Here is a 72,089-nt window from a genome sequence, read left to right on the forward strand (position 1 = left end):
TGCTCCTAAAAGCTCTATAAGGTCCTATTCGTTTTTATCAAGCACATGAGGATTGAGGAGGATTGAATCCCCTATAGGTCAAAATCTCTCTCAATCCACTCCAACTCCCCTCAATCTCCATGGATTAGGGGTGAAACGAACAAAGGCTAAATGGTTTTGATAACTGAGATTATTATTAATTAATAGACTAACCTTTACTCCAAGTATTATAAATGAGGTAGGTTTAAATTGAGCATGGTGACAATCATGAGGATGGTGATGATCATAAAGGATGAACCAGTGCTCAACATGAAAGGAGCAAAGCAAATTACAAGAGTTCAAAAACAAAATGCAAGGGTTTAAGACAAAGGTATAAACCAAGACATTTTGTTTTATTGATCAAGATGCAATAGAGTCCATGAAGTTACACCTTAAGAGACACCGTTGACAAAGGCTAACTCATAGTCTCTAGTGTTAAGAGCACATTAGAGTTAACACACGTGTAAAAGGTGTAAGAAATGTGACCAAAGGATGCCTACAATAGGCGTCATTAGACCCTAACTATTAGAGGAGTCAGACTAGAATAATATCAGTCTAATGGTTAACCCTAACTGCATGATTAGAGTGATAATTGAACCTATGCTTTGGTTCGACAGAAATTATCGAACCAGTCTGACGCTCACTAGTGCTCTTTGGTCGTTTTTAGGAGAGCATGAGACCCGAGTGGTTATGTCCGATGGTTGAAGTAACGGGCACATCAGACTGTCCAAACACTATGTTCTCTAGAACAGTCCCACTGTCATGTATCCTATGTGAATAGGAACAAGGTCGTCGGATCATAGAACTAGTCTCACAGCTAGTGCTTGCTCTACGATCACTTTATGAAGGGCGTCAAGCCTTGAGTTGTTGGTTCAATGATCATTAGACCGAGGGGCATCAAACCATATGTTGAGATAGAAGTTGAGGCGACAAGAGTAACATTTAAACGACTAGTACATGTGGCACAATTTAGTGGTGTTGGACTGTAAGCATTTGTCTGATGACCTGTTAAATGCATAGCAACAGTTTGAATGGCTAGATGCCCCTTGGAACCTTATAAATAGAGGTTGTGCGGGTTTGGGATGAGCATCTTGGTTTTCCAACTTGATATACATCCTACTGAGCCCAATAAAACATCTCCCTCCCATATATAGTGATAGTGATTCATCAAAAGTGAGATTGGGAGTGAGACATCTTAAAACTGGTTTAAAACATAAACCAAAGCTGCATGTCTTAAACTAGATAAAATGACTCAAATTATAGTGAAATTTCAAACCGGTTAAAATCTCTACTACTATTAAGAACGGAAAGTGGACACGTGGTGGTACCACATCTTCACCCCGCGTCCCACTGTGTCGGCGTCGTGCCCTGTTGACCCATGCTCAGCATGCTCTCAGCTACTGCCCTATAGACCCCAGCGCCTGTGCAGCCACCAACAGACCATACGTATCTTAGGGTTTAGAAATAAACAGAAGCTAACCAACAGACTACACATACCTTAGTATTTAGAAATAAATAATAATTATACTTAATAAATATCTTAATACATATTTATATAATATATTTAGTGTCCCTAGTAAAAGCACCGTAACTGGCAGTGATTTATTAAAAGAACTGAAATCTGTGTGGAATCTCTTCAAACGGTTACCCACGCGTTGTCCCACGGTTTCCCTCCTTCTCCTCCACAGGTTGGGTCAGAGCCTACCGCGTAAACGGCCTGAAAACGAGCTAGCCGGGCTTGAGCCCTGAGCCACCAAGTATATAATTGTACATCACGATTCACAAAACCCGCAGCAGGGCAGGGGCAGGCTGCTAGTTACAGCCTAGACACGGCGCGGCGAGTGCAGGTTGGCAGCTAGCGACGACGACCTCGCCGGCCGACGACATGGGTAAAGGCGGGCCGCGGCCGGCCGAGGCCAAGAAATCGGCGCCGGCGCTGCGGTCGCTTGCGTCGGTGTTCATGCACGCGGACGTCGCGGACGTGGTGCTCATGGTGCTGGGCCTGGTGGGCGCCATGGGCGACGGCATGTCCACGCCCGTGATGCTCTTTATCACCAGCCGCATCTTCAACGACCTCGGCAGCGGACCGGGCCTCCTCCAGGAGTTCAGCTCCAAGATCAACGAGGTAGATAGAATACATTCCGTCTCGATCTCTCGCACCTCCGTTCATCCGTCCTAGCCAGTAGCCAGTGTCAACGACGCCATAGCTGACGTCGTTACCTACCTCTCCTTCTCGACTGTACCAGAACGCGCGGAACCTCGTCTTCTTGGCGCTCGGCAACTGGCTCATGGCGTTCCTAGGTGAGCCGGCGCTGCACACGCACGCACCCATGCCAATGCCGCCGGCGGTGGCGCGCGGCGGTTTGATTGGTTTGCGCGCACACGCACCGCGTGCTGACTGACAATCGTTGTGTCGTCGTCGCTGTCGCTGGCATACACGCAGAGGGGTACTGCTGGGCGCGCACGGCGGAGCGGCAGGCGTCGCGGATGCGGGAGCGGTACCTGCGGGCGGTGCTCCGGCAGGACGTGGAGTACTTCGACCTCAAGGTGGGGTCGACGTCGGAGGTGATCACCAGCGTCTCCAACGACAGCCTGGTGGTGCAGGACGTGCTGAGCGAGAAGGTGCCCAACTTCGTGATGAACTGCTCCATGTTCCTGGGCAGCTACGCCGTCGGGTTCGCGCTGCTGTGGCACCTCACGCTGGTGGCGCTGCCGTCCGTGCTGCTGCTCATCATCCCGGGCTTCATGTACGGCCGCATCCTCATCGGCCTCGCGCGCCGGATCAGGGAGCAGTACACGCGGCCGGGCGCCATCGCCGAGCAGGCCGTCTCGTCCGTGCGCACCGTGTACTCGTTCGTGGCCGAGCGCAGCACCATGGCGCAGTTCTCCGCCGCGCTCCAGGAGTCGGCGAGGCTCGGCGTCAAGCAGGGGCTCGCCAAGGGCGTCGCCATCGGCAGCAACGGCATCACCTTCGCCATCTGGGCGTTCAACGTCTGGTACGGCAGCCGCCTCGTCATGTACCACGGCTACCAGGGCGGCACCGTCTTCGCCGTCTCCGCTGCCATTGTCGTCGGTGGCTTGTAAGTGACGTGTGACCGTCATTTCATCAGTATGATGTGATCTGCCTCTGCTGCATGTTTACTTATATCTATAGATGACGACGACGCCATTAACGAATAACCACGCAGAGCTCTGGGGTCCGGTCTGTCCAACGTCAAGTACTTCTCCGAGGCGAGCTCGGCGGCGGAGAGGGTCCAGGAGGTGATCCTGCGGGTGCCCAAGATCGACTCGGAGAGCAGTGCCGGCGACGAGCTGGCCAACGTCGCCGGCGAGGTGGAATTCAAGAACGTGGAGTTCTGCTACCCGTCGCGGCCGGAGACCCCAATTTTCGTGAGCTTCAACCTGCGCGTGCCGGCGGGGCGCACGGTGGCGCTGGTGGGCGGCAGCGGGTCGGGGAAGTCGACGGTGATCGCGCTGCTGGAGCGCTTCTACGACCCGTCGGCCGGGGAGGTGACCCTGGACGGCGTGGACATCCGGCGGCTGCGGCTCAAGTGGCTGCGCGCGCAGATGGGGCTCGTGAGCCAGGAGCCGGCGCTGTTCGCGACGTCCATCAGGGAGAACATCCTGTTCGGCAAGGAGGACGCCACGGGGGAGGAGATCGTCGCGGCGGCGAAGGCGGCCAACGCCCATAACTTCATCTCCCAGTTGCCGCAGGGCTACGACACTCAGGCAAGCTATTTACCACACCAGCCCACCACTTTTGCAGCTGGCGTATGCATGCAGTCGTTTCGTTGGCTACACTTTTCTGCCTGCTTTTGCGTGCACACTAGTACTAACAATGCCTAAATGTCCCGTGGAATTTATGCTCTAATTTTTTTCCTGGTTTTCTATGGAGCACTGAGGTGTTTAGGCCCACCGTCCACCTCATACAGTACTCACTGCTCCACAAATATTTGTTGTTATAGTATTTAATTATGCCGGTCAAACTTAAATTTAACTAGCTTATTTAGAGAGTATATTATCAACATATATTATCGACATTTGTATCTTCGAACAATGTTACTATAAATATAGATTCAAAGATCTATCTAATGATACTAATTATGTACTATAAAATTTAAAAAAGTCCTATATAAATATGATCAAAGTTAAAAATGGTCGACTTCTAGAAAAGTAAGAACAACCAACATTTGTAGATCGAGGGAGTAAATGCTACAGAGTATTCCAAATTTTAGTGAAAAGAGTCATCATGATATTCTAGGTTCCCAATTCAGAAAGGTTGTATATGTCCGACTGGATGTAGAGACCAGAGGTAAAAAATATCATTCTCTAAAAAACAATATTCCTTTCCTTTTTTTAAAAAAAGTTATTGATCAATTTGTGAAAGTAAAGCTGACATGGGAAACAACTCAAGAGTCAGAAAGGCAAACCACTTACTCAACAACACTCGAAAAATAGAAAGGGCAGCCCAAGGCTAAACTGCTTCAAGAACTAAACTGAAACAAACATGCCCTAACAAACAGATTTTCACTACATAATTCAACAATGGTTAGGTGGCCACTGGCCAGTCCACGTGGCTTTGGGATCCAATAAGCTCGTCACTAACTCCTCCACTATTTTAGTTTCCTGTCTGCTGTGCATCATTTTCATGCTGATCCAAAGGAACTTCTAGTTGTTCAAAGGAATAGAAAAATTTTAAACAAAGATAGGGTAGGAGTGCAGGTTGGCTTTGGAAGCAACAGCTTTTGTTTCTAGTGTCGCATTCCCCATTATCTGGAGGCAACACTACTCCAGCAGTTTATTCTAGTGCTGGCTAGCTAGACTAGAGCTGCTGGCAGGCATGCTAGGCGCCGCACCGCTGGCTCAGGACATGGGTCACTGGGTCCTGCCTGCTGTGCCTTCAAAGAAATCTGAGTGCTCTCTGCACTGAGCTCTGCCCACTGAAACTGTTGAACTGTCACAGTGAAAAAAAAAATCAGTTGAACAAAGTGAATATCTAAGTAGAGCTGGAAATGGGTTAGACCGTACATGGTTGTATCAGTAACTATTTAGGCACCGAGATCAAATTAAGTTTACTCATAGCCTGGCCTGTCTGGATGAATAGGAAGACTCGAATAGGAGGAGCACTCACCTGGAGCATGTCAAAGTAGGTAGCGAACAGCCCATCTCCAGCTTGGCAGCTTTTCAGTGAAGAGTTAAAAAAAAGAGTACTAGTATATGACTGTTTAAATAGAAGAGGGTTTAGGGCATGTCTAGAAGCACCCAGTTTTTAAAAAACTGGTTTATAAAAACTGGATTGTTTCCAAACAAACCAATTTATGCTCTAGTTTATAGAAACTGGATTCCTAATTTCTTAAAAACCAAAAAGCTGGTCTCCTCTAGCTAAAACCAGTTTTTTTCCGTTTAATTACATCATACCCTTGTTGATTTTATAGAATTTACATCTATTGCCACTGTTTTTTAAAATAGAATATGAGTAGGTTAGTCATTTTATATCAAAAAAACCAGAAATTGGTTCCTTAGAAACTGGGGTTCCAATCACCCTCACCCAGTTTTTTGATAAACTAATTTCTAAAAATTGGAGATAGAAATTGGTGTTTTAGAATTTGGTGTGCTTCCAAACAGACCCTTATGCAAAAGCGAGTGGATAAACAGCACTATACTCATATAGTGAAGAAACCAAAGTACCAAACCACCCACTCCACTCAAGGAACTGGAGGCTGAAATAAGCTCAAAATTTGGCACCTAACGAATTAGGAAAAATAGAAAATGCAACATATAGGGGTGCCATTACATCATCTACATTGAATAAAGAACATAACATAAAGAAAAAAAGTAAAAGATGGAAATACAGGTGGCCACAGAGATACCTGAAACCTAGAAAACTGCTTGTAGTGGGCAGTCATAGTCCTCATTGCGGTTCGAGCATAATTCCTCAAGAGTGCCGGTTGCTTTGGCCAGAAGATCTCTCATTGCCGGTTCAGCATACATCCACATCTCTGCTAGAAATTCCATCCTGTCCACTAGAGAATAGTAGCTGAACCCTGTACTGCTAGCTGCCGTGCCAGTATTTCTAAGGCTGCTAAGCACACCACTTCAATTACAAACCCTTTTCAAATGTTGAGGGATCAGAGCACACACTTTACAGGATTGCTTATGTTAGGACCTAGGAGTCATAGAAGATTGAGTGGCGGCCCCAAACTGGGAAAGTGAGAATGGTTAGCCGTTAGCCCACCACTCCGTGGTCGATGGACGCATCAGAAGACAAATGGCCAGAACCTCTTTGCAATTCTAGTAACCTGGAAAAGGGTTGCCAGCCAACAGTTTTTGGTGTGCCAACTTTCCTAGTGAACAGGATTTCACTGAGGTCCTGTCACACAATAATAACTTTGACAGCAATACGTGAGGCAGAGATTGGCAGAAGAAAGTGCCCGTGCTAGTATCTTTGTAGTGGCACAAGTGCTTTCCGCCATGAGAATTTAATATGTAAAAAGAAAAGCCAAAATGATTCAGGAAAGGAGATTCTTTCCCAGATTGTTGCCACTATCACAAACTGTGATTTGAAAGATAATGATTACAAAAGTGGGGGGGGGGCAAGCATTTTTCGGGCTGCCTAGCTATCCCAACATGGGACTTCTGCCATCCCCCAGCAAATAATGGAAGATCCCTCAAATGATATCAGACTCGGTGGCAAGCATGTAAACCTGAAATGTTTCTTTCATGTCCAGACACCCACCACAAGCAAATTCTACTGTGTGCAAACCACAGGTGTGGGGCACTGAAAACTAGCTCACGTTAGACTTTGATGTGGGCAGAACTCTAACAAGATGACCTGATAGGTACCCAGAATATCCTATCAGTTGGGTATTTCACCACTGTATTATTGTGAGTTTGACAACAAGAAAGGGACACTTTGCCACAGAACTTTCATTTTTTTCCATTGTTCATAATCATGCACTCACGAAAATACCACAGGAAAGTGTCCTAGATAATGAGAAACAGCTCTATTTTAGCAGCGCACCTACAGTTAAGCTGTGCCAACATTTGGTGCTGTAAACCATGGACAATTCTCAATGAACATGGTTACTTTCCTATAAATAATGCACAAGTAGCATCAGTGTATCTAGAATTAGAGTGGCCAGTGTGACTTAAACTGTAATATTTTTAGGGTAACTATGATGACATTTCATATTAACATCCATAGGAAAAGGACAATAACTTATTTCACTGGTCGCTGAGTTCAGTCCTCAGTTTGGTATTTATTTGGTTAAGGGGAATAAATACATGTCATGAAAACATAGAATGGTCAACTCAATTAATATAGAAGGTTAACTACACATTGAGACGACAAATAAATGGGATTTTCAACCTGAAAATACAAAGTGTATCCTTGTAATTGTGATATTAATGTTACTTACCAGATAACTAGACATCTATTTCAATTATAAATATGGATAGATATCAAAGAAAAATCTTGAAAAAAAATGCACTTACCTTCAATTCACCTTATCACATCAGTTTGCTTCAGAAATGATAATTATCTGCACTCAGCTACAATTATGTTGGCCTTGAACAACTTGTATGAGCTATGAGTCAAAGGACTGAGAGTGGCCTTAGTGACGATAGACTGACAACAGAAACAACAGGGCGAGTTAGCTCCAAGAGTAAAATAATGTATCTGCAAATGACTCAAACATCCGATGTGAATAAACATTGTCTTGTATTTTTCGAGAACAATATTTTCTACAGTAATCTTGCTACCTCACTTCAGAACAAATTATCTGGTTCAAATGAAAGAGAGTTATTGCATGTCACTACTGTAGACCGAGAACCGAAGCACTTTAGAAATACTGCAGTACAATATGAGCACCAAAGTATACTGAGAAATCACCGGCAACAGTTTTGATCTGATAGGCCTATTCCCATCAGTGGTGAACTTTGTTTGCCACTGAGAGAGCTTCAATCAGTTACAAAAGCAAACTTGTTGGGTGTAACAAAATATGACATTACACGAAAGCGTGAGATTTGAGTCTGAGAGGACAAAACATTGATACAAATGTAGCAGTGTAATGGCCGCAATAATATCACCAACTATATGTATATACACAAGAATTTTCAACATGTTCACAAAGAAAAGTAAGGAAATCTCAGATCTACCCGTATCCACCGTCTCATCACTAAAGATGGACATCTAACCATCCTATAGAAACAAAGATTTTTCCTTCCAATGATAGATTATTTTCCAAGTTTTCTAAACAACTTATGGAAGGTAAATTTTTTAAGAGAAGACCAGGATAACCTTTTTAAACAGTAGACTATTAAGCTAGAGCATTCAAAAGAAGATAGCTGTAGAATTCAAAAGGAAGTTTTACTCCCACATCATCACAAGAAGCTAGAAAGATATTACTGTAAAAAAACAACCGAAGCTAGAAGGGTGCCATCAAGCAGAATGTGATCGGATAGACTGTACATACATGTTGATTTTCATAGTTAATCTTCGACAAATTCTGAAATGAAAAGGGAGGGTCATAAAAACAACAGTTGATACAATGAATTTATGCTTAGCACTCTACCAAAGCAAACTTTGATTATGATTTTGTCGATATAATTGACAGATAAGAAGAGTGTAAACATGTTGACATTGTGTAAATCAACAAACATGGACTAGAATGCTTCCTTATGTGAAATATAAGTTGTCTCCACTCTGACACCCACCATGTCCCAAAAAATAGGTGGGTGAGCGTGGTGTCCAAATGTCTGGAGGACAGAAGCAGAGGATTGCTATTGCCAGAGCTATCCTTAAGTCACCCAAGATTCTCCTGCTTGATGAAGCCACAAGTGCATTGGACACAGAGTCAGAGCGTGTTGTGCAAGAGGCACTTGACCTGGCTTCTGTTGGCAGGACAACCATTGTCATTGCACATCGGCTCTCCACAATCCGGAATGCTGACATGATTGCTGTGATGCAATACGGTGAGGTCAAGGAGCTGGGATCCCACGATGACCTCATTGACAATGAGAATGGGCTCTACACATCTCTTGTCCGCCTTCAGCAGACCAGAGATTCAAGGGAGGCCAATCAGGTTGGTGGAACTGTAAGTACATCTGCTGTGGGGCAATCTAGCAGCCACAGCATGAGCAGGAGGTTCTCTGCAGCTAGCAGGTCAAGCTCAGGACGGTCAATGGGTGACGCAGAAAATGATAATATTGCCGAGAAGCCAAAGCCTCCCATCCCATCATTCAGGAGGTTACTGATGCTTAATGCACCAGAATGGAAGCAGGCTCTGATGGGAAGTTTCAGTGCAATTGTGTTTGGAGGCATACAACCTGCATATGCATATGCCATGGGCAGCATGATCTCAATCTACTTCTTGGCAGACCATGATGAGATCAAGGACAAAACAAGGACCTACGCACTCATCTTTGTTGCTCTTGCAGTGCTCTCATTCTTGATCAATATTGGGCAACATTACAACTTCGGTGCCATGGGGGAATACCTCACAAAGAGAGTGAGAGAACAGATGCTTGCAAAAATCCTCACTTTTGAGATTGGGTGGTTTGACCGTGATGAGAACTCCAGTGGTGCCATATGCTCACAACTTGCCAAGGATGCCAACGTGGTAATTATACGAACCAAAGATAAGCTTATGCAATATTATTAAAAGAAATAGTACCTGACAATACATATACATTTTTCGGCAGGTGAGGTCTCTTGTGGGTGATCGAATGGCTCTAGTGATCCAGACAGTTTCTGCAGTTCTCATAGCCTGCACTATGGGTCTGGTGATCGCTTGGCGTTTGGCCCTTGTCATGATAGCAGTGCAACCCCTTATCATTGTTTGCTTTTATGCTCGCCGTGTCTTACTGAAGAGCATGTCCAAGAAATCAATACAGGCACAATCTGAAAGTAGCAAGCTAGCAGCTGAGGCTGTCTCCAATCTCCGCACCATCACTGCTTTCTCATCTCAGGACCGTATCCTACGCCTCTTTGACCAAGCACAAGATGGGCCACGCAAGGAAAGCATCCGACAGTCATGGTTTGCAGGACTGGGCCTTGGCACCTCCATGAGCCTCATGACATGCACATGGGCCCTAGATTTCTGGTATGGTGGCAAGCTCATGGCTGAGCGTCACATAACTGCAAAGGCACTCTTCCAGACCTTCATGATACTAGTAAGCACAGGGCGTGTGATTGCAGATGCAGGTAGCATGACAACAGACCTTGCTAAGGGTGCTGATGCAGTAGCTTCAGTATTCGCTGTTCTTGACAGGGAAACCGAAATTGACCCTGATAACCCTGAGGGGTACAAACCAGAGAAGCTAAAAGGTGAGGTTGACATCAAAGGAGTTGACTTTGCATACCCATCAAGGCCAGATGTGATTATATTCAAAGGTTTCTCCTTGAGCATCCAACCAGGCAAGTCAACAGCCCTTGTTGGGCAAAGTGGTTCTGGTAAGTCGACTATCATAGGTCTTATAGAGAGGTTCTACGACCCACTTAGGGGGGTAGTGAAGATCGATGGCAAAGACATCAAAACATACAATCTCAGAGCCCTGCGTCGACATATTGGATTAGTCAGCCAAGAACCAACACTATTTGCAGGTACAATAAGAGAAAATATTGTGTATGGTACAGAAACAGCAACCGAAGCAGAAATTGAGAATGCTGCAAGGTCTGCGAATGCACATGACTTCATTAGCAACCTCAAGGATGGATATGACACATGGTGTGGTGAGAGGGGTGTGCAGCTCTCAGGAGGCCAAAAACAACGCATTGCAATTGCCCGTGCCATCCTGAAGAACCCTGCAATCCTGCTACTGGATGAAGCTACAAGTGCACTGGACAGCCAGTCAGAGAAGGTGGTACAAGAGGCATTGGACCGAGTGATGGTTGGCAGGACAAGCATTGTGGTGGCACACAGGCTCAGCACAATCCAGAACTGTGACCAGATCACTGTGCTTGAAAAAGGAATTGTTGTGGAGAAGGGCACACATGCATCCCTTATGGCTAAGGGTCCCTCTGGAACATACTTTGGATTGGTCAGTTTGCAACAAGGAGGCAACCAGCACTGAGTTTTTTTGCATGAGAACACAGCAGTACTTACAAATTTGTTGCTCCAATCAAATGATGTATTACTTTGGATCAATCTGCAAAAGATATCTAGCCTATTCCAACTAGCTTGGGACTGTAAGCTTTGTTGTTGTTGATGATGAAAACGCGAGATGGCCCAGCAGGCGATTGAAATTTCTGTGACAGTGGGGTGTTTTTCTTCCCTTTGTTCTATTAGCACTGTAGCACACATAAGTCTGACGAGCATATAGTTTCTTGATATAACTGTTGGACATGTATTGTAGTTGTGCAACGGCCAGGAAATCTCTGATAATATGTACATTAGGTATTATTTCATCTTATTCTCTACTGACTTTTGTACTCGAAATTATTACATTAGCTTTTATTTTATCTAATTCTTTTGCGAATTATGTGTTTGAAATTTTTATGCCTATTGACAATGCCTGGTGCAGCGGTAGAGTCTAACGTCTGTAACCGGAAGGTCCTGGATTTGAGCTCCAGCCTCTGCATATTATGCGGGTAAGGCTTGACGCTTAAAAATACTTTGCGCTTAAAGATACCCTTTCTCAGACCCTGCACGGTACGGGAAGTCTACGGCACTGGGTACGTCCTTTGATTGACAATGAAGATTAGTATATTCCTAAATCCATGGTGGCAGAACAGATACAAACAAGAAAACACACACACAAAACAATTAATTGAGCACAAGCTATCTTTTTAAGTATCATCTTATAGGTTTCAGGTGCACATCCTAATTAAAACCATTTAGGATGACCTAAAGTTAAACTGAGGTTTGTCAGGCTAGCAATAGCGCATATGTATGCTACGTTGCGATCAAGCAGGCAGAGTAGTAGAAGGGGTTTCTCTGAAGCAAGCAGGCGGCGGCCGAGCTCAACAATGTCGACGGGCGATGCAAAAGAGACAGCGCTAGCAAAACTGCAAAGAGAGTCCGAAGCTCCCTGTGCCGTCCCGTCCTGTCCTTGAGGAGGCCAGCTGCTGATGCTCAACGCGCCAGAGTGGAAGCAGGGGCTGGTTGGGAGCTTCAGCGCGATCGTCTCCGGAGACCTTAGAGGGTGTTTTGGTTCGAGTAATAACGTCCGTCAGGTCAGGTCAATAGGTAACCGATACATGATAGGTAAAAAAAATTTGATATCTATGTGTATTTTATTGGGTTATTTATTATACTCAGCGGTTATGGTGGGTATGATTATATTCTCTCTTGCTCCATACCCACTATCTACCTGATAGAAAAGCCAATAACATATGATATGTGGGTCTGAATTAATGGAGTGTTTGGTTTGAGGAATGATGTAGTCCATCATCTTCTCGCTCCTCATTTTTTTTGTTTGGTTTGTGGAATGAAGTGAGTTAATCCATCACCACCTCATTCCTCATAGTTAGTTGTTTAGTACTAATATGTGGAATGGAGTCATCCTACCAAATATAAGGAATGGACCCATGATGCACCACTTCATTTTGGATAAAGTGATTCATCAAACCAAACACCTCATAAATGACTTATTCTGTCTCATGTATGAGCTTGTATGATGTTGTCATTTAATGTTGAATGCTATTAATCTTGTAATAAAATTATATTGGGTTCGATGAATTTGTCATGCTGATACAAAGATAATATGTTATTTTAGCATCTTTCAATATTAATGAGGTATGTTGGTTTCACCAATTTATATTCGGTACTTACTTTTGCAATTTAAATCATCTTGTCTATTGTAATGTTAGTGGGTATAGGTATCATATTATAGGTCTCCTCTGTTCTTTAGAAGCCAATAGTGTAAGTAGAGATAGAGAGAGATATTCACAAACCCCAAAACACAATTCGATGCACGTTTCGTTGGAATCCATATCTCATGCAGTTGGGCCGCCGTGGAGGACGCCGGCGCCATTTTGGCATTTGGGAGGACGCCGAGGAGGGTCGCTCCCAAGTCCCAACGCAAGGAAGGAAGGAAGGAGGATCTGCGTGAGACACGTGGCCGAGCCAACAGTGTGCCAGACAGAGCTGAGTCTTGGCTGTACACAGCCAAGCTTTTTGCGCCTGTTTTCTTTTCTTCTTCTTTCTGTTTCTAACACTTAGACAAGTATATTAGTACATAAAACCAATGTACTAAGGCTTAGAAACATACCTTTACTCATGATTTGCACTTTGTTCATCCATGGGCATAAATTCACATTTAAGCACTTGTGTTTGCACTCAATCACCAAAATACTTAGAAATGGCCCAAGGGCACATTTCCCTTTCAGGAGGGCGGAGGATGGGAGGAGGGGATGGTGCGGACGGGGCTGAGCGACACGGTGAGGGGAACGAAACGGTTGTTGGCAGGACACAGGGGTGGCAGAACACATGAGTGGCAGAACATGTCAGAGGTAGGCTACTATTGCAGCCTTAATAAATAGTATAGATAATGGGTAGTAGGTATGGGTATAGCTTTGTGTGCCCATTGGATACCATACACATTGCCATTTATAGTGTTGGTTCTTTAGAAGCCAGTAGTGTTAGTAGAGATAAAGAGAGAAGATATTCACAAACCCCAAAAACACAATTCGATGCACGTTTCGTTGGAAACTTGGAATCCGTATCTCATGCAGTTGGACCGCCGTGGAGGACGCCGGCGCCATTTTGGCATTTTGGGAGGAGCCGAGGAGGGTCGCTCCCAAGTCCCAACGCAAGGAAGGAAGGAAGGAGGGTGTGCGCGCGCGTCCGTCGACCGTCGTGTCATCATGGCCACGCGCTCGCGGGCGTGTGCGTGTCGCATCATCGTCCATCATGCGCGCGCGGGGTGGTGCTGGTGCAGGCGTTTATGGCGATCTATCGACCTACCCGCCTACTGTACGTGGCTGCGTGCATCACTCGTTCTGTACCGTGCACGTAATTGCTACGGAGCATTAGCGTGGACCCAGACCCAGCTAGCCAAACTTTAATCTTGACGGTGATTGGTGGCTGGTGGCTATGGGCTACCGGCTATGGCCAGGCAAGCTGCAGAACCAGCACGGGTGGCGACGCAACCCGATCGTGCCAGTGCAACTGCGAGTTGGCGTAGCCCAATTAATAAGTAGCTTGCATCGAAAAGCCAGGAAACGCGACGAGCTGTCAGCGGAGGAGCGACGAGCCTGTTTGGTTCAGCTTTATTCTGACCAGCTTTTCTGAAAATCTGGCTGTGAGAAGAATCTGGCTGTGGGGAAAATCTAAGTATAATTACGATTACGTGTGGAGAAAGATAAAGTTGTTCATAGGGCTCAGGATCTAGAAAGTGACTGATTCCTACTGTTACAATGACTCAACCGATTATGTGTTTATGTTGATTTTGGATGGTTTTTGCCCCAACGAATTTTATAGAAGCTGACTGAAAAGCTAAGTGTTTGGCAGTCCGCAGCAGCTTTTGGTGGCCAGAAGCTGCCAGAAGCCGAAACAAACATGCCCGACGTCTGCGCCCTATGGCTCTCTGTCATGTATGCCCCGTAGGGGTGGGCACATTTTTACCAAAAACCGAACCGTACCGAACCGAACCGAAATTTAGGTAGTTCGGTTCGGTTTCGGTTTTTGCATCTCAAAAGTTCGGTTTTCGGTATCGTAATCGGTTTTCACCGTATACCAAACCGAAATACCAAAAAACCGAATTACCTAACTGAAAGTCGCCTAGAGGGGGGGGGTGAATAGGGCGAAACTGAAATTTACAAATATAAACACAACTACAAGCCGGAGTTAGTGTTAGTAATAAAGAAACGAGTCCGCAAGAGAGGGCGCAAAACAAATCCCAAGCGAATAAGCAAGTGAGACACGGAGATTTGTTTTACCGAGGTTCGGTTCTTGCAAACCTACTCCCCGTTGAGGAGGCCACAAAGGCCGGGTCTCTTTCAACCCTTCCCTCTCTCAAACGATCCACGGATCGAGTGAGCTTTCTCTTCTCAATCACTTGGAACACAAAGTTCCCACAAGGACCACCACAAGTTTGGTGTCTCTTGCCTCAATTTACAAGTGAGTTTGATCGCAATGAAAGAATCAAGAAGAAAGAAAGCAATCCAAGTGCAAGAGCTCGAAAGAACACAAGCAAATCACTCTCTCTAATCACTATGGCGTTGTGTGAATTTGGAGAGGATTTGATCTCTTTGGTGTGTCTAGAATTGAATGCTAGAGCTCTTGTAGTGGTTGGGAAGTGGAAAACTTGGATGCAATGAATGGTGGGGTGGTTGGGGTATTTATAGCCCCAACCACCAAACTTGACCGTTGGCTGGGCTGACAGTTCGATGGCGCACCGGACAGTCCGGTGCCCCTGCCACGTCATCACTGCCGTTGGATTCTAGCCGTTGGAGCTCCTGACTTGTGGGCCCGCCTGGGTGTTCGGTGCACACCGGACATCTACTGTTCCTTGTCCGGTGTGCCGGAATGGGCGCGCCTGACATCTGCGCGCGCAGAGCGCGCATTGAATGCGCGGCAGAGAGCCGTTGGCGCGGAGGTAGCCGTTGCTCCGGAGTCGCACCGGACAGTCCGGTGCACACCGGACAGTCCGGTGAATTATAGCGGACTAGTCGTTGGCGTTTCCCGAAGCTGGCGAGTTCCTGAGGCCGACCTCCCTTGGCGCACCGGACACTGTCCGGTGTACACCGGACAGTCCGGTGAATTATAGCGGAGTTGCCTCTGGCAATTCCCGAAGGTGGCGAGTTCGAGTTGGAGTCCTCTGATGCACCGAACACTGTTCGGTGGTGCACCGGACACTGTCCGGTGTACACCGGACAGTCCGGTGCTCCCAGTCCAGAGGGCCTTCGGTTGCCACTTTGCTCCTTTGTTGAATCCAAAACTTGATCTTTTTATTGGCTGAGTGTGAACCTTTTACACCTGTATAATCTATACACTTGGGCAAACTAGTTAGTCCAATTGTTTGTGCTGGGCAATTCAACCACCAAAATTAATTAGGGACTAGGTATAAGCCTAATTCCCTTTCAATCTCCCCTTTTTTGGTGATTGATGCCAACACAAACCAAAGCAAATATAGAAGTGGATAATTGAACTAGTTTGCATAATGTAAGTGCAAAGGTTGCTTGAAATTGAGCCAATGTAAATACTTACAAGATATGCATGGATTGTTTGATTCTTATATAACATTTTGGACCACGTTTGCACCACATGTTTTGTTTTTGCAAATTCTTTTGTAAATCTATTTCAAAGTTCTTTTGCAAATAGTCAAAGGCAAATGAATAATATTTTGCAAAGCACTTTCAAGATTTGAAATTTTCTCCCCCTATTTCAAATGCTTTTCCTTTGACTGAACAAAACTCCCCCTAAATGAAATGCTCCTCTTAGTGTTCAAGAGGGTTTTAATATATCATTTTTGAAATACTACTTTCTCCCCTTTTGAACACAATAGGATATCAATTGAGAAATATTCAATACTTAAGTGTTTGAAAGTTTTTTTGAAATTGGTGGTGGTGCGGTCCTTTTGCTTTGGGCTCATTTCTCCCCCTTTTTGGCATGAATCGCCAAAAACGGAATCATTAGAGCCCTCGAAGTGCTCTCTCCCTCTTTGGTCATAAATAAATGAGTTAAGATTATACCAAAGAAGAAGTCCTTGTGCTTGGTGCTCATGTTTTCTCCCCCTAGAACGGAGAGTGGCTTGGAGTGACGGCGAAGGATGAGTTACGTAGTGGAAGCCTTTGTCTTCGCCGAAGACTCCAATTCCCTTTCAATACACCTATGACTTGGTTTGAAATAGACTTGAAAACACATTAGTTATAGTATATGAAAGAGATATGATCAAAGGTATATAAATGAGCTATGAGTGCAAGCTAACAAAAGAAGTTCCTAGAATCAAGAATATTTAGCTAATGCCTAAGTTTGTTAAACGATTGTTCATCAAGCGGCTTGGTAAAGATATCGGCTAATTGATCTTTAGTATTAATGTAAGAAATCTCGATATCTCCCTTTTGTTGGTGATCCCTAAGAAAATGATACCGAATGGCTATGTGCTTAGTGCGGCTATGCTCGACGGGATTGTCGGCCATTTTGATTGCACTCTCATTATCACATAGCAAAGGGACTTTGGTTAATTTGTAACCGTAGTCCCGCAGGGTTTGCCTCATCCAAAGCAATTGCGCGCAACAATGGCCTGCGGCAATATACTCGGCTTCGGCGGTGGAAAGAGCGACCGAATTTTGCTTCTTTGAAGCCCAAGACACCAAGGATCTTCCCAAGAACTGGCAAGTCCCCGATGTGCTCTTTCTATTGATTTTGCACCCTGCCCAATCGGCATCGGAATAACCAATTAAATCAAAAGTGGATCCCCTAGGATACCAAAGCCCAAACTTAGGAGTATAAGCTAAATATCTCAAGATTCGTTTCACGGCCGTAAGGTGAGCTTCCTTAGGGTCGGCTTGGAATCTTGCACACATGCATACGGAAAGCATAATATCCGGTCGAGATGCACATAAATAGAGTAAAGAACCTATCATTGACCGGTATACCTTTTGATCCACGGACTTACCTCCCGTGTCGAGGTCGAGATGCCCATTAGTTCCCATGGGTGTCTTGATGGGCTTGGCATCCTTCATTCCAAACTTGGTTAAGATGTCTTGAGTGTATTTCGTTTGGCTAATGAAGGTGCCTTCTTGGAGTTGCTTTACTTAAAATCCTAAGAAATACTTCAACTCCCCCATCATAGACATCTCGAACTTTTGTGTCATGATCCTACTAAACTCTTCACAAGTAGACTCGTTAGTAGAACCAAATATAATATCATCAACATAAATTTGGCATACAAACAAGTCATTTTCAAGAGTTTTGGTAAAGAGTGTAGGATCGGCTTTACCGACTTTGAAGCCATTAGCAATAAGGAAATCTCTAAGGCATTCATACCATGCTCTTGGGGCTTGCTTGAGCCCATAAAGCGCCTTAGAGAGCTTATAGACATGGTTAGGATACTCACTGTCTTCAAAGCCGGGAGGTTGCTCAACATAGACCTCTTCCTTGATTGGTCCATTGAGGAAGGCACTTTTCACGTCCATTTGATAAAGCTTAAAGCCATGGTAAGTAGCATAGGCCAATAATATTCGAATTGACTCAAGCCTAGCTACGGGTGCATAGGTTTCACCGAAATCCAAACCTTCGACTTGGGAGTATCCCTTGGCCACAAGTCGAGCTTTGTTCCTTGTCACCACACCATGCTCATCTTGCTTGTTGCGGAAAACCCACTTGGTCCCTACAACATTTTGGTTAGGACGTGGAACTAAATGCCATACCTCATTCCTAGTGAAATTGTTGAGCTCCTCTTGCATCGCCACCACCCAATCCGAATCTTAAAGTGCTTCCTCTATCCTGTGTGGCTCAATAGAGGAAACAAACGAGTAATGTTCACAAAAATGTGCAACACGAGATCTAGTAGTTACCCCCTTTTGAATGTCGCCGAGAATGGTGTCGACGGGGTGATCTCGTTGGATTGCTTGGTGGACTCTTGGGTGTGGCGGCCTTTGTTCCTCTTCCTCCTTGTCTTCCTCATTTGCATCTCCCCCTTGATCATTGCCATTATCTTGAGGTGGCTCATTTGCTTGATCTTCTACTTCATCAACTTAAGCTTCATCCTCATTTTGAGTTGGTGGAGATGCTTGCGTGGAGGAGGAAGGTTGATCTTGTGCATTTGGAGGTTCTTCGGATTCCTTAGGACACACATCCCCAATGGACATGTTCCTTAGCGCGATGCATGGAGCCTCTTCTTCACCTATCTCATCAAGATCAACTTGCTCTTCTTGAGAGCCGTTAGTATCATCAAACACAACGTCACAAGAAACTTCAACTAGTCCCGAGGACTTGTTAAAGACTCTATATGCCCTTGTGTTTGAGTCATAACCAAGTAAAAAGCCTTCTACAGTCTTAGGAGCAAATTTAGATTTTCTACCTCTTTTAACAAGAATAAAGCATTTGCTACCAAAGACTCTAAAATATGAAATGTTGGGCTTTTTACCGGTTAGGAGTTCATATGATGTCTTCTTGAGAATTCGGTGTAGATATAACCGGTTGATGGCGTAGCAAGCGGTGTTGACCGCCTCGGCCCAAAACCGATCCGAAGTCTTGTATTCATCAAGCATGGTCCTTGCCATGTCCAATAGAGTTCTATTCTTCCTCTCCACTACACCATTTTGTTGAGGTGTGTAGGGAGAAGAGAACTCATGCTTGATACCCTCCTCCTCAAGGAAGCCTTCAATTTGAGAGTTCTTGAACTCCGTCCCGTTGTCGCTTCTTATTTTCTTGATCCTTAAGCCGAACTCATTTTGAGCCCGTCTCAAGAATCCTTTTAAGGTCTCTTGGGTTTTAGATTTTTCCTGTAAAAAGAATACCCAAGTGAAGCGAGAATAATCATCCACAATAACTAGACAGTACTTACTCCCGCCGATGCTTATGTAAGCGATCGGGCCGAATAGGTCCATGTGTAGGAGCTCCAGTGGCCTGTCGGTCGTCATTATGTTCTTATGCGGATGATGAGTGCCAACTTGCTTCCCTGCTTGGCATGCGCTACAAATCCTGTCTTTCTCAAAATGAACATTGGTTAGTCCTAAAATGTGTTTTCCCTTTAGAAGCTTATGAAGATTCTTCATCCCAACGTGGGCTAGTCGGCGGTGCCAGAGCCAACCCATGTTAGTCTTAGCAATTAAGCAAGTGTCGAGTTCAGCTCTATCAAAATCTACCAAGTATAGCTGACCCTCTAACACACCCTTAAAAGCTATTGAATCATCACTTCTTCTAAAGACAGTGACACCTACATCAGTAAATAGACAGTTGTAGCCCATTTGACATAATTGGGAAACAGAAAGCAAGTTGTAGTCTAAGGAATCAACAAGAAAAACATTGGAAATGGAATGGTCAGGAGATATAGCTATTTTACCCAAACCTTTGACCAAACCTTGATTTCCATCCCCGAATGTGATCGCTCTTTGGGGATCTTGGTTTTTCTCATATGAGAACATCTTTTTCTCCCCAGTCATGTGGTTTGTGCACCCGCTGTCGAGTATCCAACTTGAGCCCCCGGATGCATAAACCTACAAAACAAGTTTAGTTCTTGACTTTAGGTACCCAAATGGTTTTGGGTCCTTTGGAATTAGACACAAGAACTTTGGGTACCCAAACACAAGTCTTGGAGCCTTTGTGCTTGCCCCCAACATATTTTGCAACTACCTTGCCAGATTTGTTAGTCAACACATAAGATGCATCAAAAGTCTTAAATGAAATGCTATGTTCATTTGATGCAATAGGAATTTTCTTCTTAGGCAACTTAGCACGAGTTGGTTGCCTAGAGCTAGATGTCTCACTCTTATACATAAAAGCATGGTTAGAACCAGAGTGAGACTTCCTAGAATGAATTTTCCTAATTTTGTCCTCGGGATAACCGGCAGGGTATAAAATGTAACCCTCGTTATCCTGAGGCATGGGAGCCTTGCCCTTAACAAAGTTGGACAATCTTTTAGGAGGGGCACTAATTTTGACATTGTCTCCTTTTTGGAAGCCAATGCCATCCTTGATGCCCGGGCGTCTCCCATTATAAAGCATGCTACGAGCAAATTTAAATTTCTCATTTTCTAAGTTGTGCTCGGCAATTTTAGCATCTAGTTTTGCTATATGATCATTTTGTTGTTTAACTAAAGCCATATGATCATGAATAGCATTAACATCAATATCTCTACATCTAGTGCAAATAGATACATGCTCAACGATAGATGTAGAGGGTTTGCAAGAGTTAAGTTCAACAATCTTAGCATGTAGAATATCATTTTTATCTCTAAGATCGGAAATTGTAACTTTGCAAACATCAAAATCTTTAGCCTTAGCAAGCAAGTTTTCATTTTCCTTTCTAAGGCTAGCAAGAGAAATGTTTAATTCTTCAATCCTAGCAAGCAAATCATCATTATTATCTCTAGGATTGGGAATTGAAACATTACAAACATGTGAATCAACCTTAGCATTTAAACTAGCATTTTCATGTCTAAGGTTGTCAATCATCTCATGGCAAGTGCTTAGCTCACTAGATAGTTTTTGACATTTTTCTATTTCTAGAGCGTAAGCATTTTTAACTTTAACATGTTTCTTGTTTTCTTTAATTAGACAATCTTCTTGGGAATCCAAAAGGTCATCCTTCTCATGAATGGCACTAATTAATTCATTTAGTTTTTCTTTTTGTTCCATGTTAAGGTTGGCAAAAAGGGTACGTAAGTTATCTTCCTCATCACTAGCATTATCATCACTAGAGCTTTCATACTTAGTGGAGGATCTTGATTTTACCTTCTTTTTGCCGTCCTTTGCCACGAGGCACTTGTGGCCGACGTTGGGGAAGAGAAGCCCTTTGGTGACGGCGATGTTGGCGGCGTCCTCGTCGTCGGAGGAGTCACTTGAGCTTTCGTCGGAATCCCACTCCCGACAAACATGGGCATCGCCGCCCTTCTTCTTGTAGTATCTCTTCTTCTTCTTTCTTCTCCCCTTCTTGTCGTCGCCTCGGTCACTGTCACTTGATATAGGACATTTAGCAATAAAATGACCGGGCTTACCACATTTGTAGCAAACCTTCTTGGAGCGGGACTTGTAGTCTTTCCCCCTCCTTTGTTTGAGGATTTGGCGGAAGCTCTTGATGACGAGCGCCATTTCCTCATTGTCGAGCTTGGAGGCGTCTATTGGTTGCCGACTTGGTGTAGCCTCCTCTTTCTTTTCTTCCGTCGCCTTGAATGCGACGGGTTGAGCTTCGGATGTGGATGGATCATCAAGCTCGTTGATCTTCCTCGAGCCTTCGATCATGCACTCAAAACTTACAAAATTCCCGATGACTTCCTCGGGGGTCATTTTAGTATATCTTGGATTACCACGAATTAATTGAACTTGAGTGGGGTTAAGGAAAATGAGAGATCTTAGAATAACCTTAACCATCTCGTGGTCGTCCCACTTTACGCTCCCGAGGTTGCGCACTTGGTTCACCAAGGTCTTGAGCCGGTTGTACATGTGTTGTGGCTCCTCCCCTTTGCGAAGCCGGAACCGACCGAGCTCCCCCTCGATCGTTTCCCGCTTGGTGATCTTGGTGAGCTCGTCTCCCTCGTGCGCTGTTTTGAGCACATCCCAAACCTCCTTGGCACTCTTCAACCCTTGTACTTTGTTGTACTCCTCTCTACTTAGAGAGGCGAGGAGTATCGTTGTCGCTTGAGAGTTGAAGTGCTCGATTTGGGCCACCTCATCCTCATCATAATCTTTGTCCCCTACGGATGGTACCTGTGCACCAAACTCAACAACATCCCATATACTTTTGTGGAGTGAGGTTAGATGAAATCGCATTAAATCACTCCACCTAGCATAATCTTCACCATCAAAAGTTGGTGGTTTGCCTAATGGGACGGAAAGTAAAGGTGCATGTTTAGAAATGCGAGGGTAGTGTAGAGGGATCTTACTAAACTTCTTACGCTCTTGGCGTTTAGAAGTTACGGAGGGCGCGTCGGAGCCGGAGGTAGATGTTGATGAAGTGTCGGTCTCGTAGTAGACCACTTTCCTCATCCTCTTTTGCTTGTCCTTACTCCGATGCGGCTTGTGGGAAGAAGATTTTTCCTTCTTCTCTTTGTGGTGAGAAGAAGATTTCTTCTCCTTCCCTTTGTTGGAGGAGATCTTCTTCTTCTCCTTCCTCTTGGTGCGGGACTCTTCCGATGAAGTGCTCCCTTGGCTTGTAGTGGGCTTTTCGCCGGTCTCCATCTCCTTCTTGGCGTGATCTCCCGACATCACTTCGAGCGGTTAGGCTCTAATGAAGCACCGGGCTCCGATACCAATTGAAAGTCGCCTAGAGGGGGGGGGGTGAATAGGGCGAAACTGAAATTTACAAATATAAACACAACTACAAGCCGGGGTTAGTGTTAGTAATAAAGAAACGAGTCCGCAAGAGAGGGCGCAAAACAAATCCCAAGCGAATAAGCAAGTGAGACACAGAGATTTGTTTTACCGAGGTTCGGTTCTTGCAAACCTACTCCCCGTTGAGGAGGCCACAAAGGCCGGGTCTCTTTCAACCCTTCCCTCTCTCAAACGATCCACGGATCGAGTGAGCTTTCTCTTCTCAATCACTTGGAACACAAAGTTCCCACAAGGACCACCACAAGTTTGGTGTCTCTTGCCTCAATTTACAAGTGAGTTTGATCGCAATGAAAGAATCAAGAAGAAAGAAAGCAATCCAAGCGCAAGAGCTCGAAAGAACACAAGCAAATCACTCTCTCTAATCACTATGGCGTTGTGTGAATTTGGAGAGGATTTGATCTCTTTGGTGTGTCTAGAATTGAATGCTAGAGCTCTTGTAGTGGTTGGGAAGTGGAAAACTTGGATGCAATGAATGGTGGGGTGGTTGGGGTATTTATAGCCCCAACCACCAAACTTGACCGTTGGCTGGGCTGACAGTTCGATGGCGCACCGGACAGTCCGGTGCACACCGGACAGTCCGGTGCCCCTGCCACGTCATCACTGCCGTTGGATTCTAGCCGTTGGAGCTCCTGACTTGTGGGCCCGCCTGGGTGTCCGGTGCACACCGGACATCTACTGTTCCTTGTCCGGTGTGCCGGAATGGGCGCGCCTGACATCTGCGCGCGCAGAGCGCGCATTGAATGCGCGGCAGAGAGCCGTTGGCGCGGAGGTAGCCGTTGCTCCGGAGTCGCACCGGACAGTCCGGTGCACACCGGACAGTCCGGTGAATTATAGCGGACTAGCCGTTGGCGTTTCCCGAAGCTGGCGAGTTCCTGAGGCCGACCTCCCTTGGCGCACCGGACACTGTCCGGTGTACACCGGACAGTCCGGTGAATTATAGCGGAGTTGCCTCTGGCAATTCCCGAAGGTGGCGAGTTCGAGTTGGAGTCCTCTGGTGCACCGAACACTGTTCGGTGGTGCACCGGACACTGTCCGGTGTACACCGGACAGTCCGGTGCTCCCAGTCCAGAGGGCCTTCGGTTGCCACTTTGCTCCTTTGTTGAATCCAAAACTTGATCTTTTTATTGGCTGAGTGTGAACCTTTTACACCTGTATAATCTATACACTTGGGCAAACTAGTTAGTCCAATTGTTTGTGTTGGACAATTCAACCACCAAAATTAATTAGGGACTAGGTATAAGCCTAATTCCCTTTCACTAACTTTATCAATTCTAAAATTTGGCTATTCGATTATGTGAACTAAATGTGTGAAACAATTAAATTGTTATTCACTTATTTATATGTGATGTATGATGTATCTCTAAATATTTGTATGTATATAATTTTGACTTTTTAAAATTATGTGTAATCTATCATATAAATTTTTTGTATGTGTTGTCTTGAGTATAAGTTTGGTATTTGGTTTTTACCGAAAAACCGAAGTAAAAAACCAAAACCGAACTTCTCGGTTTTTCATTTTCAAAAAAACCGAACGGGTTTTAATGTCTAGGAAACCGAAGTTTTTTAAAACCGAAAAACCGAACCGAAGTTTCAAAAAAACCGAATGCCCAACCCTAATGCCCTGCCTGTGTCCTCGTCTCCTCGACCACAGGCCCGCACCCAGGGCGGAGCCAGTATTACGATATAAGGGGTGTCGACCAATTCATTAATAATATATGATAAAAAATATTATATACTGTTATCAAGTTTAAGCACTCGACATAGAATAAGAATTCTAGATCTTTATAAATTATCTTAGTGCATGAGTCCGTTTTCTAACTAATTTATATATTGAACTAAAGTTGTGACACAAGAACAATACTAAAATAATAAAAACGACATAATAATGAATATCTGATCGATGAGATTCAACTTTTATATAATGACTATAATATTCATGAGGCGGCTAACAAATTTTGAGAGAATTAAAAAAAACCAACTAGCCTCGAGGATGCATAAAAATTCGTCAACCTACGCAGATACATGTCAAATTTCTCGTGTACACTCCAACTATCAGGTGACAATTTTAGTTGAAATTTATAGATTTTATTATCCACGAGATCTAATATAGTATGTATATAAGTTACTAGCGCTCATTATGCTGCTTCGTGTGATCATCTTCTTTGGACATTGGTTGTGGGGCTGTGGCAGAGGCAAGTCAAGTGGCCAGCGACAATCGACAACTGACTAGCCAGACGATATGATGAATCATAAAGGGGTGAGGTTCAAATATCAGCGTCTGCAAGCGAATTAGGTTTGACGTTTCATGTATCGCTTGGTCATTCAACGAATATTTTATCTTATATTTCTTTGTCTCTTTTAGACTTTGGTTGGCATACTACAATAGAGTTATGGATCATGTATTACCAACCACTATATTAAACTTTTGGTTAATTGTGCTGCACAAATTTTAGTGTATATATATTTAGACACACAAAATTTAGACTATATTTATATATTTTCTTGTCTCTATGTCGCAGCCTTGGGAGGGGCCATGGCCCCTACCGGCCCCCCCTTGGCTCCGCCCCTGCCCGCACCCGCAGCTCACATCTTCCTCTTGCTCTCGCAGCTCACATCTCGCAGTCGCAGGTAGCGTCACGAGCGGCCGGTGAACACGATTACACGATGACATTGGCAGTTGCCACACGGAACACGACAGCGCCGCGCCAGTCGCCAACCACACCACACCACACCAGTACACCACCCACACGTAGCCTGTATGGAGTGGGTCCGCGCTTGCATCCCTCCATCGAACATAAATATATTGTCTCCCCAGTTTCCGAAACCATCACAGTTGGCGCCAGGTAGGGGACCACGAGCATGCCAAAGTGATTTTTTTCACTCCGATGGCCAATTCATTAGCACCTGTTGGGGTCAAAACCTTCGCCCCCAGAGCAGCATCAAGTTCGACTCTTTCAACTTCTTCGCCACCGCCACCAGCGAGCTTTGCCTTGCCAAACCCAAGGCAACCGATGCTGAGCGCATAGGACCCACACGCTCCACAAAGAGCGAGGTGGAGAGGCGGCATATATAATTCACAGATATATAGTTCACGGATTAATACCCATGAGACAAAACTTAACACATGCCCATAAACGTTCGTGGGTATGAATCTGTATCCATACCCGTACCCGCCGGGTATCCGCTATCCGGGGATACCCGTTACCCGCCCACCCACTACAATTTTAGCATTCAATAACAAACAACAATTTTATCACATTTCAAATAACTATCATTCCAGCAACATCAAATGATAATTTCAGCACCAAACAATATGTCATAGATAAAAATTGAAAAATGAGAATTTATGATAATATATTAAATCTGGATGGCCCACATGTCAGATATTCATTGGGTAACTGTTGGGGACTTGTTCTCAAATGCTAAGAGTTAAGAACAAGGCAACACAGAAAATGTTAAACGTTAAAGTCCTTCGTCCTTCAAAGCATTACTTCCCTCGGGATATAATGAGTCTTGGACGAAGGTTATGAAGGACATACTTTCATCAGTGCAACAAATAATGAAGAAGGATTCATACAAAGTATGAATAATAATATAAACACTTAAATATTATTATTAACTCATTTCTATTTTTACTATTATGGAAAAATAGAAATGATAACAAGTTATAAATGTACCTTCGGCTTGAAAGAAGGCAAAAGTACAAGCGTGACGCAGAAGCGAATGCCAAGTCAGTGTGAACAGTACGAGAGTACTGTTCATCTATTTATAGGCACGAGACGCAGCCCATGTAAAATTACATTCATACCCTTTACATTTGCTAATAACTCTATAGTAATTCTCCGAGGTTTAAATTGCCTTTTCATCTTTAAGTCGGTTCCCTTTTCTGCTGTCATGCCGAAGCTTTCCTGCGCACAGCTTCGTGATCACCTTGTCCTCAGTGGCGTAGCTAGAATTTTTTCGTGAGGTATGCCATTAGAATTTTTTATAAATAATTTAATATAATATATAATAATTTGGTATATAGTTCAAAATATAAAGATAAAAATAGCATATAACACTATGGCCCTGTTTGGCACAGCTTATTTTCAGCTTCTTCACAAATTTAAGCAGAAGTTCTGCCAAACAGCTAGCTTCTCCAGCAGCTTATTAGTTCAGTTGCTTCTCAGAATACACTAAAAGCAGCCAACAAGCAGAAGCTGCTTTTCACCAGTTTATCAGATAAGCTGCTTTTTCAACAAGCAGCAGCTGTGCCAAACAGGGCCTATAGATTTAACATTTAAGTCTATAAATGTATATATTAGAATGTAAATATAATATATATCAGTATTTTTTTATATGGATTTTGGTGGGCTGGTGATCCGGTGGGCCGGCTTAGGATATGCCGTGGCCCACCCGGACCACCCGCTGTCTACGCCACTGCTTGTCCTTCGTCATAATCACCTTTCGTCTCGCTCAGGCATCGTCCTGACTAGGGGTGGATAACAAGCCAGCTCGGCTCGGCTCGTCCGAGTTCGAGCTGGCTCGTTAAGCTAACGAGCCAGCTCGGCTCGGCTCGTTAAGGTAACGAGCCACAGAGTCAGCTCGGCTCGGCTCGTTTACGAGCTCGAGCTGGCTCGTTTAGCTCGCGAGCCAGAGCAGAAAAAAATAAAATGTATATAATAATTATTTTTAGTTAATTTCAAACTAATTTAACAATAGAAAATAGTAATTATACTCATAGTTTCACAAACCATGTCAATATAACACCAAATTAGCACAATTCATCACTCATTAATTCACAATTCACATGAATGTTCATCAGTTTAACCCATAATTATATTTGCATAGACCAAATTAACACATAGGCATAGTTCATTAATCATTAGTTTAATTCATAGGCTATAGACACCTCACATATATATAACATGTTCATCAATTATTCTATAAATGATATGTATATAGTTTCGTTTTACTAGAATATGGTAGCTCATTTAGCTCGCGAGCTAGCTCGTTAACGAACCGAGCTGGCTCGTTAACGAACCGAGCTAGGATGTCAGCTCAGCTCGTGACAAAATTCAAACGAGCCGATCCGAGCCGAGCCGAGCTGACCACGAAACGAGCGAGCCAGCGAGCCACGAGTATTTTGTCCAGCCCTAGTCCTGACCATGCTCTGTATGCTCATGATCCGAATCCAAAAGTACCTGTTCACATATTTCACTTGGAAAACATTGTCAAATCATGTTTTTGATGACCTTCGGAGGACGAAGGCCCCTAACAGTAACAGGTATGGATATTGGATATCCATACCCGCGAAAAAATTATCCATGTATATCTTATTATATCTATAACCATACACGCGGATACCAAATTCCACCATACACATATCCAATAGATAATTATTTACGGTTATTTACCCATATCCGTACTCATTGCATCCCTATCCATACGAACAAACCTTAAAGGATTTTTTTTTTGCTAAAACCAAAGCTAAGAGATAGTTTGGAACCTCATTTTCATAAGGGATTTCCATTTTCCAAGGAAAATTAATTCATTTTCACTTGGAAAAACGGTGTTCCCAAAATAGCTCTAAGAGAGATTTTTTTTTGCTATTATAAATTTCAAAGCAGCATCTCTCTCCTCCTTTCAATGCTATGGTCTACGGACTACGGAGGTAGAAAAGTGTACACAACTATCCACATGTCACTGGTTTTGGTCACGAAGGTAACGATTCATTTTCTTCTCTCTTTTCCCTCGTCTGCGCGCCCGTTTGTTCATGCAGGTGCCATCCGTGATCCGTTTCACACAGCTGTCGAACCAAAGGACTTTTGAATTCCACACAATGCATAACCCACAACTGTTTTCGTAGCACATAACTTGTAACAACCTTTTTTCAGAAGCCATAGTTCAGCAGAATACACTCTAAAACCTTAAAGAATCCAATGTGTCGTAAGGAAAAATGGAAAATGATGCAATGCACCGACCGAATAATATGAAATAGAGGCATATAACCTTTAAAAAAATCCGTGTTTAGATGCAGTGCATGGACTTTTCTCTCTCCACATTTTACCGTATTGTAGCGGCTGCGTCCGCAGCAGAACATATGCCCTACAGGCTACAATTTGTTCTCACTAGCCTTTAAATAGAATAGTACAATATACATACGTTACAATAATATAACAGTCATATTTGATGGTACAATATAAATGGTGTCATACAGTCATAGCAAGCAGTGTGATAGACCTTAGAAAATTAAATTTAAAACGCTATCTAACCAACGTAAAACCGGCGCCGCCAACCGAAAAGGAAAGCTGCATAAAAGAAAGAAAAGAAAAGCTGTAGAAAACAAATACAGTAAAGTAGTAAAAAGATATGTCTAGAGCCGAAAGAAATTAGCAGCTTGTTTGACTACTATTTCTGCTATAATTTATATAAACAAATTATATAAAAGAGAAGAAGGGTCAAGGTAGAAAAGGAAAAGAAAAGAAAAGGATTGAGAAGAAAAAGACAAGCCGGGCAAGGATGGTGGTGTCCGGTGTGGTGGGAGGCGAGCCGCGAGTTGGTGGGGAAGGGGTGGGCGGTGGCAGCGCAAACAAGCAACTCCTTCCCACCTTCCCTTCCCCTCCCCTTCTCATCCTTTCTCCGATTGCCTCCAATTACGATTCTCCGATCCCCATTCCTGCCCCACACCCTCGCGTTCGGCTAATCCGGCGGCATGCGGCGCGGCGGCGTGGCTGCGGCGGCGGCGGACGGTGATGTGGAGTCGCGTTTCCGCGGGGTGCGGAAGAGGCCGTGGGGCCGGTACGCCGCGGAGATCCGCGACCCGGCGAAGAAGGCGCGCGTCTGGCTCGGCACATTCGACTCCGCCGAGGACGCCGCCCGCGCCTACGACGCCGCAGCGCGGATGCTGCGCGGACCCAAGGCCAGGACCAACTTCCCGCACCCCGCCGCCCACCACCACCACCTCCTCCACATGCCCGCCGCCGCCGCAGCACCATACACGACTCCCACTGCCACAGGCGTCTCGACGCCGCCGGTCCCTAGGCCGGCTTGCAGCAGCCTTAGCTCCACCGTGGAATCCTTCAGCGGCGCGCGCCCGCGGCCCGTGCTCCCGCCGCGGCCCCCGCCGCCACCGATCACCGACGTCGACTGCCGCAGCGACTGCGGTTCCTCGGCCTCGGTCGTGGACGATGACTGCACGGATGCGGCCGCCTCTCCGTCATGCCCGTCCCCGCTCCCGTTCGACCTTAACCTGCCCCCCAGCGGCGGCGGCTGCGGAGCCGGCGTCGGGTCTTACGCTGATGAGGAGGGCGAGCTCAGGCTCACGGCATTGCGGCTGTGACGTCGAGCTCAATCGAGCCGTTGCCTAGAGAAAGATGAAAAGGAGAAAAATATTTGGTTCTTCTCTTCTCTCGTTGCCGACACGAACTCTCCCTCCACTACGATGTTGTTGTTTACCTGATATGATGATGATTACTATTTGCCTGAATCCTGGCCAACTTATCTGCCTGCTTGTTTTCGGGCGATTGGGGTTTATCGCCAAATCTTGCAGCAGCTGTTGTACTGTAATATAGCAACATTTACTTCCTTCCTCTTGTGAGGGAAGAGACAGACAAAGTAACTTATTTCAACCTTTAGCTACAGTTTCCCTTCTTGTTTTTACTTTTTACTCTTCATGTATAACTTGTTTGGGATCGATGAACTGGAAAAAAATCCTTTAAATGTTGAGATCAAAGTTGTGTTAACTGTTAAGTAAATGAAGTTCAACCACATTTCAGCTTCTATATTTCTTCATTCTCAAATACCATGAACAAATTTACCCTGCTTTTCTTTGAAGACCATAACCTTTACTATTCTAAATTCCTGGTGCATGTGCTACTGACTTGTCGTTTTCAACGATCCACAATTTCAGTTTGTATTACTACTAATGCATTGTAGCAGTTCCCCATAATAGTGTATAATCCATGTTTTTTTCTGTTTAGGTTGATGTTTCTATTTGTGTCATTGAAAGTAAATTTAGTGGCTAACTTTTGATTTCTTAGTCTATAAACAACATTAGCTACAGATAGTGGGTCTTCTGGAAACTGGAACTGGAACATTTTGCATCAACGATTTGGAGTATGGTTACACATTAAGCATTAGCTGAAAACATAAGAAGTCACGCTGAAAGTAGAAGACTCTACTTGGTGCTGTAACTTCAACCTTAATGCTTCATGGCACATGTGACACTTTCATATGAAACGTCAAGACGATAAGTTATTTGCAGGATCAACTACTGCAACTATCAAAGCAATGCTAATAGCATCAAGTGGGGTGGCATAGCATAAAAAGTGGAAGGTATTTGGATACACTTTACTATTGTTGGCAGTTTTTTTCTGTTATTTATATTCACTAACGAATTTAACAAATGTTCTTACATTTCAGGTTAGATTTGTTTTGTCATTTGTACATTGGAGAATGGTGCCGCAATAGTAGTCATATTCTGTCTCTTATGGTTTGGTTGCAGGAACAAATGTTGTGACCCGTCTAGATATTGTTTGGTTACCTTGTCATGCAATAGTATATTTGCTTGGAGTATCATTTTAATTGCAAAGACTGAAGCTCTGTTTGGAAGTGATCTTTATATGCTTGCCTCATCTACAAAAAAATATGGCTTAAATTTTTCTTGATACACAAACATTTGTAGTCTTCAGCTGGTAGTAATATTATCTTGATCTGATCTTCACTTATACTGGGATAAGACAAAACCACACAGTCTTCTTTCTACTGCCACTGTTCCAAAATTATAAGCACTTCAACTATGTCCTAAGTCAAACTTCTCTAACTTTGATAACTTCTTTTTGGAAAAAAGCACCAACACATCTACAAAATTAAATTAGTACCATTAAATTCTCCATGTCTTGATAATGCATTTATTTGAACTTGTAGATGTTATAATATATTTTCTAAAAGAATGGTCAAGGTTAGAGAAGTTTAACTCTATACAAAGCAAAAGTGGCCTATACTTTGGATAATATTATTGACCCTGTGGGTAGGGATGGAACCGGATCCGTTACAGACAGATACTAGTGATCTTGCATTATGTCTGATATCCCATATTCTACCCCATATTTTTGTCGGATCTCAGAAGCAGACATGGATCATTCAGATATTGCTGCCTATCTCATACATATATACATATATATTAAAAAAAATCTGATTTTGAGTATTCAGATCTGGATACGGTCAGATATTAAATGTTTGGATTCAGATACAGACTATCTATGTAGAGTTTTGACCCTTCCGGGACAGACAAATATCAGGAAATATGTCCTGTTTTCGTCCCTACCTGTGGGTATGTTTGTTTATGTAAAATTTGACATTTAGGCGTCTCCTAGAAGGCATGTCCTGGCTATCACTATGGCAAACAAAACTGTCCTTATTGCTGATCAAGTAATCCTGGCAGTATTCATCGACTGGACCTTAGCATGATGAACTCAACCAATAAAAAAGAGCAAGCATAAACCTACATCGCATTCAGTCAAATCATTTTCCACTTCGACCAACTGTACCAAGGGTATACATTGTTACTTGTTAGCTGTCAGTAGGGATGACAATGGGTACTAGAAACTCGATACTCGATGGTAAAAACCTATTAGGCATGGGTATGACGAATTTTAATATCCATGGGTATTTTATTGGGTCATTTGCTATACCTATCGGATATGGTGAGTATAGGTATGTTCTCTCTTGTCCCATAATCGTTATCTAATACGAAATCCGCTAACAGACATATGGGTTTGGATTAATGAGCTTGTTCTCTCTCATGCATGAACTTATATGGTGTTGCCATTTAATGCTAAATGTTATTGATTTTATGATAAAATTGTGTTGGGTTTGAAGAATTTATCATGCTAACACAATTACACAAAGATAATGTGTTATTTTAGCATCTTTCAATATTGATGGGGTATGTGGTTTCAACATTTTGTATTCAGTATTCGTACTTACTTTTGCGATTCAAATGATTATGTCTATTATAATGTTAGTGGGTATGGATACTCGCTACTTGTGGTGGGTATGGATATGACGTAATTTTGTACTTATGATATATAGTGGGTATGAATATAAGATATTTTTTTTCTAATGGATATGAGTATAGCTTTGTGTCCCCATTGGATGCCTTACTGAGAGCACCTAGAGGGGGGGGTGAATAGGTGATCCTGTAAAAACTTAAACTTATAGCCACAAAACTTGATTAGGCGTTAGCACAGTTTATGCCAAGTGGCTAGAGAGGAGTCAAAACACAATAACCACAAGAATCCAATCACAGAAATGACACAGTGGTTATCCCGTGGTTCGGCCAAGTACAAAACTTGCCTACTCCACGTTGTGGCGTCCCAACGGACGAGAGTTGCACTCAACTCCTCTAAGTGATCCAATGATCAACTTGAATACCACGGTGTTCTTGCTTTTCTTTTCTCAATCCCGTTTGCGAGGAATCTCCACAACTTGGAGCCTCTCGCCCTTACAAAAGATGTTCACAGAGAATCACAGAGCAAGGGAGGGATTAGCAACTCACACACGACACAAAGATCACAGCGAATACGCACACACAAGACCCAGACTTGAGCTCAAAAGACTAGCACACTAGAACGGAGCTCAAATCACTAGAGTGTCGAACAAGTGCGCGAGATTGATGTGTGAGTGATCAAGAGTGCTCAAGGAATGCTTGGGTTCGTCCTCCATGCGCCAAGGGGTCCCTTTTATAGCCCCAAGGCAGCTAGGAGCCGTTGGGAACAAATCTGGAAGGCCATCTTTGCCTTCTGTCTCGTGGCGCACCGGACAGTCCGGTGCACACCGGACACTGTCCGGTGCCCGATTTGTTTCCTTAAACAGCGCATCCGACCGTTGCTGTCAGAGTCAGATCTGTGCACCGTTGGCGCACCGGACATGTCCGGTGCACACCGGACAGTCCGGTGCCCCTTCCTGACCGTTGGCTCGGCCACGTGTCGCGCGCCGATCGCGCGGCCGACCGTTGGCCCGGCCGACCGTTGGCTCACCGGACAGTCCGGTGCACACCGGACAGTCCGGTGAATTTTAGCCGAAGTCGCCGGAGAAAAACCCGAGAGCGGCTGGTTTGCTCTGTGGTGGTCTGGCGCACCGGACACTGTCCGGTGCACACCGGACAGTCCGGTGCCCCAGTCCGAAGCAGCCTTTGGCTGTACACAGCCACTCTCCACTTCTTTTCTTTTCTTCTTTCTCCTGTTTCTAACACTTAGACAAGATGTCAGTACACAAAACTAATGTACTAAGGCTTAGAAACATACCTTTACTTGTGATTTGCACTTTGTTCATCCATGGGCATATTTTCACATTTAAGCACTTGTGTTTGCACTCAATCACCAAAATACTTAGAAATGGCCCAAGGGCACATTTCCCTTTCAATCTCCCCCTTTTTGGTGATTTATGCCAACACAACATAAAGCAACTAGAACAAGTGCAAAATCACTTCAAATAAAAACTGACTTTGAGTTTTATTCAATTTTGGCATATATGGATCATCTTTTGCCACCACTTGGTTTGTTTTTGCAAATCAAGCTCAAATCTCTATCTCTAAGTCAAACACACATGTTGAAGCATAACGAGAGTCATTCCAAAAGAGATTGATCAAAGATTTCAAAAACTCCCCCTATTTCCCATAATCAACACTTCTCCCCACAAGAAGCCAACTTTTGACAATAGAGACAATAAGAGACAATAAAAGCTTTTGACAAAACAAAAACTCTATTCTACTATTTTCAAAATCTCTCAAGTGGTAGCTGATCCATTTATCACTTTGGCCTTTATTTTCTCCCCCTTTGGCATCAAGCACCAAAACGGGATCAATCTTGGCCTTTTAACCCCATTGCCTCACAAAAATCTTCAATTAAGATCAAATGGCAATAAGAGTTCATGAGATGAACTTGGAATTAGTTACCCTCTCATCGGAGTGCAGTGGAAGTCTTTTATGGTCCAAGTCCACCTTTTCCCTTTCAATTCTCCTTCGAGTCTAAGTCAAACAAACTCAAGCACATGGTTAGTCTCAAAGGGTCAAGTTGTAACACATCTCCCCCTAAACATGTGCATCACTTTGCAACGGACTTGTGAGGTCCAGGGAGTGTTTGTACAACTTGAGCACCATAATAAGCAACAAAATGCAAAAAGGAACATGATCAAAAGCATAAGTACATGTATGCTACAATTTAATCCAGGTTCCGCGAATCTATGACATTTAGCTCACTACGCAACTTGCAAAAGGTCTTCTCATCTAGAGGCTTAGTGAAGATATCAGCTAGCTGGTTCTCGGTGCTAACATGAAACACTTCGATATCTCCCTTTTGCTGGTGGTCTCTCAAAAAGTGATGCCGGATGTCTATGTGCTTTGTGCGGCTGTGCTCAACAGGATTCTCCGCCATGCGGATAGCACTCTCATTGTCACATAGGAGTGGGACTTTGCTCAGATTGTAGCCAAAGTCCCGGAGGGTTTGCCTCATCCAAAGTAGTTGCGCGCAACACTGACCTGCGGCAACGTACTCGGCCTCAGCGGTGGATAGGGCAACGGATGTTTGTTTCTTAGAGTTCCATGACACCAGGGACCTTCCTAAGAATTGGCACGTCCCCGATGTACTCTTCCTATCGACCTTACATCCAGCATAGTCGGAGTCTGAGTATCCAACTAAGTCAAAGGTAGACCCCTTTGGATACCAGAGCCCAAAGCAAGGCGTAGCAACCAAATATCTAAGAATTCGCTTCACCGCCACTAAGTGACACTCCTTAGGATCGGATTGAAATCTAGCACACATGCATACGCTAAGCATAATATCCGGTCTACTAGCACATAAATAAAGCAAAGAACCTATCATTGACCGGTATGCTTTTTGATCAACGGACTTACCTCCTTTGTTGAGGTCGGTGTGTCCGTCAGTCCCCATCGGAGTCTTTGCGGGCTTGGCGTCCTTCATCCCAAACCGCTTTAGCAGATCTTGCGTGTACTTCGTTTGGGAGATGAAGGTGCCGTCCTTGAGTTGCTTCACTTGGAACCCAAGGAAGTAGTTCAACTCGCCCATCATCGACATTTCGAATTTCTGCGTCATCACCCTGCTAAACTCTTCACAAGACTTTTGGTTAGTAGAACCAAATATTATGTCATCGACATAAATTTGGCACACAAACAAATCACCATCACATGTCTTTGTAAAAAGAGTTGGATCGGCTTTCCCAACCTTGAAAGCATTAGCAATTAAAAAGTCTCTAAGGCATTCATACCATGCTCTTGGGGCTTGCTTAAGTCCATAGAGCGCCTTAGAGAGCTTACACACATGGTCGGGGTACCGTTCATCCTCGAAGCCAGGGGGTTGCTCCACGTACACCTCCTCCTTGATTGGCCCGTTGAGGAAAGCGCTCTTCACATCCATTTGGTACAACCTGAAAGAATGGTGAGCGGCATATGCTAGCAAGATACGAATTGACTCTAGCCTAGCCACAGGAGCAAAAGTCTCCTCAAAGTCCAAACCTGCGACTTGGGCATAACCTTTTGCCACAAGTCGAGCCTTGTTCCTCGTCACCACCCCGTGCTCGTCCTGTTTGTTGCGGAACACCCACTTGGTTCCCACAACATTTTGCTTCGGACGAGGCACCAGTGTCCAAACTTCATTGCGCTTGAAGTTGTTGAGCTCCTCCTGCATGGCCAATACCCAATCCGGATCTAGCAAGGCCTCCTCTACCCTGAAAGGCTCAATAGAAGAGACAAAGGAGTAATGCTCACAAAAATTAACTAATCGAGATCGAGTAGTTACTCCCTTGCTAATGTCACCCAGAATTTGATCGACGGGATGATCCCTTTGAATTATCGCTCGAACTTGGGTTGGAGGTGCCGGTTGCGCTTCTTCCTCCATCACTTGATCATCTTGTGCTCCCCCTTGATCACACGCCTCCTGTTGATGAACCTGTTCATTGTCTTGAGTTGGGGGTAGCACCATGGTCGAGGAAGAAGGTTGATCTCGTTCATCTTGTTCCTGTGGCCGTACTTCTCCAATCGCCATGGTTCGTATAGCGGCCGTCGGAACATCTTCTTCATCTACATCATCACAATCAACAACTTGCTCTCTTGGAGAGCCATTAGTCTCATCAAATACAACGTCGCTAGAGACTTCAACCAAACCCGATGATTTGTTGAAGACTCTATACGCCTTTGTATTTGAGTCATAACCTAACAAAAATCCTTCTACAGCTTTGGGAGCAAACTTAGAATTTCTACCCTTCTTCACTAGAATGTAGCACTTGCTCCCAAATACACGAAAGTAAGATACATTGGGTTTGTTACCGGTTAGTAGTTCATACGACGTCTTCTTGAGGAGTCGGTGAAGGTAGACCCTGTTGATGGCGTGGCAAGCCGTGTTCACGGCTTCCGACCAAAACCGCTCGGGGGTCTTAAATTCTCCAAGCATCGTCCTCGCCATGTCGATTAGCGTCCTGTTCTTCCTCTCTACCACACCATTTTGCTGTGGTGTGTAGGGAGCGGAGAACTCGTGCTTGATCCCTTCCTCCTCAAGAAACTCTTCCACTTGAAGGTTCTTGAACTCGGACCCGTTGTCACTCCTTATCTTCTTCACCTTGAGCTCAAACTCATTTTGAGCTCTCCTGAGGAAGCGCTTGAGGGTCCCTTGGGTTTCAGACTTATCCTGCAAAAAGAACACCCAAGTGAAGCGGGAAAAGTCATCAACAATAACTAAACCATACTTACTTCCTCCTATGCTCAGATAGGCGACGGGTCCAAAAAGGTCCATATGCAGCATCTCCAAGGGTCTTGATGTCGTCATCACATTTTTGGTGTGATGAGAGCCTCCCACCTGTTTCCCTGCTTGACAAGCTGCACAAGGTCTATCTTTTTCGAATTGAACATTAGTTAGACCTATCACGTGTTCTCCCTTTAGAAGCTTGTGAAGGTTCTTCATCCCCACATGTGCTAAGCGGCGATGCCACAGCCAGCCCATGCTAGTCTTAGCTATTAAGCATGCATCTAGACCGGCCTCTTCTTTTGCAAAATCTACTAAATAAAGTTTGCCGTCTAATACACCCTTAAAAGCTAGTGAACCATCACTTCTTCTAAAGACAGACACATCTACATTTGTAAATAGACAGTTATATCCCATATTGCATAATTGACTCACAGATAGCAGATTATATCCAAGACTCTCTACTAAAAATACATTAGAGATAGAATGCTCATTAGAAATCGCAATTTTACCTAACCCTTTTACCTTGCCTTGATTCCCATCACCGAATATAATTGAATCTTGGGAATCCTTATTCTTGACGTAGGAGGTGAACATCTTCTTCTCCCCCGTCATATGGTTTGTGCATCCGCTATCAATAATCCAGCTTGAACCCCCGGATGCATAAACCTGCAAGGCAAATTTAGGCTTGGGACTTAGGTACCCAACTCTTGTTGGGTCCTACAAGGTTAGTCACAATTTCCTTAGGGACCCAAATGCAAGTTTTATCACCTTTGCATTTTGCCCCTAACTTCCTAGCAATTACTTTTCTATCCTTTCTACAAATTGCAAATGAAGCATTCAAAGCACAATAAATTGTAGAGGGTTCATTCACTACTTTTCTATGAACATTTGCAACATTTCTTTTAGGAACAACATTTCTCCTAGTAACATTTCTATCATACACATTAGAAGAACTAGGAGCAAACATGGCATGAGAATCATAAACATATGAATCAAAAGCATCATAACTTCTATTTCTAGTTTGTCTTTTATCATGATACAAAAAGGCATGGTTCCTTTTAGCACTAGTAGCCATAGGGGCCTTCCCTTTCTCCTTGGCGGGAATGGGAGCCTTATGGCTTGTTAAGTTCTTGGCTTCCCTCTTGAAGCCAAGTCCATCCTTAATTGAGGGGTGTCTACCAACCGTGTAGGCATCCCTAGCAAATTTTAGTTTTTCAAAATCACTTTTGCTAGTCTTAAGTTGAGCATTAAGGCTAGCCACTTCATCACTTAATTTTGAAATGGAAACTAAGTGTTCACTACAAGCATTAATATCAACATCCTTACACCTAGTGCAAATTTCAACATGTTCAACACAAGAGTTGGATTTATTTGCTTCTACTAGTTTAGCATTTAAATCATCGTTTATGCTCTTTAATTTAGAAATAGAATCATGGCATGTTGACACTTCACAAGCAAGCATTTCATTCCTCTTAATTTCTAATGCAAGGGATTTTTGAGCCTCTACAAACTTATCATGTTCTTCATACAACAGATCCTCTTGCTTTTCTAAAAGTATATTCTTTTCATTCAAGGCATCAATTAATTCATTAATTTTGTCTATCTTAGATCTATCTAAGCCCTTGAACAAACATGAATAATCTACTTCATCCTCATCACTAGATTCGTCCTCACTTGAAGAAGCATAGGTAGAGTTGCGAGTACATACCTTCTTCTCCTTTGCCATAAGGCATGTGTGACGCTCGTTGGGGAAGAGGGTTGATTTGTTGAAGGCGGTGGCGGCGAGTCCTTCATTGTCGGAGTCGGAAGAGGAGCAATCCGAGTCCCATTCCTTGCCTAGATGCGCCTCGCCCTTTGCCTTCTTGTAATGCTTCTTCTTTTCCCTCTTGTTTCCCTTTTCCTGATCACTATCATTATCGGGGCAGTTAGCGATAAAATGACCAATCTTACCACACTTGAAGCATGAGCGCTTTCCCTTCGTCTTGGTCTTGCTTGGCTGCCCCTTGTGACCCTTTAGCACCGTCTTGAAGCGTTTGATGATGAGAGCCATCTCTTCATCATTAAGTCCGACCGCCTCAATTTGTGCCACCTTGCTAGGTAGCGCCTCCTTACTTCTTGATGCTTTGAGAGCAAAAGGTTGTGGTTCGTTGATCGGTCCATTCAAGGCGTCGTCCACGTATCTTGCCTCCTTGATCATCATTCGCCCGCTGACGAATTTTCCTAAGACTTCTTCGGGCGACATTTTGGTGTACCTGGGATTCTCACGAATATTATTCACCAAATGAGGATCAAGAACGGTAAAGGACCTTAGCATTAGTCGGACGACGTCGTGGTCCGTCCATCGCGTGCTTCCGTAGCTCCTTATTTTGTTGATAAGGGTCTTGAGCCGGTTGTATGTTTGAGTTGGCTCCTCGCCCCTTATCATCGCGAACCGTCCAAGCTCGCCCTCCACCAACTCCATTTTGGTGAGCAAGGTAGCGTCATTTCCCTCATGAGAGATCTTGAGGGTATCCCAGATTTGCTTGGCGTTATCCAAGCCACTCACTTTGTTATATTCATCCCTGCACAATGAAGCTAGAAGAACAGTAGTAGCTTGTGCATTCTTATGGATTTGCTCATTAATGAATATAGGACTATCTGAACTATTAAAGTGCATTCCACTATCTACAATCTCCCATATACTAGGATGGAGAGAAAATAGGTGACTACGCATTTTGTGGCTCCAAAATCCGTAGTCCTCCCCATCAAAGTGTGGGGGCTTGCCGAGTGGAATGGAAAGCAAATGTGAATTTGAGCTTTGCGGAATACGAGAGTAGTCAAAGGAAAAGTTAGAATTAACCGGCTTCCTTTGCTCGTAGTCGTTGTGGTCGTCGTTCTTTTGGGAAGAAGTAGACTCATCACTGTCGTCGTAGTAGACGATCTCCTTGATGCGCCTTGTCTTCTTCTTCTTCCCTTCCTTTCGTCTATGACCCGAGCCGGAGTCGGTAGGCTTGTCATCTTTGAGCTCATTGACGAAGGACTCCTTCTCCTTATCGTTGATCACGATTCCCTTCCCCTTAGGATCCATCTCTTCGGGCGGCTAGTCCCTTTCTTGAAGAGAACGGCTCTGATACCAATTGAGAGCACCTAGAGGGGGGGGTGAATAGGTGATCCTGTAAAAACTTAAACTTATAGCCACAAAACTTGATTAGGCGTTAGCACAGTTTATGCCAAGTGGCTAGAGAGGAGTCAAAACACAATAACCACAAGAATCCAATCACAGAAATGACACAGTGGTTATCCCGTGGTTCGGCCAAGTACAAAACTTGCCTACTCCACGTTGTGGCGTCCCAACGGACGAGAGTTGCACTCAACTCCTCTCAAGTGATCCAATGATCAACTTGAATACCACGGTGTTCTTGCTTTTCTTTTCTCAATCCCGTTTGCGAGGAATCTCCACAACTTGGAGCCTCTCGCCCTTACAAAAGATGTTCACAGAGAATCACAGAGCAAGGGAGGGATTAGCAACTCACACACGACACAAAGATCACAGCGAATACGCACACACAAGACCCAGACTTGAGCTCAAAAGACTAGCACATTAGAACGGAGCTCAAATCACTAGAGTGTCGAACAAGTGCGCGAGATTGATGTGTGAGTGATCAAGAGTGCTCAAGGAATGCTTGGGTTCGTCCTCCATGCGCCAAGGGGTCCCTTTTATAGCCCCAAGGCAGCTAGGAGCCGTTGGGAACAAATCTGGAAGGCCATCTTTGCCTTCTATCTCGTGGCGCACCGGACAGTCCGGTGCACACCGGACACTGTCCGGTGCCCGATTTGTTTCCTTAAACAGCGCATCCGACCGTTGCTGTCAGAGTCAGATCTGCGCACCGTTGGCGCACCGGACATGTTCGGTGCACACCGGACAGTCCGGTGCCCCTTCCTGACCGTTGGCTCGGCCACGTGTCGCGCGCCGATCGCGCGGCCGACCGTTGGCCCGGCCGACCGTTGGCTCACCGGACAGTCCGGTGCACACCGGACAGTCCGGTGAATTTTAGCCGAAGTCGCCGGAGAAAAACCCGAGAGCGGCTGGTTTGCTCTGTGGTGGTCTGGCGCACCGGACACTGTCCGGTGCACACCGGACAGTCCGGTGCCCCAGTCCGAAGCAGCCTTTGGCTGTACACAGCCACTCTCCACTTCTTTTCTTTTCTTCTTTCTCCTGTTTCTAACACTTAGACAAGATGTCAGTACACAAAACTAATGTACTAAGGCTTAGAAACATACCTTTACTTGTGATTTGCACTTTGTTCATCCATGGGCATATTTTCACATTTAAGCACTTGTGTTTGCACTCAATCACCAAAATACTTAGAAATGGCCCAAGGGCACATTTCCCTTTCACTTACCCACTGCTATCCCTAGCGGTCAGCATGGGACTATAGCATCTTGATGACTGTGCTGACTCTGTGAGTGAAGTGTATTGAATAAATATGGAATGTGAACGAAACATATGATAATATGACAGGCTCTTGTACCGAAGGCAAGGAAATATGGCGTTGTTTTCTTAAATATTATGCTATTGGATAATGATTGTTATGGTGATTAAGATTATAGCAATGTACACCTAGATTCAGATTTGTTTGGAGAATGGACTTTCTTAAGTTTAGCATCTCTTCTTATAATCAACCTTTTATTTTGATGTTTTTATTATTTTCATGCCATTCATAAATGTTTCACTCATCATTGAAATAATGTACTAAAGGTAAACTTTTTTCGTTTGAGAATCTTAAATAATTATTACTACGGCATTTTTCTGGCAGCTTCTACTTGCATATTGCTTGATTTGGAGCCCCTGCAAATTTACTTGGGGTAGAGGGCCAATTGGACTATAGCCTCTTGATGACGGTGCCCTCATGTGTCAGACTGTAAAGTGAAATGTTCTCTGCCTCTTGATGACGGTGCCCTCATGCGTTCAGACTGTAAATTGAAATGTTCTCTGCTAGATTATTCACAAACGTTTCAGCTATATCGTCCTCCTAAAATTTACTTTTTCACCGCCCTATAAAAGATTCCATTCTTGATCTTCCTAAATCCTAGCTTTCACAGTTGTTCTCTCTAAGGCTCTATTTGTTTGCTTACAAGATTATATAAAAAACTCTGCTGGTAGGAGAAAGACTGTCCCCATGATATTATTATATTAAGAAGAAGCTTAATCGGAGCCTCAATCGAGAAAGGTCATGAAAGCTGGTCTCCGATTAGGAAACTAGCGAGTGGTCTTTTTTAATCTCAGCCTGAAATTCGCTCCCACTGAGATTCGAACTCAGGATCTAAAAAGTGCTAATCAGACCACCGAACCAACTCGGCTAGAGGCCCAGCTTATGGATTATATAAACATCTATTAACCTGCTTACGTATTATCATAATCTAGTTATCTAGATTACATAATTCATCTAATAATCTTTATTGTTTGTTTACCTCTCAACTTATTTAGGTTGGATTATATAATCTAGGGAATAAACAAACATGGTCTAAATCTACTTTGTATACATAATACACATATTTGTAATATATTTTAAATTAGTTTTTTATATGTATTAGTCATAGTCTAAAATGATATGTATATATTAATTATGTGTTTAATTTTTAGTTTAGGGCTAGTTTGGTAACTCTATTTTTCTAATTAATTCTTATTTACCAAGAAAAAATGAAAATTTATCTTAGAAAAATAGAAATTTCTTAGAAAAATAAAGTTGCCAAACTAGCCCTTAGAGTATAAAAAATAAAAGGAAAGATAGAACATCCTTGATAGCGGTAGAAGACTTGCCTATAAATTTATAGTGTTTTTTAAGGCAACCCCTGCAGTTTTAAGATGCACCTAAAACTTGCTGGGGGTAGAGGGCCAATCGTTGAAAGGAGTGCTTGAGCAGGAATACCATGGAGCTTGTTTGTCAGAGGAACTCGTTCGTTGAGTCTGAAACCAGGAGAGCTACGGTGTCACTTCAAAGCAGTTTCTTCTTAATATCCAGAGTATCACTACATCAAAATAGTGAACTTCCTAGAGCCTAAACCCTAGGAAGTTAGCACTAAACTCTAGGAAGTTAGCTAAACTCTCGGAAGTTAAGCCATCCCGTCGGAAGTTTGGCTCTCGGGAATTTTTTGTCGGAAGTTAGCTTAACTTCCTAGAGCCCTCTAGGAAGTTAGCTAACTTCCTACAGCCAGCGGTGCCTCTCGGAAGTTAGTAGGTTCACGCCGTCAGCGCCGTCAGCTGGCTAACTTTCTACGGCTTACTGTAGCCCCTAGGAAGTTAGCTGACTAGCTTCCTACAGCTTCACTGTAGCCCCTAGGAAGTTAGCTGGCCAGCTAACTTCCTACGGCCTAGTTGGCCTCTAGGAAGTTAATTTGACCAGCATTACAAATGTTGTTTATTTTTATTATATACCACATTCCACAACATAACAAATATATTAACAGCTATAGCACAACATATTTTCACATAAAATATCTCACACACAATCACATAACAATATTAAATCCATAGTCTCATCTATTACATCACAAAAGTCTCATCCATAGTCATAAGACACATCTCATCCAATCATAATAAGAGACAATATCTCATATATAGTCATAATAAAAGTCTCAAGTATCACAACACATAACATGGAAGCTCACGATCGCCGATCACCATCGGGATATAGTGACGAGTGATGGTCGATACTTCCTAAAAGAGGTCGTAGGAAGTTAGCTTTTCTTTTGACTGGTCAATAGCTGAAACCTAACTTCCTAGAGCAGGCCATAGGAAGTTAGCTAACTGCCTACGGTTTTTTAACTTCCGACAGCTTTTATAAAAGACCGTAGGAAGTTATGTTTATTTCCTAGAGCTATCAGTTGCCTCTCGGAAGTTATTTATTTCCTACGGTTTGTTACAAAAGCTGTAGGAAGTTAAAAAACCGTAGGAAGTGTATGATTTTGGTGTAGTGTATAGGTGCAAAGGCAATGTAAACATGACCTCAGTACTGTTGAAGGGCTGAAGAATTTTGTAAGATAAGTTACAATTATTTATTGATTTATTAAAAAGTAGACCTACTTATACATCTGTTTTTTTTACATTTTTACTACTTTGATCAGAATTATACTATGCAGTATATTTCTTCTGAATAATGACTAGTCATATTTTAGAGATGGTTAATATCATTTCTTTTCCTGTTAGTATTATGATGCCTTATAAATAATTTAATGCAGTATTTTATGATGGCAATTTACCAATGGTGTCTTGCTTCTGCGGCTGATCTAGATGGTTATCTCAGTAACTTGAGTTTTGTTTTCTGAATAATGATATGGTGCAAGTGCAATCACATTTTAATGACTAATTACTAGTCTTTAATTTTATTTCTTTTCTCGTTAATACTAATAATGTCTTACAATAATTTAATGGTACATACCTTTTCTATGATGCTGTTGGCATTTTGCTTGCACTGTTGATCTAGATGATTATCTAGCTGATTTGTGAGTTCAATGTAGGTGTTCATGAAGTCTATTTTGCCGTGTCTGGTCTTAGCCGCGGTTTCATGAACGTTCTAGATTTGTCCCCTCAATTCATTACTCATAGACCTGTTTGAAACCTCTAGAATTAATAGTTAGCCACTAAAATTAGTTGTAGAGGTTCCAAACACCCCTCAACTAATAGTCAACTAAATGCCAGCTACCTCACAGCTAACAATTATTCCATTAGCTGGCTCAATCCGATTAATGATTTGTTAGCTGACTAACTATTAGCTTTAGGGGTTCCAAACAGAGCCTTATATTGATTTTGTTTATTCCTATGACCAGCAGTAAGGTCGGGTATCAATGAATGTAGATACTAATTGCTCGCTAGTGATCGGTATCCACCGCGACGGCTTTAACGGAGGCTGGTTTGGCTAGCCGGTTGGTGGGTCTGTTGATCAGTTGATTCGGTCGGTATCCATCATGTTGAAGTCGATATTGATCGGTGTGTTGGACGGTTCGATCGATATCCATCCAGTATTGAGTATTGATCGACTTTATGTGATGTGTTTTGATTTGTTCACGTGTGTGTCACATCAACTACTTGTTTTTAACCATTTAAAGTCTCAAAAATAGAAAAAATCTAGTTTTTTAAAAACCCCTAGAATATGCGCCATGTAGTTTTAACTTGAAGATTTATGTAGTTTTTATTTATATTTTATAATCTAGTCTAGATTTTTTAGGCCTCGAGGCATAGGACCTGCCCTGAAGCTCCACCAACACCTTTGGGGAGGCCTCGAGGCCACCTGAGGGCCCATGGATACAATGGAGATTTTTGGCCGCTCGAGGTAGGTCCCCTATATGGAAGTCATGCTCTTGATTCCATTGTTATCATAGCATACAACTCCATTGCAACCATTGCCTCAATTTGGTCGCATATGATCGAAATAACACCCCTTGGCTCGACATATTGAGGGCAAGCTAGACATAATGAACAGTTGGTATGAACTTGTAGAGCATCAAGTGTGTGAGGATAGCGTTGTAGCTAGGCAAGCTATAGGTCATCTACAATAAACACCATATTCTCAATACACAAGTTTTCCCATAAAATGAAGGTCATTGGGATCCTAATGGCCTCGATAAGAGGAACATCTTGGGGTGATCTCGAAGAAAGGGCCAGCCTCGGTGAGGCTAGTATGGGGGATCTGGACCTCCTCAAACACATAGAGGGAGAGATTTTTTAGGCTACCCCTCATCGATTAGGGCGTGTCTAATCCTAACATTGTTGAGGGTGGGGGAAACCATTAGAGGGGGACCCTTGCTCTATCCATATTTCCAGTGCAGTTAATGGAATCAAAAGTAATAGGGACAATGTCCCACTTGAGGGTAGAGATGGCAATGGGTAAAAACCCGCTGGGTATTACTTGCCCAAACCCATACCCGCAAAGAAAAAATACGCCCGCTAAAAAACCCATACCCATGACGGGTATAAAATTTTGCCCAAACCCATACCCATGCGGGTTTCGGGTACCCAACGGGTTTCCCATACCCACTAATATCAACATAAAAAACAATTCATCATGTAAATGACAATCAATACATTAATAAGCTAGTATAAAAGGAACAAGTGATAACTAATTTTAGCCTAAAATTTGTTACATGAAGTTTATTTCAATTAGAACATATTCAATTAATAATATTATGAGACATATTTATAAGGAATATTGATTTTAAGGCGGGTTTTAAAAACCCATGGGTTTGCGGGTATGGGTAGTGGAAGAACAAACTCATGCCCACGTATCCGTTGGGTTTCCATTTGAACCCATTAACAAACCCATGGGTAGAGAAATGGACCTAAACCCATACCCTAATAGAGCAAAAACCCACCGGGTTTCGGGTAGCGGGTACCCATTGCCATCTCTACTTGAGGGTCTAGTCAAGTGAGGTCACGAGATAATAGTGTGTACCTCACGGTGTAACAACTTAAGGGTACATCAAGAGTTCAGCTATTTGGTGGCCACGTAGATCATGGTCACTGTGCGCACTAGGTCCTGGAAGTATATGTCATCATGCTTTGCCTTAGAAGGTGGATTGTTTGGCCCCGAGTGTTGCCTTGGGGGCGTGTGTCTTGTCGCTACTAAACAACTATCGCCTATTAGGGAGTTTTTGGTCCAGGTGCCTCTAGCTCGCTCACTCCTGAAAGTGTTCGACAATTTGTTTCACTGCCTAACACTCTGTGAAACCATGAAGACTTATCCTGTGTGTAGGGCAATGCTTTTCGTCGCTTTGGACGCCGACGACAAGAGCTACACACTTGCCTTGGGGCTTGACTCGTCGCCCTCTACAATGACACAGACTTGGTCGGTATATGATGCTTTTGGGGTTCGGTGTGCGAGGACTCATGCATGGATAGCCCTAGCTAGGTGTCCTTGGGGGTGTGCCATGTTCTTCCTTCTACAACTTTATCGGTGTTTTGAACCTTCGTTCCGACAAGTAAATTTGTATGTGCGCGTTCTGGGTTCTGGATAGTGTGCTCGGTGGGTGCAAAATTTATACTGGTTCGATATAACATCCTTACATCCAGTCTTTGGCAGCTCGCGCTACCGACTAGTAGTCTGAGGTAGTTACTAACTCCATATTTCGTAGGGATGAGTCCTTTTGACTCCTATCGCCCATATGACGGTCCATGTGGGCTCATTCCGTTAGGTGCCCCGAGGCACGAGGTCTCTTGAGGTCATGCACATATTACATGGCACATCTGTGAGATAGACCATAGGGAACCATAATAATCTGACAAAAATATTTTTCTCTAGCAACATGAGAACTTGTTTTTTATGTGTATAATTATTATGTTGTTGATGAAACAAGATATATTTTTTATTTTGGAACTTCCATTTGTTCGTGTATATAAGAAGCGTATTTTGGTCTATATATAGCTAAAAAATATACTCCCTCCATCTCAAAATATAATTACTTTTATGGGGTATTTGGTTTCTAGGGACTAATTTTTAGTAACTCTATTTTATTCCCTAAATTTCCAAATATCATATTTGATAATTTATAGACTACAATAGAATAAAGAAAGTGATTAAAAATTAGTTTCTAGAAACCAAACATTCTCTTAGACCACTTTTTTCTGTCCATATTCATTTAAATAATAATAAATATATGCATATATGAAAACCGCATCCATATTCATATGTTATTTAATGAATATGCAATTAATCTAAAACTAATTATATTTTGGCACGAGCGAGTAATAAATAAAGAGGTACGTGCATTGAGCAATGGTCTTTTGTTAACATGGACATTTTGACGAGTTGTATGGCTGGCTGTATGGGCATTTTGGCGAAGCCACACTTTAGCGTGTGCATTTTTTTCCAAATATTAAAAAAAAACGCCGGCTGCAACTGCAATCGGCGACGGTGAACCATAGAGCAGCCGGCAGCGTCGCCGTCGCGCCGCTCCCGCACTGCTCCCCTGCCCCGGCCGCCGCCGCCGTCGTCGTCCGCCCGCTCACCGCTGATCGATGACCGCCCGCTCTGGCGCTCGGCCTTCGCCCCGTTTCTGCCCTCGCCCCTCAGCCGCCTCGGCGCCTGTCCGAGACCGACGTCCTCTCTCCATCCAGTCAGTTGACCAGCTCGACTGCTCTAGCTCGTGCTCTCCGTCGCGGATTTGATTTCTTCCTTTCAGCCCAACCCAGCCCAAAGCCGCCAGATCGCGGCACTCCGTCCAACCCTCGGCGCCACCGATCCCCTTCTCCACCCCCTCTCCTCCTCGTCGTCGGTGAAGATGATTCCCCAGAGCCAGAGCAGCTCCCTGCAGCGCCTTCAACACGTCGAGAAGGTAACCTTCCTGCCCGCGCCCCGATCTCAATGGTTGTCAGTTCGGTTCCTTACGCTGGCTGGATGTTTGTTGTGCGTGTGCAGCGGATAGTGCGGGTGCTGGAGCTTGCGGGAGCGGTGATGGAGGAGCTGGGATACTCTCAGGGCCCTCGCACCGATGCAGTCGGCGCGCACTGCCGCGAGTTCATGATGGCTATGAAGGTACTAGCCCACTGCTTGCCCTCATATCGTTACGCTGTGAGTTCCTGTTATTATCCGTTATGCGCTGCAATCCTCTCTAAGTCTCTAGTCTCATGCTAGAGATACTATTGGAAAATCAACAGTCGTTTTGAAGTGCTGTTTGCAAAATTTGGCTCTAGCCAATGTTACTTTCTTTCCATCAAATTGACTATGTAAATATAATGCATCTTCTCATAAATTTGTTTTTATTTAACACAGAATACGTGGCACAGATTGTTCATGGTAACTCACTGCTTAATTATGTTTTGATTGGAGTAGGAAATTCAAACGACACTGCGTGAGGAAATCAAAAGTGCTTGCGAATACCGTCCATTTGAAAAGTGTGATTACAGCGCAAGGATTGCTAATGAGATATGTTGCAAGAAGCTGGAGTATGTACTCGAGAAGTTGGATACAATGCAACAAAACCTTGAACAGAGCACTGATAATGTTTAGCGAGCTGGCTACATATTAGTAAGTGTACCCCCTTTTTTTTGCAATAAAGTGTAAACTCTTAGCAAATAAGGACTACTGTATAATGAAAGAATCCGTTTAATCAAGTGATGTTCTCAATACTCTGCCTGCAGTGGTAGAGTTGGTGAATTAGCTCTTTTCAGTTCCTGGTACATGCAAAATGCAACCAGTATACACTACATGACTTCCGTTGCATTATACGTTACATGTCTACAGGGACTTTTATTTTGATTTGTGAATTTGCTTGCAGAAGTTCTTTCAATTTGTATCTTGATGTTAGCCTTCATCTTCTCATCCTCGATGTGTGATTCTGTTGTTTGTGAGGGTAATGTTTAACCAGACATTTGTATGCAAATACTATGCTGATATCATCTGGTATGTGCTTTTGTAATATGTTTATTTGGTTTGGTGATGTCTGGGTTAGGTATCTTCCTGTGTGCTTCCATATGTCCACAAGGGGGTAGTCCTCTTTTTTTTGCCCCATCGTCCATATGTCCTGTATACTTCCATATGTCCTGTTTGAATACAAAGCTAATCACTAGCCAGCTAATTATATGTAGCCCATCCAAACAGGGAGCTAATAAGTGGGCTAATTTTTATCCCAATCCCCAACCAGTCACTGGCCAACTAGCTGAGGAACCCCATCTAGTTTGGGCTAAAAGCGTGTACCAACCGCTCAAACACCAAAAATCCCCTGATTCTATAATAATCTCTTCTGGTACTCATCCTTGACAGGTTGTCTGCCTATCTTCTAAATGAGGAACTGGTTTCCTGAGTTAAATTACTCATACTCTGCTGATTACTTTCAGGTTGGGAATACAACAGATATCTGATCGATCAGTATGCAGAAGGAATGTAGAAGCATTCTATCAACTCATGATTGGAGGAACTCTGGGATTGTAACTTGTGATTCCATGTTCTGTGGCAGAGTTATTAGTTTTGGCTGCCTGCTGATGTCCAGTAGCATAGCAATGGGTCCTTGGGCTTGAAGTCGTGGGATTTTGAGGCACTATTTTTACCGACGAGAATTTCCTCTTCTGTATTTTATCGACTTGCTTCATCCTTAAAACATGCCTTTGGTACATTGTTAACCCATTTCTTCACTGGTGATCTTCATATATTATGCAGTGACCGCTGTTCTGATTTTATTGCTGATGCTGGCCCGACATCCATTGCATTAGAAGCTCATCAGGTTTTATCGGCTGCAAATGTTGTATGACTGTTTAGTCTAGCAATCTAGTTTAGAGAGCAAGTAAGACATAAATGAGCCATTTATCTGTCACTAACCTTGAAGTCTATGACTTGTATAAAATGGCTGGGTATGCCGACAATATCAACCTCTTCGGACATCTGATTTTCGGTGTATCTTCGGATCTTCCTAGTATCTTTCCTGTTTGCAGACTTGTTCTTTAAAGGGTGGGGCCGCGCATGGACTTTGATTGTTTTTTTTTCTTTTTATTTTTGCGGAGGTGGGATGAATGGTCTGGACGGCTCATGCTCATCGGACTTGGAGCGGCACAACGCAAACCATACATACTTGTGGTGCTTGGGCCAGTGTCAGCTTGCTTGGCTATCTATAGACTATAGTCCATAGGGTCATTTAACAAAGAAGAATGTCTGTCAAACTCCTACGGATTACAAACGTATTAGTCTTTGCAATCTCTACTACTAATTATGTATGTATTGTAGGCGTGCACACCCATCCGGTTCTGCCCCGCGCCCCCCGCACGTCTCTGCGAAGTCGCCCGTGTCTCCACCCGATACCCTGACCCACCCCAGCCTCCACCGCCGCCGCGCTCGCGCTCCCCCGCGATAGCCGCCATGCGCCCTATCTTCGCCGTGCCTGCGCCTCCTCTTTCGCCCGCCAACCTCCCTCTACGCGCCTGCCTCCTCCTCGGCCGGATCCCGCCGCCAGCGCCTGATCCACCCCAGCCTCCACCGCCGCCGCGCTCGCGCTCCCCTGCGACAGCCGCCATGCGCCCTATCTTCGTCGTGCCTGCGCCTCCTCCCCCGCCCGCCAACCTCCCTCTACGCGCCTGCCTCCTCCTCGGCCGGATCCCGCTGCCAGCGCCTGATCCACCCCAGCCTCCACCGCCGCCGCGCTCGCGCTCCCCCGCGACAGCCGCCATGCGCCCTATCTTCGCCGTGCCTGCGCCTCCTCCCCCGCCCGCCAACCTCCCTCTACGCGCCTGCCTCCTCCTCGGCCGGATCCCGCCGCAAGCGCCTGATATGGAACCCTAGTCGCCGATGAAACCCTAGCCGGCCCTAGCCGCCGTCTTGGACCACCTCAAGCCCCACACCGTCGGCACCTTCCTCCCCCCTCGCCGCGCCGGCCCTCAATCTGCGTCCGCGACAGGTACCCCTCTGCCCTGGATCGTCGCCCCCGCCCTCGATCTGCGTCCACGTCCGCGTTGTGGCGTCTGCAGTCTCCATGGAAGGTGAGTCCGCGCGTGGATTGTGTACCCCTCTGCCCCGGATCGTGCTCGACCCTGCCATGGCCGCCGTCGCCATCCATGGCCGCGTTGGCATCGGCCTCTGATGAAACCCTAGCCGCCGTCTTGTACCACCTCAAGCCCCACACCGTCGACACCTTCCCCCCCCCTCGCCGCGCCGGCCCTCAATCTGCGTCCGCGACAGGTACCCCTCTGCCCTGGATCGTCGCCCCCGCCCTCGATCCGCGTCCGCATCCGCGTTGTGGCGTCTGCAGTCTCCATGGAAGGTGAGTCCGTGCGTGGATTGTGTACCCCTCTGCCCCGGATCGTGCTCGACCCTGCCATGGCCGCCGTCGCCATCCATGGTCGCGTTGTGGCGTCTGCATTGGACTCCGCCTCGCCACCATCCATGGCCGCCGTCGTGGGGCTCTGCTCATCGAGCTCTAGGTACTCCGTGACAATAATGCTTGCTGGTGTGATCGATGGAGAGGCACTTGATCCTACGACAACTTTGGCCTGGCATTTTTTTCATGGGTTAGTTTTGCTCATTTAGATCCGCTTGCTATATATTTTGCGCATTCGTTACTTCTGGTAAGTGTAAACAGGTCGATGATGGGCACTAGTGAAAATCCTCTGCTATGCCCTCAAGGTGGCCCTCTTCCTCGATAGGTAATTTGGTGTCATGGCTTCGCCCCTCTTCTTCTCTTCTCCTGCATTGATCGAGGTCGCTAATGTGCAATGGCCCCATTCTGTAGGGTGCTTGTCATGCCTCCAAAGATCTGCCTTAGTTCAATGCACAATACAAAGGGGTCCTTCATTCAAGCAATTGCACACTGTTTTTTGTCGAGTCAAAAAAATATCCTAATAATACTTAAACTCCACGTCTTTGCAGGTGGGAAAGGGTTCTTGTGCAATGGAATCGTTATATGATATCAACCTCATATCAAGAATTGTACTTGTTTTTTTGGATAATCCATGATCATGGTACAAGATAATATCAAGGAGTACAAAACTCGGTGAGGCTGGCTTGGTGGTGCATGTGCAAGGGGTTAGCAGAGCTGACCTCAAACAAAATTTGAATTATTGTAGTGCTCTCCTCTCATAAACCGCACAGTAAGTCCTCCTGCTTGGTAAGGAATAAGGATGCTTGTTCCTTGAGAGTCTATACATGATACCTACACCCAAAGAAATAGCTTAATTTTATAGCAATGGTTAATCATTTCTATCATGTAATGCATTGAATTCGGGTATAAACTTTAATCATCATTACAGTTCAGGTTTATGGAGTGCAAGGACCAAACCAAGCATAGTTCTGTGATGTTGCCATACACTTTTCTGCCAACAATGGCAACAAGGAAACCGAGGGATGCAGCAAACAAGGTATATTGTTAAGAGATTTACTTACTATTTTATTTTATCATCGATTGAAATGAAAGTGATAACCAAACCACGGAAAAATAATCATTTCCTAGCATTATCCTGCTTACTTGCTTAGCTCAAAATTCTATTCTTGACATTTATTCTATTAACTTGTCATTAGCTATCTTGTGGAATTTATGTCTTGTTCATGGTCTGGGGATTAAATTTGTTCTTGTTCCAGGAACACATGTTCAAATTGATAAGCTGTTGTCAGAAGGAGATTAGTTCTATGCAACACCCTCATGGGGCACCTTCACAATTCATCCTTAAGCAAGCACACTATTTGCACCTGCTTGTGCTCATAAAAATCAACCAGATTTTAAAATAAACCAGTATATATGACATCTACTAATCATATAAAACATATTACAAGAAAGTTAGAGAATTGTGTAGCTATTGTGGCATATAATTTTCTTAGACATTTGGCCCTCAGAGCTCCAGGAGATATATTTGATATGCTTGCAGACTGTCACAGGAATTCCATGGGCATTCTTAATAGAGCTCCAAGACATATATTACCCTGCTGCTAATCAAGGTATGCACCCTTGAAATTGGCGATTTCATTAGCTGTTTGAACTTGACATTTTTGTTATAACAACTTTTTTCTTAAATCACACTAATATATTTCTTTTAGGTCCAAGTCAACAAGAGTGACTACGACAATGTGAAGGTTTTCCTCTACCTCAAAGTGAATAGGAAAGCAATCTGGGATCTTCGAAGCAATCGTCAAGTACAATGACATCCTCCCGTGCGAAATTCAATTTGCCCAATCCTAATCTCTTCTATATAGAATCACAGATCGCAGCGATGGAGCCGGATCCGGTCGTCGCTGGGGCATCCTCCTCGCCGCCGCCTTCACCAGCGCCGGCCACGTCCCCGCCGTGGCAAACGCGAGGTACTGTTTCTTAGTTCTCAGGCTAGGAGTAGGGTTTCTTTATTATTGGGGTGTACCCAGCTGGCGTGGTGTGCATACCGTGAAACATACTGTGAAACAACATTGCTATTTGATGAGATGCACTCTGCAGCTGCCAATAAGCAACGGGTTGGTCACTATGCAATTGTATTATTTCAATTATTGTACTTATATACTAAGTTGATAATGTGTAATTATGTATCTTCCCATGACATGTAAAACCATTTGAATCAGGCAACAGTGGACAATGCTGAACGTGACCGCACATCAATTTTCTTTTTGCCAAATAATTTAATAGTCATTAGTGCAGAAGGATGTGATATTATTTTGTAGCATGTGCTGTCACACCAACTATATATAATGATGTTTTGCTATTTGTATATTTCTCTATCCAGGTTGCAGTTGTTGTAGCTCATGAATTAACTCATCAATGGTTTGGAAATTTTGTCACAATGAAATGGTGGACACATCTGTGGCTTAATGAGGGCTTTGCGACTTGGGTAATAAATTAGAACAAAAATAAGTAATTGCAAAGATCTATATAATTTATGTTGTTCATATAATATTTTTCTTTCCACTGCAGGTGTCTTACTTAGCTGCAGATCACTTCTTTCCTGAATGGAATGTTTGGACTCAGTTTCTAGAGGAATCTACAATAGGTTTCAAGTTGGATGCTCTTGCAGGTTCACATCCAATTGAGGTAACAGAAAATTTTGTTACTTTGCAATGTTATGACCATATCTGTGCTCTGTGGGAATTTACAGATGTATATATTACATTCTTAGTGAATTTGGATGTTCGGTGCATTGATGTGAGTGTTGATAGCTTCCCTAATTTTACCAGTCCTAAAAATAAATATGATATGATTGGCTTTACATGCATTTATTTAGTGGCAAAACATAGATGGATAACTCAATTGAGACTGAAGTTGGGACTCGGGATACACGCATCCCAGTTTATGTTTTATGAATGTTTTGAGTTGTTCTACTTCCTGGTGTGGTGGTACCTGCAAGCCTATTAATTAGAATATGATTAGCAAAATTTTGTTTGTTCTATATTAGCAAAATTATTGATTAGAATATGATTAAAGTAGTGTGATGATGAAAAATGATATGTGGTTGTATAATAGCCAGTTTAATGCCGTTATGCAAGCTGAATATTTTTTGGGGCATGTAACATATTCTAATCAGTCAACTTGTTTGTCAATCTGGTGTATCAATCTGGATCCAAAATTTGTATTCTCACTTATTGAGATGTACTATGCCATTTGCTCGTATATACTTAGTGCCAACAATGTGGTGCTTCATGATGTCTTTTGGTTTGAGCTGTTAAATATTTCTTAGGTCCTTAACTCTTTTAGAGTTAATTTTAATAATTGATGGTTTCCATTGTGATGTATAAGAAAAAGTGCTAGACCACCTGGTCCAGCTCACCACATTTTGTTCTAGCACCCCACCAAAAGCTATATATTTTGAAGTAGCACTAAGCTAATATTGGTTGCTTAGTTAGCTATTAGTTACTTAATTTAGTTTTTTTATTCTGTGCTTGTATGTCTCTCTCATTCACAGGAGTTGCATACTAAGTATTATCATGCAAGCAATGCTAGGATCTGGTTCTATGGTGATGATAACCTTACATTGGCTTTATGTATCTATGGAAGTGTATTGGCTCCAGGATCTCTTGCTAATGAAGAATCAGGTTTGTACACTGACAAGTTTTTATTCATATAATATCCTTTTCTATGTATGAAAATATGATAGCTGCTCTTTGTTCCTATTTTTGGAAGCATTATTTTGAAGGAATATTTATGTCACCTTTAAGAGATGATACGTTGCAGCCTACTAAACATAAGGACTAGGTGTTTTTTGCTTTCAGTTTCATTTAAAAACAAATCAGTGAGTTCTTTGATGTCATGGTATAGAGACAAGAGTGATGACTGAACATTATGTATGGGTTCCCATCTTAACTCCTTGTGCATTTTAATTTTTTTCATTTGAAATGTTCTTATGAAGGGTTCTACTATGCAAATGTGGTCTCGAGCGAGACATTGATATGCTAGGAGGTGTCGTACTTGAAGTTGACATGAAAATCAAGAAAGGAGAAGAAGAATCAGAAGATGTGCAACTGATTGATGGAGTTTCATACTACTGTTAACTGAGCACGCCACCATGCATAGTATTCACTAGCACATTGAGGATGCCTTTAGCGCAGTTGACATAAGCTCAGCGCTTCTGTGCAACGCTGTTGAGGCCATGATAAACATCAGGATATCACAAGCTGACGACAATAATAATAATGTAGATTTGTTGCTGACTTCGTCTGCCAGTGAATTGCCTGAAGAAATTCATCTCTTTTGCGGCTTGATGTCCAAGTCGTCTGGTGTGAAAGGTTTGTGGTTGTTGTGGTGAGTGGCACTAACTTGGATTTGAAATTCAAGGTTCGTCAAACAGGACTAGACGATGGTGTTGAACGATTCTGTTCCTTCAAAGCAACAGAGCATGGATGCAGTATCGAACAACTAGCACTTGAGTTTGCCACTATATTAGTGAAGCTTAATTGGTTGACTTCGGTAGTTTCAATCTGATGTCTGCCCTGCTTGTAGATATCGACTATGTTTATTCTGGGTTTATTGTAACCTACACAACTTGACTATTGTAGCATGCAAGTTGTGTGTTAATGATATTTTGTCAGGTATGCTAATGCTACATTCCTTTTTAGAGGTTATTCCTTTTTTAGAGGTTCTGTCTTACGGTATATGCAGTTTCATAGTAATTGGTAGAACACACAATTGTGGTTTCAATTCTCGAAGCTTTGCGTGCTAATTCTACTTGGTTCAGGGTCAATGGGCTTAGAAAATACGTTGTGATCAATATGTATAATTATGTGAGTATGACTGTATAAGTACATGGTGCCACTTTAGGGTCATTTGGTCAACCATATTCCAAAATAAGGGATTGCAGGGACAATAATAACTGTACTACTACAAAGCATATTACTACAAAGCATCAGTCGTCGTGAGTCTAAAACTTTTTAAAAATTTCTTATATTTTTTAACCACCAGATCACATATACTTTAGTGTTTAAAAATAATCAATAATTATATTTGTTGCCTAGGCGCCGTTCCCCAGCCTCGTTGCAATGTAGTGGTGAAATAGCTAGATTAAAAAAAAATTATATATGGCTAGGAGCCTAAGATCACAAATAGATTATGAAATCTTTTTTCGTAATAATATAACACACATTTAGATATAAATTATTGCATTTTAGTTGTTTCCGTTGCAACGCACGGGCATTCACCTAGTGTCATATATAAGATTCTAAGTCTTCGGCTGAAATACTTCTAGGAAAAAACTCACAAGCCAGGAGCCTCTCCTAACCAAGCCCAGGTGCGGCTGTGAGGGCGGAATGGCTTCCACCGGCGGGGATGCCGCGCACCACCAGGCTGCCCCCTGGCCGGCGTCTTTGGACGCGGGGTGGGAGCTCTGATCAAGGTGCACGCTGGGTCTTTCCTCTCCCCTCTTCTTGGTCTTCTTCGCTCCCCCCCTTCCCACTTGGTCTTCTTCGTGCTGGATGATGGACCTCTCTCGTTTGGACTTCCGGCCGGGCTCGTTATTTGAGGCGGATGTTAGGCGCTGGTTTTCTGTTCCTGTTTGCTCCGGAAGTCCGAATTCGACGTCGGCCTTTTGGCTTGTTGTCTCATTTGGAAGATGCATCTTCAAGCTCGACTCGGTTTCGGTTGGTCATCTTCTTCAAGCTGCTTTTGGTGGTTTTGCCAGGGATTCAAGGTCCTCTCGCTTGCTGACTGGGTTTTTCGATTCACGGTTTCCTCCAAGGATGTTGGGTTCCACATTTACAACTCTAGATGCATTGTCCATCCGGAATTCAAAGCCTTCTTCAACTTGTGGAACTCTGGTGGACCTAATTGGAATTATGAACTCAGAATTTTCCTTCAAGAGGAGAATGCCAACTGGTGGTTTGTTAAGGGCAGGAAAAAAATCTCGTTCGCTGATATGGTTAGGCGTCCGCCGTTGACCGGTGCAAACGTTGTCCCAATTCGTCGTCATAATCCTTCTTCCCGCTTTGCTGGAAATTTGAATGCGCCGAGGATTTCTGTCTTCAATAGATTGGGATCCTCCTCAGGTGCGCGGGGCTCGAGGTTTCCTGTCACATCCCCGGCCTTGGGAGCCTCGTCGCATGCTCTCCATTGCAGGCCTTTTCCTTCTGTGGGTCTTCCTGGGCTTAACGGATGCGTGATTGGACGCGGGCGTCAGGGCCGTGATGATTGCTCCTCTTCAATTTCAAATTCTGCGGCTGGGTTCCCCAGGACCCGTAGGCTTCGTTGGTGGCCCATTCTTCGTAATGGGCCTCTCAGGCCTGGGCCGGGCCCTTCGGCCCACCCCTATCCTGGAAGGACGGATTTGTCGGGCTCGGTTTCCTCAGCGTTTCTTTGCCATTCTTGTAAAGCCAGGGGGCATTTGGAATTGTTCTGCAATCGTAAGAAATCGGAATTTGGTTTCCCCCTCTCCTCGTTCCCTTCCTTCGAAAGTAATTGCCTTTTGGAGGGGTTGTCTCGCCTCTTGGACTTCGGGTCCTGGTTCCGCCCTTAACCCGGGTCCCTGACGGGTGGGACTCCTCCTACCTTTGCCTGCTTCGGTGAATTCGCCAGGGCGGTCTTATTAAAAATATACGAACAGGCGCCCGAAACGTCCTTGGAGCTCTCGCTGGGTGTCACTTCACCAAAACCCCAAACCGCTCCTTTGCTCTTGGCTCTCCGGCGACCTTCTAAGAATCTGGCAATGGCGTACCGGCGAGTGGACCCGGAGCCTCATACCACCAGGCTTCAGCGCCGCGGTGGTCCAGCACCGTGGGATCATGGTCAGGTCAGTCTCGCAGCGTTTGCCGCCAATGCATGAGGACTGGGTGATTATCAATATTCATCCTTTACCTGAGCACGAGGTTTTGTTCCCTGCGGTCAGAGATGTGGTCAGGGAGTATCTTGTTGAGCATCGTCGGGTCGGTGTTCGTGCCATTCAGCGCTCGCACTTGGGGCAGGTGATAGTGCAGTTTCGTAGTGTTCTGGAGCGGGATAATTTGGTTTTGCTGGGCCCCCAGCAATATCTGGATGCTACTTTCACCGCGGTCCGTCACAATGATGCTTGGAACCACCGGGCTCTTCTTTTCAACCATGAATGCTGGCTTATGCTTCTGGGGTTTCCATTGGATTATCGTTCTTCAGAATACCTGCAGGCTGCCATTGGATCGTTTGGAAGGCTGATTCTCTGGGAGGAGGATCAGAGTAATATCTCTAGAACCTTGCTTCGTGTTCGTGTCACTTCACTTGATGAGGTCCCCCAATTTATTGTTTTTTCGGAGGCTGAGGGATTTGCTGGTGACTCTTGGACTGTTCAATGTGAAATTATTCAGCAACTCATGCTTGGCGGCCAAGCTCAGGATGAGGACCCCATCCCCCCAGCCCCCGAGGATGGCCACCAGCTCCCCCTGGTCTTCTTCGGGCTGGGCCAGCCCGTGCCCCCGGCAGGGTTTGACCTAAATTTCCCTCCGGAGCCTGCGGGTGGCGAGCTGCCGGCTCAGCAGGAGGATTTTGGCCAGGGAGATTAGGACCAGTGGATTGTGAATGTCCAGCCCAATCAGCAGGCTCCGCTGCCCATAGTGCCAGAAGTGCAACACGTTCAGCAGGATGAGATACAAATCAGTAACCAGCACTCTGGCTTATCGTCTGATAGCTCCATTGGTGCTGGCCAGCTGGCACCTCTTCCGAATGGGCATTTTGTGGAAAATGGACATATGTTGCCTGGGGATGCCCCTCTCGTTGGGCCTCAGGAGGTTGATGGACCGGTGCATCAGGTGGACCATGTCATTGATTTGGAGGACTTGCCTCTTCAGGCCCATGTTGGTGAGCCTAACAATAATCACCCTCAGAATTTGGAGATGAACTTCATGTTCTCTCAGGAATGGCTGCCTGACCCCGTTTTCCAGATGTTTGAGGAAAGAAAAAGAGCTGCCCAGTTCTCTAGACTCTGGGCCAAATATTTTGATCCTGCTGGGTCGGCTGACCACTCGGTGGACATCCCTAAGAAGTGGGCACCCTTTTTCCTTTCGAATCTGCTTCAGCCTGACACTTTCAATTGGTCCAAGACCTTTCCGCTGTCAGATATTCCCTCAACTTTGCAGGAGCAGGGAATGAAATCCATCCCTTTTGTGGTCCCTAAGGAATGTCCGAATGATTCCTCCATGGAGGATGTCATTTCTGGGATCTCCAAGGATTCTGGCGGTTGTGGTGGCCCGTCACCAATCATTGTGGAGTCGGAGCTCAGAAGAAGCAAACGTTTGAAAGAATCACGTGCTGGGTTCAGGCAGGGGGTGTGGGGGATAGATATCCCCTGGGTCCACTAAAGAAATAAAAGACCTCACGACAGGCCCAAAGGCCCAATAAATCGTAAGGTCGTTCTTTCGTGGGCCTAGGGAAAGACAATCAACGAAGCGGAGAAGACGTAAGACTGGATTGGAGCAAACCCGGACGGCCCACAACGTCGAACGAATAAATCGCAACAGAGACCCGACTTTCCCGCGCTGAAGCCCCCATGCAGCGGAGCCATGCGAGGATAAGTCGGCGAGGGTTACGTAGGGATAAACTCAGGAAGTTCACTATCTTTTAGCTACTTGTTGTTATCATATCCACATGTACTGCCCCACGGTCGAGTATATAAGGCCTAGGGGGCACCCCTTCAGAACGATCGACCCTATTTTACTTAGCCACCCACGTAAACTCTCTGCGCCCTCAATCCAGAAAGTCCTCTTGTAACCACGCTCATATACTCACCAGGACGTAGGGTGTTACGCACTTCTAAGCGGCCCGAACCTGCAAATCTTGTCCATTGTCCCTCGTGCGATCGGCACGAACCATTTTGCTACAGTTGTCGACACCGTCCTACTCCTAAAAACATCTTGAGGGGCAACCCCGGGTGTGCGGTCGGACCCAAAACACCGACAGCTGGCGCGCCAGGTAGGGGGTGTGTCGACGATCCAAGCTAGCTCAATGGCCGTCACCTTCCGCAGCAAGATCACCGTGCATCCCGGATCTGTATTCTGCTTCGGGACAATCTCATCTGTAGCGGATGAAGAGGGAATTCTACACCGCATCGCGGATCTGCCGGAAAAGAAGTTTCCTCCAACAAACTCCGAAAATGCTGGAAAGACGCTACCTCCGGCTCTTCGGAAAAAGATCGTCTCCGGGGAGGCTGGAGCTAGAAGCTCGCTGACCCGGAAGACCCCGCCGTCTACTTCCCCGACAAAAGAGTGGACACGGGTCGCGAGAAAGGAGGAGACCAGGGAGAGGCAAGTCGTTCTTCCCGTTCCTCCGACCTGAAAGGAGAACGGAAAGAAAGTCGCCACGACAGCAGTACCGTTCTACCCCGACGTCCTCTTCAGCGGGAGAGTGGAGTCGCCCGCCATCTCTGACGACGAACCGACCGCGCCTGGAGAAGAACCACCTCAACGAGAATCCCGCCGACGGAGGAACCGACGCAGGAACGTTCGACGACATCACGCGGCCGGAGAACGGGATCCGGAGCAGCCTGTCTCGCGAGACGAGGTCTCAGAGATAGGGGAAACTCCGGAAGAACGCGTCTTCAGGGAACGAAGGAACTCCCGACGACGTGATCGCCGACGGATTCAGGAGCAAGCCGAGCAAGATGCAAGGCAACGCCGGGAGAATCCGCTCTTCGGGCGCAACCTGAACCCCGACTTCGCTCGAGCTATGAACACGCCGAGCGAGGTCGGAGGCGTTCTAGCTCGGATAGCTAACGGACTTCCTCGGACTCCCGACGCCGAGGGATAACGACGCCTGTTCACTCAGGCAGCCAACCATCTTCTACCGCTCGCTCACCCGCCGAACGATTTGTGACACGCCATCAACAGTCGCCGAGACGCGCGAAGCTCTATCAATGCTTCGCGCGAACGGCGGCATGAGAACGAAATCCGCCGTCGAGAGGAGTATGACCGAGATCATGGCTTCCCGACTCAAAGCCAGGCCATCAGGACTGAGTCGGCAACAGCTTCAACTGGCGGTACCACCCGTGGACGGTCGAGGAACCACTACCACCACTCCCCTCCCCGGGACAGACGTCATCCCCGACGACAGGAGGACACGTGCGGAGTATCCGCTCTTACTCCGCGCCTTAGGGCCATCCAATGGCCTCCCAACTTCAAGGTATCCAATGTCGACAAATATGAACCTAAGCAGGATCCAGGGGGTTGGTTAGCCGTCTACACCACCGCTGCTCGGGCTGCTGAAGCATCCGAAGACGTCATGACCGCGTATCTGCCCATCGTCCTTGGGCAAGATGCGCTGCAGTGGCTACGACATCTACCCCGACACTGCATCGACGACTGGGGAGACTTCAGTCGACGTTTCACCGCCAACTTCCAGTCTCTCTCCGACAAGCCAGCGCAACCATGGGACCTCAAATCCATCAAGCGCCGGGGGGATGAGACTCTCCGGTCGTACCTCAAAAGGTTCCAGACCATGAGAAACCGCATCCCCGAGGTCACGGAGGCGGCCGTGATCGAGGACTTCTACAGAGGATCCAATGACTCGGCTTTCGTCCGAGCCATACTACAAAAGGCGTCGACTACCTCCGAGGAGCTGTTCCGGGAAGCCGACCTCTACATCACCGCCGACGAGCGGGCCCAGGATCTCATTGGAGGAGCAAAGCCTGCACCGACAGCACCACGACGCGACGCGAACCAGCCACCCGACAAACGCTGGGAGAAGAGGCCTCGTGAAGAAGTACACGCCGCCGGACCACCCGCCTCTCGCGCCCGAGGAGGGCCTCGTGGAGGCGAGCGCACGCTGGACGACATCCTCGACGCCCAGTGCCCGTACCACAAGGACATGCGCCACACTCTTCGAAACTGCCGGGACTTCAAGCACTCCGTCGGGCACGGCCGACCCTTCCAACCTCTACCGCCTCCTCCGCCGAGGGGAGGACCAGATGAACCACGACAGCCCCATCGGCAGGAGGAGGGGGGAGGAGGAGCTTTCCCACGCGTTGACAGGGAGGTCAACGTCATCTTCGGCGGACATGGTTCGCAGGAGAACAAAAGACAACAAAAGCTCAACAACCGCCAGATACTGGTGGCAACCACCGGTCCTCCCGCCCCATACCGATGGTCGGAGCACCCGATCACTTTCACTCGGGAGGATCAATGGCTCAACTTCGACCATCCAGGCAAATACCCGCTCCTCGTCGATCCGGTGATCCGAGAGAGCCGGGTAAAGAAGGTGCTAGTGGACGGGGGGAGCAGCATCAACGTCACCTTCCCCCGTACGCTCCAAGGCTTGGGAGTTCACCTCAAAGAGCTCCACGAGTCGGACACCCCTTTCTTCGGCATCGTGCCGACGGAAGGGGAATACCCGCTGGGCCACATCTACATGCCGGTCACCTTCGGAACTCCGGAGAACTACAGAACCGAGTTCCTGAGGTTCGAGGTGGCGAACTTCGACTGCGGGTACAACGCCATCATCGGGAGGCCGGGACTGGCCAAATTCATGGCCATTCCGCACTATACATACATGATACTGAAGATGCCAGGACCGCAAGGAATCATAACTGTGCGTGCCGACTTCCAAGGCGCCGCAGAATGTTTCCGAGTGGCCATCCAAGCAGCCCTCACCACCAAGCCGTCAACGGTTCCTTCTACGCCGGCGAACTCTAAGCCTGAGGAAGACCTCGCCGTACCGGCAAACGAAGCTCAGGCCGCGACCTCTATGCGGCCGACTGAAGAAACCAAGCGGATCAACCTGGGGTTTTCTGATGAGCGCAAGACGACCATCATCAGCTCCAGTTTGAATGACAAATAGGAAAGCGCGCTCGTCCGGTTCCTGCAAGATAACCGAGACGTATTCGCATGGCAACCTGCGGATATGCCGGGAGTCCCAAGAGAACTGGCCGAGCACAAATTGAAGGTCTATCCTCAGGCGAGGCCGATCCGGCAAAAGCTACGTCGTTTCACGCCCGACAAGAGAGATGCCATTCGTGCCGAGTTAGCCCGCTTGGTCGCGGCTGGATTTATTAGAGAAGTATTACACCCCGAGTGGTTAGCCAACCCTGTTCTTGTACTCAAAAAGAATAAAGTGGATTGGCGCATGTGCGTCGACTATACTGATCTCAACAAACACTGTCCGAAGGACCCCTTCGGGCTCCCGAGGATAGATCAGGTGGTGGATTCCACCGCTGGATGTTCTGTGCTGTCTTTCTTAGATTGCTATTCCGGGTATCATCAGATTAGTTTGGCAAAAGAAGACGAGGAAAAAAACGGCGTTCATCACTCCGTTTGGTGCTTTCTGTTATACCTCCATGCCGTTCGGCCTCAAAAACGCTGGAGCGACTTATCAGAGAGCCATTCAAACATGCCTAGCCGATCACTGGGGCAAGCGTGTGGAGGCTTACGTTGATGACGTGGTGATCAAAACTGAGAATTCGGAAAACTTCATCGAAGATTTACAGCTGGTTTTCAACAGCCTGAGAAGATATAGATGGAAGCTCAATCCTGAAAAATGCGTTTTCGGAGTACCAGCGGGAAAGTTGCTCGGATTTATTGTCAGCCACCGGGGAATTGAGGCTAATCCAGATAAGATTGAAGCTATCATGAAGATGGAAGCTCCTCGATCACAAAAGAAGGTTCAGTGACTCACTGGATGTATGGCAGCTCTGAGCAGATTTATATCCAGACTGGGAGAGAAAGGTTTGCCATTTTACAAGCTACTCAAGAAGGTGGACAAATTTCAGTGGACCTCAGAAGCACAAGAAGCTCTAGATGCATTGAAAAAATTCTTGACGACACCACCAGTATTGAAACCGCCCCGGCGAGCTACGCCGACTCAACCGGCTGAAGATTTGCTGCTGTATATCTCTTGCACGACTCACGTGGTAAGCACTGCGTTGGTAGTCGAGCGAGTGGAAGAAGGACATGCCTACCCGGTACAACATCCTGTTTACTTCATCAGTGAAGTTCTAGGCCCCTCAAAGAAAAAGTATCCTCAAGTTCAGAAACTATTATACGCAGTACTTCTAACTGCCCGCAAGCTGCGTCACTACTTTGACGACCACAAAGTCATAGTAGTTACTGGTTTTCCAATAGGGGACATTCTTCACAACAAGGAAGCCATTGGCCGAATAGCCAAGTGGGCTTGCGAGTTGGGATCCCACGATATCGAGTTCCGACCTCGCACTGCCATCAAAACTCAAGCACTGGTTGATTTCGTATCAGAGTGGACAGAACAGCAAGTTCCAGACAATCCAGAGACGACAGAAGTATGGCGAATGTATTTTGATGGTTCGCTGAAGCTGCAGGGAGCAGGAGCAGGGATTCTCTTCACTGCACCTGGAGGCGAACACCTCAAGTATGCTCTCCAGTTGCTATTCCCGGCCTCTAACAACGCAGCCGAGTATGAAGCCTTGATACACGGATTAAACATCGCCATATCACTGGGCGTCAAAAGATTGATGGTATATGGAGATTCTCTGGTAGTCATCAGCCAGATAAACAAAGAATGGGATTGTTCAAGTGATTCAATGGGAAAATACTGCGCTGCCGTCCGAAAGCTGGAAGATAAATTCGAAGGTCTGGAATTTCATCATGTAGAAAGAGATCGGAACACGGCAGCCGATGTACTGTCCAAGCTCGGATCCGGTCGAACTCAGGTCCCACCCGGAGTCTTCGTACAAGAAATCCTGCAGCCGAGTATCTCAATAGAACAAACAGAAGAGTGCAACGTCATAGACCAACCCGAGTCAAACTCTGATGACTGGAGACAGCCGATTATTAAATATATAAAAAATGAAGAAGAACCAGATGACAAGGACTCGGCAGAGCGCATTGCCAGACAGTCGGCTCACTACACACTCATTGGGGAGATATTATACAGAAGGGGTGCGTCAGGTGTTCTCATGAAGTGCATTCTCCCGTCCACTGGGAAGCAACTTCTGGAGGAGGTCCATGCTGGGCAATGTGGAATACATGCAGCCTCCAGGACACTAGTCGGGAAGGTCTTCAGGTCAGGATTCTATTGGCCAACAGCAAAGAACGATGCAGCCGAGTTAGTTCAGAGGTGTGAAGCTTGCCAATACTTGTCAAAGCAACAGCACATGCCCGCACAGCAACTACAGACCATACCAGTAATCTGGCCTTTCGCATGCTGGGGACTGGATATGATTGGACCTTTCAAGAAAGCTCAAGGGGGATATACTCATGTATTGGTGGCGATTGACAAATTCACTAAATGGATAGAGTTCAAGCCCATTGCTTCTTTAACCTCTGCTAAAGCGGTAGAATTCATACAAGACATAATATTCAGATTCGGGATACCAAACAGCATCATCACTGACTTAGGATCCAACTTCACCAGTTCAGAATTCTTCGACTTCTGCGAACAAAAGAGCATTCAGATCAAGTATGCATCTGTAGCACATCCAAGAGCCAACGGGCAGGCTGAGCGAGCCAACGGAATGATATTGGAAGCACTCAGGAAAAAAGTCTTCGATAAGAATGAAAAATTCGCAGGAAAGTGGATAAGAGAGCTGCCTTATGTTGTTTGGAGCCTGAGAACCCAACCTAGCCGAGCCCTGCATGGAAACACTCCTTTCTTCATGGTCTATGGGTCGGAGGCAGTGCTGCCTGCTGATCTCAAATTCAGGGCGCCAAGATTGATCTTCGAAAGCATAGCAGAAGCCGAGGCCACTAGGCTGGAGGACATTGACGTACTTGAGGAAGAACGACTGAATGCAGTGATCCAATCAGCACGGTACCAGCAGACTCTGAGGCGCTATCACGACAAGGCTGTGCGGCAACGTTCCTTTTCGATAGGGGACCTCGTCCTCCGCCGAATTCTAACGGAGGAGGGATGGCACAAGTTATCACCCTTATGGGAAGGGCCTTTCATAGTATCAGAGGTCACTCGGCCCGGATCGTATCGTCTCACTCAGATGGATGGCGCAGAAGTCGGGAACTCCTGGAATATAGAACACCTCAGAAAGTTTTATCCCTAGCTGTATCTCAACACTGCTGGGGCAACGATGTAATCTGTAAAGTGGAAATATGTCATCAATAAAAAAGAGGTTTTCAAAGATACTCAGTTCATCTACGATTGACTTGCATTCTTACTTAACTCGGGGTGACCACTATGCCCCGCTAACGGAGCAATCGGCTTAAGTCGACGACGACTTAAGGCGGTGCAACATGCTCACGCTTACTTAACTCAGGGTGACCACTATGCCCCGCTAACGGAGCAATCGGCTTAAGTCGACGATGACTTAAGGCGGTGCAACATGCTCACGCTTACTTAACTCGGGGTGACCACTATGCCCTGCTAACGGAGCAATCGACTTAAGTCGGCGACGACTTAAGGCGGTGCAACATGCTCACGCTTACTTAACTCGGGGTGACCACTATGCCCTGCTAACGGAGCAATCGACTTAAGTCGGCGACGACTTAAGGCGGTGCAACATGCTCACGCTTACTTAACTCGGGGTGACCACTATGCCCTGCTAACGGAGCAATCGACTTAAGTCGGCGACGACTTAAGGCGGTGCAACATGCTCACGCTTACTTAACTTGGGGTGACCACTATGCCCTACAAACGGAGTTATCGGCTAAAGTCATTGATGGCTTAAGTCGGTACAGCATACTCGCGCTCATGCAATTCAGGGGATGACTTCCATATCCCACAAACAAACTTCATAATCATCGTGCGTCGTTTCATTACTACAAAATTACGAACTAATGAATTCTGATACAATAAAAGGGCAGTTATATCATCTGAATACTAAACTGAGGTCCTCTAACTCGACCATACTAATACGCGCTCAAAGCACGCAAAATGTTTTCTATTTGGCAATGTCTTTCTCAGGAGCGACCGACGAAGAAGGGCGACTCGAGGAATCAGGGGCGGCGATCACGTCCGCCCTTATGTCCTCAGGAACAACCATGCCGGGTCTTCTCATCAAGATTCGTCCCGCCCGAATAGCCTTGTCCAGGGCTTTATCACGCTGAGCTTTGAAAGTGACAGCAGTTTCTTCGGCAACCCTAGTAGCCAGCTGAGCAGCTTCTAACTCCTGAGCAATGGATTTCTTAGAAGCTCGGAGTTCCTTGATGGTGGCATCCTTTGTTGATAGCAACTGCATAAGGCGGGTCACTTCGTCCGAAGATTCCTACAGCTTGCAACGCTGATTGTCCAGTTCTTCCATTGTAAAACGGTGGCTCCTCTCCAAGATGGTCAGCGAATTGCTAGAATCTCGGTACAATCTATCCAGATTATCGCGAGAAGCAGTGAGGATACGTTTTTCTTCCTGCAAACAAAAATCAACCCCTTCAGAAACTAAACAAGTGATAAGAGCACAGCAAGGCAAGGCACAGTTTTGTAAGTCACCTTTTCAGAGTCGAGCCGAGCATGGAGAGAAGAACTCAGAGCATTGGCGTCATCCAAGGCAGCAGAGACCTGATTCAACTCAGTTTGGCTCAGAAAGTACTTCTCCTCGAAGTCAGCGCACCGTCGAGCCATCTCAGCTTGATCTCGGGAATGTTTTTCCTCAAGAGCTGCAATCTGCCGAGTCATTCCTATCAAGAGGTAATCAAACGAAATGAGGATAGAAGGTAAAACATTCCACGAACAAAGGCAAGGAAGAAGAAGAAAGGGCACTAACCAGCATTAGTTGCCTCCAACTCGGATACACGACGATGAAGCAACACCGGATTCCAACGCTCAAGAGATGAAGCCACTTCTGGGATAGAAGCACCATGTGACTTCAGCTGGCTGACCATTCCATTCACCAAAGCCTGATAAGAAGAGCGGATGAACATAATGACAACAATTCATGCAACATAAAGATCAAACTAAAGCACATCACAACACCTGGAGGTTGGAAAAGAGCGAAGGGATTCCCAATTCAGGAGAAATCAGCTGATAACCAGGTGCCAGACCACCACCCGAAGCAGCTTGCAGCAGACCAGCAGGAACGAGCTCAGTACATTCAACAGAGCCTAATGCCAGACCAGTGGGGATGCTGCCCTCTAAAGCGACCCCCTGATCCAAAGTTTGGGCTACCACCATGCAGCCAGAATGTGGAGGAGATCCTGCGTGAACGTCCATGGAAGTACAGGAAGGAGACCCTGCTCGGGCACCCTCGGGGGCTGGGTCATAGTTGGCGCTGCCCACTTGAGCCGGATCATCCCCGGCAGTACCCTCGGGGGCTGGGCAGTGGCTTATACTCTTCATCCGAGCTAAGTCATCCCCGGCGACATCCTCGGGGGCTGAGCATGCGTCGGCACTATTCTTCGGGTCCAGGCTCTCTGCAGTAACCACTTCTAAGGTTGATGGGCCTTCGACTACTTCCATGGGACCAGGACGATCCAAATCAGTCTCCCGACCCTCGAGATCGCGCTCTAAGGTCGACGAGGCACGGGATGACCTCAACCCAGCATCAGGCACGGCAGCACAAGCCCCTGTCGCATCATCATCCACAGGCTCTGACAACAAGTCCTCTGGGACCATATCCTCTAGAGTTTGATCAAAGTTGGCCATGGACAGCTCTTGCAGACCAATAAGGGCAGACAAAGCAGGAGAAGGAACTCCACTACTTCCACCGCTAGCAATGAATTGCTGACTGTTTTTCCGAGTTAAAGGAGCTTCATCTTCTTCCTCTTCATCCTCCACAGCGGCAACACAAGCAGCACCCCCATTGGGATCAGTAGCAGTTTGGGCACACCCATTGGGTTCAGTGTCAGTAAGGCCAGTTGCAGTCACTTCTTCAGCAGCAGGAGCTAAGGTACCAGCATCTTCATCAAAGCTGGATACTCGCCGGAGGCGTCTTCTCTTCTTCTTTTGCTCATCAGCAGAAGGCTCGGGCTGACTGGTTCGGCTAGGGCGCCTTGGACGAGTGCTGACAGGTTTCGGGACATCCAAAGTTGTATCAATCTCTGGAAGGGGCACCACTGCCAAGGTACCATCAGGAGCAGCATCGGACGAATCCTCAGCTAATAGATCAAGCATGTCATTTATGTCAGCATCACTGGGGTTCAGAGGCACTTCAAAATAAACCTGCCGTTCATCATCAGGAATTGCCCCGAGCGAAGCAACCAAAGTACTGACTTCCTCAGCAGAGGGTCGCACTCTAAGGCCCAAATTGCTGTCGGTCACAGGCGGATTTGACACAAAAAGGGTGAAAGCTTTGGGAGGAGGTAGGTTCCAAGCCGAGTATGCCACTGGAGCACCAACATTCGAAACTTTACCCCTGAGGATCGTTTCAAGTCGGCTTACCAAGTCAACAGAAGGAATTCTCTTATTGGTAACCCGAGTTGAGTCGGCCAGCCCTTGATACAGATATGCTGGATAGGCCCTGTCTTTCAGTGGCTGAATGTTCTTGAAAACAAAATCAGTGACCACAGCTTCGGCAGTCAAACCTCTCTCTTTCAGTAATCTGACTTCAGTAAGCAACACGCCTGCCTCGGCAACTTCCTGATCTGTGGGAGACTCAGTCCAACTCGGAGTGCGAACGTCTGGCTGTCTTCCCGACCGGGAGGGGAGAGAATTTCCATAATTGTCAACTATAAACCACTCCAGACGCCACCCTTTAATGCTATCTTTGAGGGGAATCTCAAGATACTCGGTCTTCCGCCCACGGCGCATCTCCAAACTAGCACCTCCGACCAGCTGATGTTGCCCCCCAGCCATTCCAGGGCGACAATGATACAGATACTTCCATAAACCAAAATGCGGCAGCACACCGAGGTAGGCTTCGCATAGGTGAACGAAAATGGAGATTTGGAGAATGGAATTAGGGTTCAAGTGGGTCAAGTTGATATGATAAAAGTCAAGAAGGCCACGGAAAAAAGGAGAGATTGGAAGGCCGAGGCCGCGGAGAAGAAAAGGAGCATAAACTACTGACTCGTGGGTATCTTCGGTTGGGACAGTAGTCCCGTGGCAGATCCGCCAAGAACAGAGTTCCCGCGGAGGAAGAACCCCGATGGAGACAAGACGGAGAAGCTCAGTTTCGGAAATAACAGACATGTGGTTACCTGCGAAAGGTAACTGACTGTTGGGGTCGATTGCGGGGATCACCGCAGCAGACGAGTTCGCAGTTTTTCTCTTGGGCGCCATCTTGCTTCTCACTGGCGGACAGAGTAGGAGGCGAGTGGCAGAGGAGATTCAGATGCGGGAATGCAAGAACTAGGGCACGGAAAGCAAAGGCGGCTAAAAGCGCAACTCTTATGGGATATTCTTGAGCCAGATACCCATTCAAAAAGTGCCCAGTCATCACCCGGCGGTTATTTCCGAAATCCCAGCATGCCACGTGGACACCCGACAGTTATTTCCAAGAAAGCCGACGTGCCACTTCATCACTCGGTTATTATCCTCAAAATAACTCGTGAGGCTGGCTATCACTCGGCGTTGCCTCTAAAACGCTGACCTCGTGTTCAATCGCTCGGCATTACTTCTAAAATGCCGGCGTCAACCTTCAATCACTCGGCGTTGCCTCTAAAACGCTGACCTCGTGTTCAATCGCTCGGCATTACTTCTAAAATGCCGGCGTCAACCTTCAATCACTCGGCGT

The 72,089-nt window shown here is 45.5% G+C and overlaps 3 protein-coding genes across 4 annotated transcripts; all 3 read left to right on the forward strand.

The window, feature by feature from the left end:
* Positions 1-1,726: 1,726 nt before the first annotated feature.
* On the forward strand, positions 1,727-11,496 carry LOC103654853 (putative multidrug resistance protein). Its single transcript, XM_008681676.3, has 6 exons — positions 1,727-2,143; positions 2,265-2,319; positions 2,462-3,098; positions 3,207-3,747; positions 8,751-9,638; positions 9,721-11,496. The coding sequence occupies exons 1-6, from the start codon at positions 1,904-1,906 to the stop codon at positions 11,089-11,091; spliced, it is 3,732 nt and encodes a 1,243-aa protein (XP_008679898.1). The 5' UTR covers positions 1,727-1,903; the 3' UTR covers positions 11,092-11,496.
* A 17,922-nt stretch (positions 11,497-29,418) lies between these two features.
* On the forward strand, positions 29,419-30,672 carry LOC103654854 (ethylene-responsive transcription factor 3). Its single transcript, XM_020552912.3, has one exon. The coding sequence runs from the start codon at positions 29,653-29,655 to the stop codon at positions 30,277-30,279; it is 627 nt and encodes a 208-aa protein (XP_020408501.1). The 5' UTR covers positions 29,419-29,652; the 3' UTR covers positions 30,280-30,672.
* Positions 30,673-48,446: 17,774 nt separating this feature from the next.
* Positions 48,447-51,026, forward strand: LOC100279588 (uncharacterized). Of its 2 annotated transcripts, XM_008678884.3 has the most exons (4): positions 48,447-49,003; positions 49,087-49,203; positions 49,501-49,695; positions 50,505-51,026. In XM_008678884.3, exons 1-3 carry the CDS (start codon positions 48,950-48,952, stop codon positions 49,675-49,677), a joined length of 348 nt encoding a protein of 115 aa, XP_008677106.1. In that variant the 5' UTR covers positions 48,447-48,949; the 3' UTR covers positions 49,678-49,695; positions 50,505-51,026. The 2 variants fall into 2 exon arrangements, with proteins under 2 accessions (XP_008677106.1, NP_001146057.1); NM_001152585.1 differs by having other exon boundaries at positions 48,533-49,003; positions 49,501-50,797.
* The last annotated feature ends 21,063 nt before the right edge of the window (positions 51,027-72,089 follow it).

This window comes from Zea mays, chromosome 4, assembly GCF_902167145.1.
Source record: "Zea mays cultivar B73 chromosome 4, Zm-B73-REFERENCE-NAM-5.0, whole genome shotgun sequence".
Classification (NCBI taxonomy): Eukaryota; Viridiplantae; Streptophyta; class Magnoliopsida; order Poales; family Poaceae; genus Zea; species Zea mays.

What these genes read in the sequence shown, in the direction of transcription:
- LOC103654853 (XM_008681676.3), top strand. Translation starts at nt 1,904, where the DNA reads ATGGGTAAAGGCGGGCCGCGGCCGGCCGAGGCCAAGAAATCGGCGCCG. An exon ending in GCCATTGTCGTCGGTGGCTT is followed by an intron (nt 3,099 to 3,206) that starts GTAAGTGACGTG and finishes ATAACCACGCAG; the next exon opens with AGCTCTGGGGTCCGGTCTGT. An exon ending in TTGCCAAGGATGCCAACGTG is followed by an intron (nt 9,639 to 9,720) that starts GTAATTATACGA and finishes ATTTTTCGGCAG; the next exon opens with GTGAGGTCTCTTGTGGGTGA.
- LOC103654854 (XM_020552912.3), top strand. Translation starts at nt 29,653, where the DNA reads ATGCGGCGCGGCGGCGTGGCTGCGGCGGCGGCGGACGGTGATGTGGAG.
- LOC100279588 (XM_008678884.3), top strand. Translation starts at nt 48,950, where the DNA reads ATGATTCCCCAGAGCCAGAGCAGCTCCCTGCAGCGCCTTCAACACGTC. An exon ending in GCCTTCAACACGTCGAGAAG is followed by an intron (nt 49,004 to 49,086) that starts GTAACCTTCCTG and finishes GTGCGTGTGCAG; the next exon opens with CGGATAGTGCGGGTGCTGGA. An exon ending in AGTTCATGATGGCTATGAAG is followed by an intron (nt 49,204 to 49,500) that starts GTACTAGCCCAC and finishes TGATTGGAGTAG; the next exon opens with GAAATTCAAACGACACTGCG.